General features: G+C 43.2%; 1 protein-coding gene across 1 annotated transcript; it reads right to left on the bottom strand.

The window, feature by feature from the left end:
• Positions 1–30,601: 30,601 nt before the first annotated feature.
• LOC116978415 (melanin-concentrating hormone receptor 1-like) lies at positions 30,602–49,262 on the bottom strand. Its single transcript, XM_033029535.1, has 3 exons — positions 49,253–49,262; positions 42,658–43,477; positions 30,602–31,551 (listed from the first exon to the last, which is right to left on the bottom strand). The coding sequence occupies exons 1-3, from the start codon at positions 49,260–49,262 to the stop codon at positions 30,897–30,899; spliced, it is 1,485 nt and encodes a 494-aa protein (XP_032885426.1). The 3' UTR covers positions 30,602–30,896.
• Positions 49,263–72,089: the final 22,827 nt, after the last annotated feature.

Genomic DNA, 72,089 nt, shown 5'->3' with positions numbered 1-72,089 from the left:
CACAACTAACTAATATCAAACAATCACTCCAAAATGAGAGGTGATGTCCAGTGAATGAAACATTAAATTGAGGCAAAAAGGTGTATAAGATGCATAGCATTATTTCAAGGAAAAGCAGTAGTCGCTATTATCCTGGAGAATGTGTATCCCACCAAAAATTATGAAAGCACATTTGGACATTTCTGCTGTCAAATGTTCGAGGAGTTGGTCCTTCTCCAGGGAGAGAGAGACTCACAATAATTCACAGTACACAGTAATGTGCCGTAATGCACATTACAAAAAAGAGCAATAAGAATTATCAATAACGTTGGCTATCTTGAACATACCAATTTATTATTCTTAAAGTCACATACACTGAAGTTCACCGACGGTTAAATCTAAGACTGCGCAAATCATGTACAAAGCAAGAAATCATTTACTTCCAAGAAATATACAAAAACTGTTTATGGAAAGACAGGGTGGGTATAATTTGAGAGGGGAACATAATTTAAAAAAACTCAATGTCAGAACAACTATTAAAAGTATGTGCATAGCAATCTGTGGTGTGAATTTGTGGAATGGTCTGGAACAGGAGATAAAACTTAGCACAAACATAATTCAGTTTAAAAAGATGTACAAAAACACATTTTTTTTAAAGGATATTGGGATGAGGATAGGTGATTGTGAGTGGGATATTTGTTATACTGATTGTATTGGGAAGGGTGATTATAGGGTGATGGGTTGTATATATGACTAAGATATTGTATAGTATATGAGGGTTTTTTCTTTTATTTTTTTTTTTTTTCTCTCTTTTTTGTATGGCTTTGTAAATATTTGATTAGTGTATAAATGGAAATAATTTGGTGTACATATAGCTGTTGGTGTACATATGTTGTACATATAGCTGCTAAATTAGTATATGATAATTATTAGCAGTTGAATAAGGGGTGGGAATTAATAAGCTTTGGCTTCTTCCTGCTCCTTTTCGGACATATGATTTCATTTATTTATAGATATTGTTTATTACACTTTATAAATATTCTTTTGTTTTTTGTATGCTGTTTCACACTTGCTTTTTATTTATTTATTCTGTTCGAAATAAAGAATTAAACAAACAAATAAATAAATAAATAAATAAATAGATAAAATTCAATGCCGGACATCTCGAACATCAGGATCAGGGAGGTGTGCTGGGGAACCCAAGATACGCTTTGTTCTCGAAACACTTCTCAGTTTTGCTGGTGTAATTATGCTCCTAGAGCTAACCCCCTTAGTCTAGTTCAGTAAAACACCGAGTCAAGCACTGGACCACTAAATCTTTTATTTTATGAATCAATGACGAATTCCCTGTACGATACCTACCCACACCGAGGATCGATCCTTGTAGCAATGTTACAAAATTTTGAGATTTTAAAAATCAAGTCTGCAATTTATCCCATCAGATAAAGCATCAAAAGAAGTTTAATTTGACACCTAATTCACTTTCATATCTTTAGTATTTAAATAATTATGGCGATTTTCATACTCGGAAATTAGCATCTTGTTCCCTATTGCTTTTTCATTGACTTAACTCAAAAGCTGTGATTAAGGACACTCAAAAGCCCATAACTTTCTTAATAATTAAGAGAACTGAATGAAATTTTCAGTTATTATAGATTGAAGCATTCTGAAACAAATATGAAACAATCTTACTTGGATGACGTGAAATTAAAGCATATAATTAGTTAGTTACCTAAATGTAGCTAATTACAAAATTCAATTACTAGATCTAAACATCTATCCATTTCTTAAGAAAAGGTTGACATTTTTAAATAGCCTAAGTGTCCAAATAACATTCACACAAGAATTCACAATATAACATGATTTTTAAACCTCAGTCATGAATTTATAGGCCAAATGGAAGGAATTTAGTGTTTAATTCCCGTAAATTGATGGCCATTTTATTCATCTTGCAGGTGAAATTTTGTGGAACACGATCGATTGGAACGTTGCATTTGCGGTGAATTTAAACCCCATATCGGCAGGGAAAATACTGCCGGTTCGTATAGGGCCTAAATCACCTTTTCGCAATGTGAAATTTTGATTAAAGGCATCCTAAGAAGCACGTTTATATGTAAAAATAAACGGCGTACCTTGCTTTGTCCCGTACGTGAGATCTGTCCCGTTGTCGGCGTTGACGGCTTTAGAAGATGATTTTTACTTTACTCCTGCTATTACATTATTCAGCGCTATTTTTAATAAACTTGATAAAACAGATGTCGGAGCGATTATTCTTCAGCAGCTAAACAGCCTGACAAAGATCGATTTGAACAGGCTGGAGAAAACGGCATTTTAAACCCGCCCCCCTCTCAAAGGCGCCAAAGTCGCGCACACGGCCAGTGACAGAACTGCAGCACCGCTGAAGGTAAGTTTTGTAACATACCTAATCCTTGTCTCTGCTTGTCCAAGCCCTTCAGCCTCATGCAAGCAGATACTTCCAAAAGGTTATGCAGTCCCAAGCGCTCCTCCAGAAGATTGATAACAAACCTCGTGGGGGTCACCTTTTATAGGTCATCGAACCCTGTGGGGCAGATTAACATGGAGGTGGTACCCCTACAAACCAATCTCAGATATTTATTACATTAAAGTGTTATTGACACCCCCCAACCCAATAACAAAGCATCCCATTACAATGTTTCTACAGAAGTCAATCAATTGGTTGGCGGCGCGACTCACCCGTTGCAGCGGCCCCTACAGCCTGTCTGTCTTTTTTTTTTTTTTTTTTTTTTTTGTCTAGTTAAATGTAGTGTTGGTGTTTTTTAATACTGGTTTTAAATGTGTATATGTGGGGGGCGGGGGGGGGAGGGGGAAACTGTTTAAAATCTCTTCCCTGTCCGGGAGACCCGACCTTTTCCCTGTCGGGTCTCCGTTGTCGTTGGGGCCTAGCACCGTGGAGCGGCCTCCAACCTGAACGACCCGGGGGCTCGGGAGACGGAGGAAGGATGTCAACAAAATAGAGAGAGTACAGAGGAGATTTACTAGAATGTTGCCTGGGTTTCAGCAACTAAGTTACAGAGAAAGGTTGAACAAGTTAGGGCTTTATTCTTTGGAGCGCAGAAGGTTAAGGGGGGACTTGATAGAGGTTTTTAAAATGATGAGAGGGATAGACAGAGTTGACGTGGAAAAGCTTTTCCCACTGAGAGTAGGGAAGATTCAAACAAGGGGACATGACTTGAGAATTAAGGGACTGAAGTTTAGGGGTAACATGAGGGGGAACTTCTTTACTCAGAGAGTGGTAGCTGTGTGGAATGAGCTTCCAGTGAAGGTGGTGGAGGCAGGTTCGTTTTTATCATTTAAAAATAAATTGGATAGTTATATGGATGGGAAAGGAATGGAGGGTTATGGTCTGAGCGCAGGTATATGGGACTAGGGGAGATTATGTGTTCGGCACGGACTAGAAGGGTCGAGATGGCCTGTTTCCGTGCTGTCATTGTTATATGGTTATATGGTTATATGGTAGGATGCTTCTTGATGAGATGTTTGCTTGAAATAACAAACTATTTTTCTCTCTTTGCCATTCACCAATTCGAGCCGCTTTGCAATCGCTGTTCACTCTTTTCTTCTAATGAACCATCAAGATGCATGCAGCTGCCTCGGCTCGGTGAGAAAACTCTTGCTTTTGAATCAGAATGAGTATCAGCTCCTCTTTGGCAGAGTTAAGCACAAAATCCAGATGATGCTCCACAACTAACTAATATCAAACAATCACTCCAAAATGAGAGGTGATGTCCAGTGAATGAAACATTAAATTGAGGCAAAAAGGTGTATAAGATGCTTAGCATTTCAAGGAAAAGCAGTAGTCGCTATTATCCTGGAGAATGTGTATCCCACCAAAATTTATGAAAGCACATTTGGACATTTCTGCTGTCAAATGTTCGAGGAGTTGGTCCTTCTCCAGGGAGAGAGAGACTCACAATAATTCACAGTACACAGTAATGTGCCGTTATGCACATTACAAAAAAGAGCAATAAGAATTATCAATAACGTTGGCTATCTTGAACATACCAATTTATTATTCTTAAAGTCACATACACTGAAGTTCACCGACGGTTAAATCTAAGACTGCGCAAATCATGTACAAAGCAAGAAATCATTTACTTCCAAGAAATATACAAAAACTGTTTATGGAAAGACAGGGTGGGTATAATTTGAGAGGGGAACATAATTTAAAAAAACTCAATGTCAGAACAACTATTAAAAGTATGTGCATAGCAATCTGTGGTGTGAATTTGTGGAATGGTCTGGAACAGGAGATAAAACTTAGCACAAACATAATTCAGTTTAAAAAGATGTACAAAAACACATTTTTTTTAAAGGATATTGGGATGAGGATAGGTGATTGTGAGTGGGATATTAGTTATACTGATTGTATTGGGAAGGGTGATTATAGGGTGATGGGTTGTATATATGACTAAGATACTGTATAGTATATGAGGGTTTTTTCTTTTCTTTTATTTTTTTTTCTCTCTTTTTTGTATGGCTTTGTAAATATTTGATTAGTGTATAAATGGAAATAATTTGGTGTACATATAGCTGCTGGTGTACATATGGTGTACATATAGCTGCTAAATTAGTATATGATAATTATTAGCAGTTGAATAAGGGGTGGGAATTAATAAGCTTTGGCTTCTTCCTGCTCCTTTTCAGACACATATGATTTCATTTATTTATAGATATTGTTTATGACACTTTATAAATATTCTTTTGTTTTTTGTATGCTGTTTCACACTTGCTTTTTATTTATTTATTCTGTTCGAAATAAAGAATTAAACAAACAAATAAATAAATAAATAAATAAATAGATAAAATTCAATGCCGGACATCTCGAACATCAGGATCAGGGAGGTGTGCTGGGGAACCCAAGATACGCTTTGTTCTCGAAACACTTCTCAGTTTTGCTGGTGTAATTATGCTCCTAGAGCTAACCCCCTTAGTCTAGTTCAGTAAAACACCGAGTCAAGCACTGGACCACTAAATCTTTTATTTTATGAATCAATGACGAATTCCCTGTACGATACCTACCCACACCGAGGATCGATCCTTGTAGCAATGTTACAAAATTTTGAGATTTTAAAAATCAAGTCTGCAATTTATCCCATCAGATAAAGCATCAAAAGAAGTTTAATTTGACACCTAATTCACTTTCATATCTTTAGTATTTAAATAATTATGGCGATTTTCATACTCGGAAATTAGCATCTTGTTCCCTATTGCTTTTTCATTGACTTAACTCAAAAGCTGTGATCAAGGACACTCAAAAGCCCATAACTTTCTTAATAATTAAGAGAACTGAATGAAATTTTGAGTTATTATAGATTGAAGCATTCTGAAACAAATATGAAACAATCTTACTTGGATGACGTGAAATTAAAGCATATAATTAGTTAGTTACCTAATTGTAGCTAATTACAAAATTCAATTACTAGATCTAAACATCTATCCATTTCTTAAGAAAAGGTTGACATTTTTAAATAGCCTAAGTGTCCAAATAACATTCACACAAGAATTCACAATATAACATGATTTTTAAATCTCAGTCATGAATTTATAGGCCAAATGGAAGGAATTTAGTGTTTAATTCCCGTAAATTGATGGCCATTTTATTCATCTTGCAGGTGAAATTTTGTGGAACACGATCGATTGGAACGTTGCATTTGCGGTGAATTTAAACCCCATATCGGCAGGGAAAACACTGCCGGTTCGTATGGGGCCTAAATCACCTTTTCGCAATGTGAAATTTTGATTAAAGGCATCCTAAGAAGCACGTTTATATGTAAAAATAAACGGCGTACCTTGCTTTGTCCCGTACGTGAGATCTGTCCCGTTGTCGGCGTTGACGGCTTTAGAAGATGATTTTTATTTTACTCCTGCTATTACATTATTCAGCGCTATTTTTAATAAACTTGATAAAACAGATGTCGGAGCGATTATTCTTCAGCAGCTAAACAGCCTGACAAAGATCGATTTGAACAGGCTGGAGAAAACGGCATTTTAAACCCGCCCCCCTCTCAAAGGCGCCAAAGTCGCGCACACGGCCAGTGACAGAACTGCAGCACCGCTGAAGGTAAGTTTTGTAACATACCTAATCCTTGTCTCTGCTTGTCCAAGCCCTTCAGCCTCATGCAAGCAGATACTTCCAAAAGGTTATGCAGTCCCAAGCGCTCCTCCAGAAGATTGATAACAAACCTCGTGGGGGTCACCTTTTATAGGTCATCGAACCCTGTGGGGCAGATCAACATGGAGGTGGTACCCCTACAAACCAATCTCAGATATTTATTACATTAAAGTGTTATTGACATCCCCCAACCCAATAACAAAGCATCCCATTACAATGTTTCTACAGAAGTCAATCAATCAAGTAATGCAACATTCTCCTCGGGAGTATAAACAATTCAAAGAAGGCTTCACACTTCAGCCAATCATCAAACAGTAACACAAACATGTTGCAACATTATTAACAGTATTTACAATCCTGTAGCCAGCCAATGATGCTAATACAGTTGCAACGCCTTTGGGTTTCTCTGCAAAGTACTCATACATTTTAACAATAGTGAGGACATCTGGACCTCACCTTATCTGATAGTTCAATCTAGGACCTAGACTTCCTGGCACCAATTTGCAGCTCTCAGGTTTGCACAGAAATTGACCAAACAGGTTTTGCAGATGCACTGATCCTCCATTTTATATATCTCTATTTTAGCCCATATTAACTTTCCTCCCTTTTATCATATGATAACCCATCATTAATGATAACCAAAGCACAACAGTGGCTGCCTCATTCTAACAGATATCTTAACAAAGATGCTGATGTATTTTCCCAGAATTTCATCAAGCTTTTACGAGTTTTCATGAGCGTAGCTTCATGATTTCCATCTGATGAGTCTTCACCTCCCGAGTTTTCGTGGGTGCAAATCCCCTCCATCCATTTTGATAATTCATCTGTGCCTGATCCATAGTAGAGTATGAAATTTCTAAGAGAACCTGGAAAAAAATAAGTTAGCAGTCCCTATTTCCACTGATACTCTTACAATGGTGGAGATGTACCCATGCATTCCTTCCATCTACTTTAACTGCTGTCATTAGGAGAACCTGGTAAGGTCCCTCCCAGCGAACTTCTAATCCTTTCCTCACCCAATTCTTTACAAGGACATATTCTCCAGGTTTCACTTTAGTTGAAGCTGCTAATAAAGGCATCTCGCTATAGGCTGCTCTTACTCTATCCCTCAATGCTCTTGTCAAAGCTAGAATGTAGTCGGTCATCCCTGCAGTCATATGATGGAAGTTAATTACCTTCATTGCATTCTGATTCCAAGGTGTTCTTAAGGGTTTACCATAAACAATTTCAACTGGGCTCAGTCTAGATTTCCTTACAGGCGTGACTCTCATCTGAAACAAAGCTATTGGGAGTAATTTAATCCAACCAAGTCCAGTCTCCGCATTTAATTTAGCTAATTTAGTTTTAAGGATCTGACTTGTTCTTTCTACAAGTCAAGCAGCCTGTGGTCGATAAGCACAGTGCAATTGCTGCTGGATCACCACCTGTTCACAAAATTCTTTATTGATTTGTCCAATAAAGTGTGGACTATTATCTAAACTAAGTTGAATGGGGATACCGAATCTAGGGACAATTTCTCTCATTAACACCTTGACAACAGTAGCTGCTTTATTATCAAGGGTTGGGTAAGCTTCGATCCACCAACTGAACACATCGACTATGACAAGTACATATTTATAATCCTGGCACCTTTCTAATTCAATATAGTCCAACTGTAGTGTCTCGAACTGACCCATAGACAATGGTATTTTTCTCTCTTCGCATCCTATTCCTTTCCCTGGATTGTATTTCTGGCAGACCAGGCAATTACTGCTTACCTTCTGAGCTAGAGTTTGTAATCTTGGATGCCACCAAGTAGCCAAAAGAGTGTCTCCTACTGCCCTTGCACCACAATGGGTTGCACACATGGTAAATGGTAGGGAATTGAAGAATGCAGGTGAATAGAGGGATCTGGGAATAACTGTGCACAGTTCCCTGAAAGTGGAATCTCATGTAGATAGGGTGGTAAAGAAAGCTTTTGGTGTGCTGGCCTTTATAAATCAGAGCATTGAGTATAGAAGTTGGGATGTAATGTTAAAATTGTACAAGGCAATGGTGAGGCCAATTCTGGAGTATGGTGTACAATTTTGGTCGCCTAATTATAGGAAGGATGTCAACAAAATAGAGAGAGTACAGAGGAGATTTACTAGAATGTTGCCTGGGTTTCAACAACTAAGTTACAGAGAAAGGTTGAACAAGTTAGGGCTTTATTCTTTGGAGCGCAGAAGGTTAAGGGGGGACTTGATAGAGGTCTTTAAAATGATGAGAGGGATAGACAGAGTTGATGTGGATAAGCTTTTCCCACTGAGAGTAGGGAAGACTCAAACAAGGGGACATGACTTGAGAATTAAGGGACAGAAGTTTAGGGGTAACATGAGGGGGAACTTCTTTACTCAGAGAGTGGTGGCTATGTGGAATGAGCTTCCAGTGAAGGTGGTGGAGGCAGGTACGTTTTTATCATTTAAAAATAAATTGGATAGTTATATGGACGGGAAAGGAATGGAGGGTTATGGTCTGAGCGCAGGTATATGGGACGAGGGGAGAATACGTGTTCGGCACGGACTAGAAGGGTCGAGATGGCCTGTTTCCGCGCTGTAATTGTTATATGGTTATATGGTTATAGTGCATATATTCTATAACCCATACTGCCAAATAATCTGTCATGCAAATTTGCCCTGCTGGAGTGGTCCATAGTCCAGTCATACAATCCAGTACACCTCCATGCCGTCTCCATTGTTCTTTATTCCTTTCAGTATCCTCCTCCTGCAATTGAACAATTTCTTGGATGGGTGGCATCAGTCTCTCCGAGGGGGACTGGTAATTTAAACTTTTAGTCTGCCTCATCATTTTTGGTACTACCATCTTACGTTCCCGTGACACTTTCTTTGCTACTAAATCGCATTACGATTCCCGATATCTATTGGAGTCTGTCCTTTTGTGTGGGCACTACATTTCATAACAGAAATTTATCTGGGTAGCATTAAGGCCTTCAATAAATCTGTCATCAATTGTTTATTTGAAATTTGAGTCCCTGCTGCAGTTAGAAATCCCCTATTTTTCCATAATTGTCCAAATTCATGCACCACTCCAAATGTGTACCGAGAATCAATGTAAATTTTTTACTTTTAGATTTTCCCCAATAATGCAAGCCCGAATTAAAGCAAATAATTCAGCCTGTTGTGCTGAATACGGTGACTCAAAGACAAGAAAAGAGGCTGGGTTAATTAATGTACAATGTACAATGTCTAAATTGAAGTTTTGATGGATTGTTTAGGAGATAGATCTCATACTTATTTTGTAGAGGTGCGGGGTTTGGAGCAGCCCAAACAATGCCGCTACTGAATGTGAGCTAGCTGTCTCCTGCTGGAGAGACAAATTAGCAGCTGATTGTAAACTATTATATATAGCAGTTAGAATGTGAGTGCAAAGTGGGTGTCCACTGGCTTCAGGATCTAATTTGGAAGAGTAATAGGCAACTGGTCAATGTCTATCCCCATGATTTTGAGTCAGAACGGAGGTTGCACACTCTGATAAAATACTGCAGTAGAGCTGGAAAGGTCTGTCGTATAATGGTCTTCCCAATGCCAGAGCTTGCATCATTGATCTCTTCAAGTTTTCAAAGGCCTCCCGTGCTTTCTTTGTTAGTTTCAATTCACCTTCCTTGCTGATATAGGGTGTTAGCTCTTTGGTTTCTAGAGCTATGTTAGGGATCCAAGGTCTACAATAATTGACCATGCCAAGCCATTGCCTCATTTGTTTGGTTTCTTTTGGAACTGGGAATTCGCAGATGGGTTCGAATTTGCTTATCTCTAGACTCCTTTCATTTGCCGAAATTACGATCCCTAAAAAATTCACTTTATCCTGGGCCATTAGTACTTTTGACTGGGAGACTACATATCCCAAATTAGCCAGATGGTTAAGTATCTAAACCATCTAGTTTCACGGTTACTTGATTCGTTTTTGCTGGCCACTAATAAGTCATCGACATACTGCACTAACGTGGATTTCTTTTTGAAATTTAAAGTACTCAATTGTTCTCGGAGACACCTGGAAAATAAAGTAGGCAAATTGACAAAACCTTGAGGCAATCTGGTCCAGGTGCATTGTTGGCCCCTATTTGTGAAAGCAAACAAATATTGGCTGTCCCTGTGGAGAGGCATGGATGAGAATGCATGTTGCAAGCCGACTATCGAGAAGATTTTTGCCTCAGCCGGCATTTGTGCTAGGATGTGGGCAGGATTTGGGACTAGGGCATGGAGCGGTTCTACAATAGAATTGATTTCTCTTAGTTCTTGCACCAGTCTATATTAGTTTTCCTTTCCTGGTTTTGGAACTGCAAGGATAGGGGTGTTCGATTGACATTTCACCAGTATTCCTTGTTCTAGCAAGGAATCAATTTGTCAATGCCTGTGGTTTTAGTGGATATTGCTGTATTGAAGGAAGTGTTACCCCTTTCTGGAGAGCTTCTTGGATGGGATGTTCACGCACCCTACCTGTGCTGAGCTTTCTGCCCACACGTGTGGGTCCACATACTCGCATACCTCACTCCCCAGGTGATGACGTAGGTGGGTAACAACTGTCCTTGGGTCCTGATAGAATTCAACAACATATTGGTTAGACAAATTTTGCTTTTGATAATTATTCGGGTTTGCCAAGGTGATTGCTCTTTGTACCATTACTCCTAGATCTTTTGCCTTCGCCAGTTTATTAACATTTCGGGTAATGTGAGGAGCAATTCCTGCAGTTCCCTTCAATAATCTTACTGGTATGTCAACATATTTCGCAGCTCCTTCCCTTCCTTCAACTAGTGCCAACATTTTTACCTCCCAGTCCTGTCCTTCATGTAGTTTAAAGAAGGCCTTCAGCTCTTTATTCTTCCCACTCCTGTCATAAGCCAGTGTAATATGGAGTAGGGGTTCTTCATCCAGATCTAAGGACCACCTTTGAGGGGTCACTATGGGGTAACATTGCCTTAAGGGAGCCCAGGGGGTCACTACTATTCCTCTATCACCACATTCTATCTTCAATTAGAAAGTACAGAGCAAATCTCTAGCCAGTAGATTGCAATCCAATCTGGTTGTTATCACAAATCTGTGTTTGATTGCCTTTCCTCTATACACTACTTCAACTGGCTCAGAGATGGGATACTGGCAGACTTGTCCTTGAAAACCGGACAGGTTCTGAATGCCTTTTGATTTGGGGAGATTGTAAATTGATTGGAGAGATGACATGGATAACATTGGGACTTCTGTGAGTGATGAAACTAAGAGTCCAATCTAAACATCATTTTTGCATGGAAAAGGGGGCCAATAATGTGTAGAAATGGTGCATTTTAGGAGCCTCCTTAGTTATGGAGAGAAAGATGTTTCTGTAACTAAGAGGTCCAGATAAAATGCCTGGTAAAATATGTCTTAAAAGAGAATGTTCTACAGAGAATATTGTGAGCTACTAGTTGAATTGTACCAAAGGCAAAGCAAGCTCTGGTTCTATTCTAATGCTAAGAGATTACGGGAGCCAAGTAGGAAGATAAAAGTGGAATATTGAAGACCATAATCTCCATATATCCCTGTTGTGCCACACATCAGTGTCAATCATGGTTGGAGACTGTTGAAACTAAATTGGCAGAAAAATAACTAAGCAGGGAGTTATAGGTGAAAATGTTGGAAGGTATGAAGTGCATGCAGACTAGGAAGTGCAAAGTGGATTACAAAGGAAACTTTAAAATGTGGTACATAAAGTTGGTGAACTAAAATAACCACATGGGAGTATGATGTAGAGGTAATAATGGAAATGTCTTAAAATATTTAAGAGTGAGCACTTCATATTCATGAGTAAAAAGTGTGCAGCAAAGTTTGGAAAAGGGAAATGGCAGATGCATGACAATATTGATAATGGAGGACAATGTAATGTTCAAACAAAGGATGTCATAGATTCAGAGTGGTGGACTAATAAACTCATTGCGTCATTGTCAGATTCCCAGATCGGGCCCTTTGGCCCACTGATTCTGCGCCAACTATCAAGCACCCTTTAAACATAAGGTAGTGCTATTCTATTTAACTTTAATTCCAATGTGAAATTTCAACATTAAAATTATCTCTTACTTGGAAATTACTCATGGGTGACTTCTAAAATTGCTTAGACGTTTGGAACCTTTCTGTTTTTTCTGTTTGTAACTAATGATTTCTATTCGTCCTTTTAGTTCCCTCTCCTCCACATCCTGATATATAATCTCTATACCTATAAAACTCTCATCGTGTGTGTGTGTGTGTGTGTGTGTGTGTGTGTGTGTGTGTGTGTGTGTGTGTGTGTGTGTGTGTGTGTGTGTGTGTGTGTGTGTGTGTGTGTGTGTGTGTGTGTGTGTGTGTGTGTGTGTGTGTGTGTGTGTGTGTGTGTGTGTGTGTGTGTGTGTGTGTGCGTGCGCGTGCGCGTGTGTGTGTGTGTGCCTATGTGCCTTTCTACTTTAGTCAAAATGCCACATGCTGGCGCAGAAATTTTCACAGATTATTAATCACACTACCCAATTGACAAAATAAACTGCATTTCAAAACCACCTTCACCGCCTCTCCAACAGTCGAGTTAACATCAAAGATACTAGAGGAGCAAGAGAAACCATTAGGCAAAAAAGCCGTAGTTGGTCATGGGCGTCATGGGTAATTTTTTTTGCGCCATTTTGGGAATCAAATATATGAGGTTTTTTTAAGTCGGCTTCTGTCATGGCGTCCACGTCTACAAGCGTAGTTTGCTGTTCTGCTATAAAGTGCTCGACCCGACCTGTCTTTCTTCAACTTCCCCACTAAAGACGAAAGGTAAGAAAATAACTATTACTTTCTGTCGCTTAGTCTGCCCGATCTCTTCCTATAGCTCAGATCGCGGAGAGGAGATGAAGTGTTCCGATCGCTGGCCCGCAGGCTATAGCACCATGAAGCTACGGCGTGCGGAAATTCTGTTGCTGGGGCAGTGTGCACTTTCCCTGACGGAGTCTGGGATTCCTCGCCGGAGAAGAGCTCCGACCGCCGGCCCGCGGCCTATAACATTGTGAAGCCTCGGTCTCCGGTAGGAGGCGGCCGATTCAGGACCTCCAAGCCGTGGAGGTCCCGAATCGGCTTGTGTTCAAGCCAGTTTGAAATGGTGGATACAGGATAAATGGTGTTAAATATACACAATGTACATGGATCAGTGGTGTTTAAAATACATGATAAATGGTGTCATAGGGAACAACAACATGCCACGACAAGCACACATTAAAGCCTAATTTCCTTCCCAATGTATGATAACTGTAACATATACAATTCTATTCTTCTGATCCCGACAATATATTATATTATATAAGATAATTTTTTGGTACATGAGCAAGTTATTAAAAAGTCTTCTTTTATAGATCTTGACTTACCACAATAATAAAGGTAGACAAAAATGCTGCAGAATTTCTCCAGTATTTTTGTCTACCTTCGATTTTCCAACAACTGCAGTTCCTTCTTAAAGAATAATAAAGGTGTCAATTTTTACACTGCTGTACATTTTTGGTTTTGTTCTTGTTGTAAAGCATGCATGGTAGTGTAACCTGTTCTACATTTAAGATAAATTGAACTATTAGAGGAAAAATGCATCTTCAATATACATGTCACTCCCCACCCCTGAAAACAATTGCATTTAAGTGACATATCATCCATTCTGCAGGTATGCAGTTATAATTAAATGTGTTCTTATAAGTTAATTACTATATGATATTTTACTGTAATTTCAGATGTCGACAATGGGTCCAGAATACTCGTTGACAAGATCTCCTACACCGAACTACGGAGTGCTTGTTAAAGAACTGCCGTCTTTGTTCTGAACACCCTGTATATCTCACACATAAAACAATGTAAATTATGTAAATCTTACCATAAATGACAGAAATAAAAAGTGTTATCCTTGTTTATGAATTTTGATGTAGAATTATTTAAAATTGAGTGGAATTGATGCAATATACTCCTAACCCACAAATGTGTAGTTATGAGATATTCACATTTAAAAACTCACTCAGTAGCTTCTGTGGCTGCGATCGGCCACCGGGACCAGACAGCGGAACTGCAGCTAGACCCAGGGCTCGCAGGTGACCTGGGAACTGCAGCTAGTCCCGGAGGGTCCTGGCCCCTATGCAAAAAAGCCTGCCGAACCCCTGGACTAAACCAAACCCTCGATCCTGTCCCGCCATCCTTTTTTCAGAATTTAGCAACTCAAATTGTGGTGCGTCTTCATTGCCGGGAAATACGGTAACTCATTTCCCTCAAAAATAGGTTAGATTTTCCTCAAATATATGTTAAATTAAAAACTAAACTATGGTAGCAATGAACAGTATTCATATCTAAAGCTCGCACTTCTGCATCAATGCAGGTATGTATACATTACATTTTACTTCGGAGTCATGTGAGTGACTACGTGAAGACCCCGTCCAGTACGCATGCATGTATATCGTCTATCGCATTGCGTGACGACTGGCAGGGTGAACGTGATTCTCCTGCCAGCAACAGACCTGAGGTAAGTTTTTTTTTTTAACTTTCAGGTTAAATCTTCTTGCAGGAACCTCTACTTGGAGGTCCTGCTAAAAGTCCGGGGCTAAGTCGGGATAGAGGAGAAACCCCAGTCTCGAACTTCAGGGAACCCCGGTCATGGGGAATCCCGCCCACGGACCTAGGCGCTCGGAACCGCGGAATGCGGGTAGCGAGCGGCGGCAAATTCACCTTTGAGCCGCTGGCAGTAGAACCAGCGGCTTCATATTGGTGGAGAACCCGCTCGGGAGACCGCGGGAAGCGGGGAGCGACCTGAGAACCCGCTCCGTAGGCTGCGGGATGCGAGGAGCGGACGGCAGTAAGTACTGTGCCGCTGGCAGTTAAACCAGCGGCTTCATATACCCCCCCGACTTTGTAAATCGCGGCTATCCCTTTGATAGGGACCGCGGGGATATCCTTGCTGCAGTTAGGGATACCCAGATCGGGGTGGGGAAAGAAAGCCCCGACTGGAGAAGCCCTGTCATAAGGGACCGCGGAGAAAAAGCTCGGGGGAGAAATAACCCGCAATGGAAGTGTTTCTACCAGGACCACAGAGGAACCCCAGCTGTAACAAACCACGACCACGTGACCAGGCTCGGGCGGAGCGTTGCCCCGCAGCAGAAGGTTTAAAAAGGACATGCAGGTAAATTCCTTACTCGAAGGTCGTTTTGTGCTATTTTGTGAGAATATGTTACAGGAATGGACCGCATCCAGACTGACTATGGAGGACCGCGGAATTGCGGACAGTAAGCAGCTGTAGACTGCACCTGGATCGCTATTGATAGCAGTCTCTGACCTGGCACCTGCACAGTCGGAATCAACACCTCAGACTGGTAGGAAAGCCAAGCAGAAGTCGGACAGGCCGAAGACTCGGACGAGTCAGGCTGTGAAGACTCACCGCCGGCGGGAGCAACTGTGATCGCATATCCCGCATGGTGCGGTTGATGGATCAGAAGCTCCAATGTGACATGCTCCGGTATATGGAGTCTAGTCACCAGGGGGTCCTGGGACGCCCATGGCAGCACCTTATTGAGGGCTGCACAATGCATCTCCCTCGACAGAGGGGAGTATTAGGAGTCACTTCTGGGCTGACTCTGAAGACAGGGGTTTGGCTGAAGAAACCACAAGTGTGCAGGGGGTGCAGGAACAACACTACCAGCAGCAGGAGCTCGACGAGTGGCCGTTGGGTTCAGGAAGGCCACATCATCACACAAGACCTCACATCTTTGACGGCAGCACCCCTACGCACTCACCAGCAAACCACGATGAACTGAAGCTGGTGAAAGCTTGAAGGCTGTACAACCAGGACAAAGGTCTTTTTTAGGCCACAGCCCAGAACGGCCTTCCTGGAAGATGCGCCAACCTCGTACTCGAGCTCCTCTACCTCCCAGAAGCAGATGTAAAATCATGCACACATGTTTGAGGCAGATCCTGGGTCGGGTTGCATAAGTCCTCCCATTCGGATAAAGGTATATAACCATATAACCATATAACAATTATAGCACGGAAACAGGCCATCTCGACCCTTCTAGTCCGTGCCGAACACATAATCTCCCCTAGTCCCATATACCTGCGCTCAGACCATAACCCTCCATTCCTTTCCCATCCATATAACTATCCAATTTATTTTTAAATGATAAAAACGAACCTGCCTCCACCACCTTCACTGGAAGCTCATTCCACACAGCTACCACTCTCTGAGTAAAGAGGTATGGAACCTCATCGATGATGTCTCCTGTCACAGATACAAGTTGGTAATATTAAACTGGTTTGAATATTTACACTGGTTTGGGATAACACTAGATTAGTTTATACTGCACTACAGGTATGGTTGGAGTTGCCTTTCAAGACAAGGCTCACAAGAATGGGATGTGGACTGATCATTGTCAACAGCCTCAACCCGCATGTGCAGTATAGACTTCTCTGAATAACTTCCATGTGATCATTTCCACTCACAGGGTTGAAGATATTTGAAATTTAACTGGATAGGAGATGGGAAGCATTGTTTATGCTTCCTTACGTTTAACTCGGCACTGATGACTGACACATTAAAATTCAGTTTTATGGGATTATAACATTAAGTTACTATTCCATTACTGTGCCTGAAGTACCTCCTAATCATTTGGCTGATGAGTACATAAACCACTCTGTCCGGTCTCACCCTCAGATATCCAGAGAATGAAGGTATCGTCAGCTTAAAACCTCCCAGGCTTAGGGACGCAGAGATATGGATTGTTAACATTGTACTATGTCACTTCACCGATGGGCACCAGCAACATCCCTGTCCATGGTCATACTCACGTACTAGTGATTACGCCATGGCACTGAGTACAACGCTATGGGTCCAGTCTTTGCAACACTGGATAGGATGATCATATCAGCGGACTATAATAACATGTTTTGTTTATGGTTAATCAAGCAGATTAGACAGGGACACAAGACCAAACTAGATGTTGCATATCCCATGGACCTTGGATTGCGTGTGATCACGCATTTACACCAGTATGTCAAGGTTCCTAAGAGCCTTATAGACTGACAGCAATATTATTAGTTACATAAAATCTTGTTAGAAGGGATCACTACGAACCTTCTCCAGATGGTTATATGGGTCTGGCATATACAGGAGTGTACATTGACATTGAGTCTCACTCCACCAGGACCGCTATACCTCAGCAGCAGGGATGGACCACATCCTAGCGGTTGCAGGATGGTCAAACTATTGATCTGTCCAAATATTCAGAATAAACCTATTGCCAGATCAGGGGTATTTGCCAACTCTATGTTAGATATGGTTCATACTTCCTCCAGGTTGAGGGAGGTTACTATTGCCACTATTATTCATTAATAGCATCAACACGTCTATATCTATGTCATGTCTGAAAGCATTCTTAATGTTCACTCATCATTGGCCTACTGATGCAGTGTATGACGCCTGGACTCGGTTCCACGGCATGAAATCACAGAGCTTTAAAATCTTCACGTAGTCACTCACGTGACTCCGAAGTAAAATAGTAAGATTAAACGAGAACTTACCAGTTTGAAGTTTGATCTTTATTTTATGAGGAGTAACGTTGAGGGATTACGTGCTCTCCGCTCCCAGCCCTCTATCATAAAGTTCAACTGGTATTATGGTTCTCTTATCTTACTATGTTCAGTTCAACAACTGTTATCTGTGATTTCACACCGCTGCTTTGAAGATTGACACGCATGCGTACTGGACGGGGTCTTCACGTAATCCCTCAACGTTACTCCTCATAAAATAAAGATCAAACTTCAAACTGGTAAGTTCTCGTTTAATCTTACTATTTCATTACACTTACATAGAATGAAAAAATATCTTGGCATATGTTCATTGATATTTTATTCACAATATTAGGATTTCAGAGAGGTTGAATGAAAGAACAAAAAGGTTCAACAAAATTAGAGATCACAAGAAGGAAACTAGAGAAATATACATATGTGTGTGTTATATATTTATATACATATATATCACACATATATATGCATCATATATATATATGTGTGTGTGTATAAGTATATATATATATAATGAATATATGTGTTACTATGTATAAGAAACTAGAGAAATATGCATGTGTGTTATATAATTATATACATCAATATTACATTTATGAGTGTGTATCATATATACAATATATATATGGGTTTATCTATATTACTAAAAGTCTGATCATGACCACTTCCTGTTGTCCTGTATATTGATTTTAGATAAAACGCTGACACTTACGGCTGTGATTTTTGGCCATCATACTCAGAGTCCTCCTCCGCTGTACAGGACAAGAGGATTTTCCCATTGGTGAAAAATAGTTATTAGTGTTTAAAAAATGTTGAGATTCTCTCTCCTGAAGGCCACGCCCCTTCCGAAGAGACTATAAAACCCGGAAGTGTTAATTGCCTCAGTCAGTCTCTGCAAGATGGGGGAGGGTCACGTCTCTCAGTCTGAGCTGTGAATAACACTGAACACATGTCTACTAAACTGTGAGTGGTTTTACTGACCTGTCAGTGCCCTTAATGTGGTTTGAAAATATAGTTTGGAAATGCTAAAGCTGTGTTGCCTTTGGTTTGGAAATGCTAAAGCTTGAGGCCGTCATATTTAGCAGTTGCGGGAGGGTCCCGAAGATAAGGCAGTAGACGGGACGCAGATGAAATTGCGGCTCAACGTGGGCAAACCACACCTGAGGATGATCCAGCCAAAACGCGGGCAGTTTCAGGCTGACGGCGTTTTGATGGGCGTCGGGAGCGGCGGCAGGAAGGTAATTGTCCTGCATGTTGTCGTCCAAATTTTCGGTTGGACGAGTCGGGGTCACCAATTTGGCGGATGAGACGAGAGTCGAATTTCCAAACGAGTTTTAATCAAAACCGATGAAATCAACAAAGTGACTCAACACAGCCAATACACAGATCTAGCCACAACGGTGGTCCAGAACGACTAAAAGCCCAGAAAGTGCGCGAAACACAACCCCTCCCCAGAGTCACATGTCCAAGGCACCCGATCGCAGAGTTCAATTACCTGCGGGCACCAGCAGGTGCCGCTACACAGTTTCCCTTTTTAATTTTTTTTTAAAGAAGCAACTTATTTATTATAAACAAAGATCATAATGGTCTATCATAGAAGACTAAGACTCCTGCAAAATCCAATGGACTGACATGGATTAAACTGAGAGAGGCATAATGGAGGTCAGAGTCTTATTCCTAAAATGGCAGATGACGTTCCGTTGCGTACTACACGTCAGTTCATTGGATTTCATAGGAGTGGTCTATCTTGCTCCTCTAGTATCTTTGGTTAACATCCATATAAGTTAGGGGGCGCTGCACTGGCAGCGCCTGTCGGCAGCGTGTCCGTCTTTTTTCAACTTTTTTTATTTTTTTAGTATGTTTAAAAGTGTGTTTTTAATGTTTCCTTGTGTGTTATGTGTGGGGGGTGGTGTGGGGGGGTAAGGGGGAAACCGTTTCGGCCGCCTCTTCCATGGAGAGGCGACTTTTTCAGGCCGCCTCCCCCGTGGCCTAACAGCATGGATCGGCGCCGACTTTCCCGGAGACGCGCCCGGAGCTTCAGCGGCGGGCACAGCGTGGACTCTCGGCGCGGAGCGGGTGAGACCTCGCTGGAGGGGAGCGCTCCGTTACGCTGGCCCGCGGCAGCCGGCAGCCTGAAGCCGCGGTCTGCAGAACTCCAGCTGGTGCGGCGTCTACAGCCCGGGATCTCAAGTTGGGGACCCGGGTGGAAGAAGCTTCCACCGCCGGCCCGCGGCCATCTTCTACCGCGGGCGTGGTATGGACTTAACATCACCCCAGGAGGGGAGCTTCGACCGCCGGCCCTGCAGACTGCGGTGCTTCCAGCTGCGGCACGGCAGGTACTTTAAAACTTTGACCGCCGGCCTGCGGCCTACACCAGCCTGAAGCCGCGGTCTCTGGTTGGGAAGAGCCGATCCTGGACTCACCTTGACTTTGACTTTGTCCCTTACCATCTGGACGCCCGCAGCAACGGCTGTGGAGGGTGGTGGTCCCGACCACGGGGGAAAATGGAGGAGGACTGGCCAAGCTCTGTGCCTTCCACCACAGTGATGAATGCTGTGGTGGATGTTTGTGTAAAATTTTAATGTGGTTGTGTTCTTTATTATTGTACCGCTGCTGGCAACCCAAATACCACCGACCTTGGTTGTGTGGCAATAAAATTATTTCTATTTCTATTTCTATTTCTGAACTGCATGATGTTGAGTGAACTCTGCATTGCTTTCTCACTTCGCCGTCTTTAAAGATAAGATTCATTTTAAAACACCTCGTGGTTTTTAACTAATTTATTGCACTAATTCCATTTTTAACTTGACCCCACTGATTCCTTCAATATTAACACTTGAAAACAATTGAATTTGCTTTTACCCCGTTTATTTTTTTTTAAAACATCGGGTTTCAAAACGCCTCGCGGTTTTGATCCATTTTTCACTCCTCCATGCCCCCCATGAGTGATCAAATTAATCTGTGTTCATTAACAACTGAGACTGTGTTCATGCTAACTTTATTGCACTAATTCCGTTTTTAACTTGATCCCACTGATTCCTTCAATATTAACTTTTTTAAAAGATTGACCTTGCTTTTACCCCGTTTATTTTCAAAAACACTTTGTGGTTTCAATCTGTTTTTCACCCCCATCCCCCTCCCCCCATGCCTTAATACCATGCTTGTTCAAATGCTTCCTTTTTGTCTCGAGCTGTCACTGTCACCTTATATATGGATCTCAGATATTTACTGAAAGACTTGAGGATCTCTGAGAAGTAATGCAAGGACAGAAGGGAACAAGAGACACAACAAGAAGTCACCAAAATACAGCCTAAACGGTATACGAAGCGCAATGTCTTTTTTATTCATATGTTAATGGATTGATAGATAAAATTGTCTTTAGAAGTTTATAAATACCTACGTTGTGGTAAATATCTATCTTTTTTACATCATTCGAAGAACCAGGAGATTGCAGGATGGTGGAGGAACACTGCAAAGAGACGTCAAGAGGCAGTAAGGAGCAGAAGGGAACAAGAGACGCAACAAGAAAGGACTGAACCTCTTGAGGATAACAACGGAAGATCGCAGGGAACAAGAGATACAACAAGAAGTTGCCAATATACAGCCAAAACGGTACACGATAGTGCAATATATTTTTTTAATCATATGTTAATGGAATAATAGATAAAATTGTCTTTAGATGTTTATAAATGTCTACAATAGATAAACTTGTCTTTAGACATTTCTAAATATCTACATCGTGATGAATATCTTTCTCTTTTTTACATCGTGCCAAGAGGCGGAAGCAATCGAGTTGCAGGATGGTCAAGGAACAATGCGAAGAGACGTCGAGAAGCATTAAGGAGCAGAAGGGAACAAGAGACACAACAAGAAGTTGCCAAAATACAGCGAGAACGGCACACAATAGCGTGTCTTTTTTTATTGTATGTTAATGGATTGAAAGATAAATTTGTCTTTAGAAGTTTATAAATATCTACAATAGATAGAATTGACTTTTTTAATCATATGTCATTGGATTGATAGAAGGAAGAAGGGGCAATAAGAAATAACAACGTTTCGAAGATCTCTGAAATAGAGCGCAAGCCACGAATAATGAAGAAATGGGACAAGAAAAAACTGAACGTCTTGAGGATCAATAAGAATGTAAAACAGAGGGGAGCAAGAGACGCAACTAGAAAGAACTGAATAAATCTCATCTTTAACATTTAAATTGTTGTTATATTTTAAGAGTTATTCACATTTCAGTTATCCAGTTAAAGTTAAAATTGAAGATATTCGGCTTTAATAAATCGCTTTTCCACTTGCCGTGCCCATCTGCTGTGCCCGTCAGCCGCAGTAATGCCTCCATCGTCTATGTCACAATGGGAACCCGTCAGCAACACCTGCACAATTGGGAGCTATGGGTGAGTGGTGGAATATTACGTTCGGAGACCAGCCCTCCCGTGTGATGCCGCACGCCTCCCCCCCCCCCCCTCCCCACATTGGGGGACGGGACCCAACAGGTCCCACTTGTTCCAGCTTATTCTAAAAGTGAAATTATTATCAGGTTTGGGGGGAAATTTTCACAAGAAAAAGTGACATGAGTGCATTGAATGGCATTTAATTCCCATAAAAAAGAACAAACTACAAATGAGCACATATGTTCAGAATCAAATTTAATACGATCTACTAATCGGTTACGTCAAAAACAATCCAATGCCAAAAATTGTAGTAAATCACAGAATATTAGTAGTCGAGCACGTGAATGAGACACAACCTGCAGCAGCACAGAGTAGTGGAGTAGAGGTGGAGGATATGGATACATCACCTGGCCAACCCAACCCTTGCAACATCAACCCAGTGCCACCGCCTGGACAACAGGCCGTTATGGCCACGTTAGGACTATAACATTATCAACAACTCTGAACTAGAAGGACAAACGGTGATGCCAGAAATGTGTTTAATCATGTATATAGACACTCCCCACCTTACGCAATATGTGACATACATAAACTCGCACTTGCATTAACAATTCTTGTTAGTATGCAACAAAGGCTTTTCACTGTACCTCAGTATATGTGACACTAAACTATTTCAAACTGAACTTTAATTCTGTACTCAGTCACAATTGTAAGATAAGGAGTGGCAACAAGCCAGCGATGGTGATGCTTACCCAGAAGGCTACGTGCCCCAAAAAATGCCCCAACAATTACATAAATCAAGACGGCCTGGTCTCTGTGGGGTTTAGAGTTATTAGAGTTATTAGCTACTGCTGAGTTGCTCCTGGATGCTGCTGAGAGTGAGCTTTAGCCCAGCAGTGTTGACTCACTCTCTCATTAGGAGGGAAATGCAGGAAGGGGTTGGGGAAGGGTGTTGCACAGCGGCACTGTAAAGTCCTTCGTGACAACATCCATTCAAGGCCCTAAATCGTCTGGCTCACCAAGATGACATCAAATGTATTCAGAAACATAGACAATAGGTGCAGGAGTAGGCCATTCGGCCCTTTGAGCCAGCACCGCCATTCAATGTGATCATGACTGATCATCCCCAATGTACCCCGTTCCTGCCTTCTCCCCATATCCCCATATCAACCCACAATGTCTGTGCCAAACATAATGCTCTGTTAAAGTACTCTCCTCTGCCTACACATAACCCAAATCCTTTTGCTCTATTCATATCCATGTGCCTATCTAAAAGTCTCTTAAATACCCTCTCATATCTGCCCCATCCACCAACCTCCACCAATCCTGGCAGTCTGGTCCAGATACCTACCACTCTCAGCATAAAAAAACCTACTCTGCACATCTACTTTAAACTTCACCCCTCTTATCTTAAAGTTATGCCCTCAAGTCTTTGACATTTCCACCCTAAGAAAAAGGTTTTGACTGTTTACATTATCTATGCTTCTTATAATTTTGTACACTTCACTTGGGTTTCCCCTCAACCTACAATGTTCCGGAGAAAACAGTCCAAGATTGTCTAACTTTAGAACTAACATCCTCTAATCCAGGCAGCATTCTTGCAAAAACCACTTCTGCACCCTCTCCAAATCCTTCCTAACTTCTGGGAAGACCAGAACTGCACACATTGCCCCAAACTCGACCTAACCAAAGTCCTATCACCTTCTGACATTTAAGGGCCTGTCCCACGAGCATGCGACTGCATGCGGCGAGCGTGACCAAACCAGAAGCGGGGGCCGCGCGGAGGTCGAGTGATCCCGTACAGGGCCTGTCCCACCAGCATGCGGCGAGCGCGACCAAACCAGAAGCGGGGGCCGCGCAGAGGTCGAGTGATCCCGTACGAGTTGACGTGTAGTTCGAGCGAAGTCCGCAGGAAGTTTGCGCGTGACGTACGGCGTCAAGACGCTACTCACGCCCGTCGAGCTCCCTTGCTATAGGATAATTATTCCATTCGGCTAACCTTATTTCCAGAACAATATCGAGCAATAACATCAAGAAAATTCTTCTGAATGCACTTCGGGAAAAAATAATTTTGTTGTGCCAGCTAATTATAGTATCCCAGGCTAAATTAAGACAGTTGAAGGCCTTATCACCATCTTACAGCTTTTGCACATCTTTGCAATTCCCTGCAAATTTGTTCCTTGACATATTTTTCACTTGCTGACAGCCAATAGTATGGACCCTGCGTTGCAAATGGTTCCCAAATCCAGCCAAATGGATTCTGGGCTTAGCCATTCCAGTATTTCACTTTTCAGCACTGCAGTTTTCCACTGAATCAATACTCCCATCCAGCTCTTCTCTCCCCTATCTTTCCTGAGCACCTTGTATCCAAGAATATTTAACACCCTGTCCTTTTTGAGCCTGATCATAATTTCAAATACGAATATGGAAGGACTTTATTCTGGCAGGATGTCTGTAACCAGTTAAATTCTGCAGGGATCCGACTGATGAAGGTTAATGTACCAAAAGCCTTCTTTGCCACCCTATCTACCCATGTGATACTTTGTTCAGGGAACTATGTACCAGTACTCCTAGATTCCTCTTCTCCACAATACTCCCCAGGGCCCCTAGGTTCTGTCTGTGTGGAGATTGTATGTTTTATGCTTGAGTTTTCTCAGGGGGCTTCTGTTTCCTCCCACATTCCAAAAAGACGTGCAGGTTTGTAGGTTAATGGGCTTCAGTAAATTGCCCCTGGTGTGTAGGATGCGAAAGTGGGACAACATAGAACTAGTGCACGGTTGATTGGTGCTCAGCATGGACTCGGTGGGCCGAAGGGCCTGTTTCCAAGCATTAACACTAAACTAAACCCCACATAATCAAGGCCACTTTTGTAGTCAGTCCACCAATGATCCAGCAGGCTTTCTGGTGACTGATTTGTTCACCCCTTTCCTGACCTCAGTTGTTTCCTTGTTTCCCCTTTGTTCTGCATCTAAAGGTCACATCACCTCAACCTTCCCCCAGCCCCTCCTGACCCCAAGTACTCAAGAATTTAGCAAGAAATGTTTCACCTTTGCCTACCATATGTCAGCTTTACATTTGTCCTAAAACAATTTCAATAGTTCACAGATCTAGAAGTAAGTTACACTCCATGCTACAAAATATATCAGGTGACACTGCAGACAACGGATTTTGTTACTCCTGAATTTCTCACCACGATGGCCCCATCCCACAACACCAATTCCCACCTCTTTGACTAGGCCATCCTCATCCTGTTTGTTAGCTGCAAGCCCATCAGTTAAGCGGTTGTTGTGTAAGGGAAAAACAGACAATTTCAGCTAAAATAGGAAACGGGGTTATCAGCTAAATTAGCAGCCATACATTCCATAGCCCCGTGAAAACAAGATTCAAACGTATTATCTCCTAGAATTGACCTCCCCACCTGTGTTCATGTCTGAGAGCATAGCCTTTCTTAGGCCATTCGATGGGAAAGCTTAGCGTTGGTGAACAAAACACAACAGCAACAGTCGGGTAGACCACCCGCGCCCCCTGCCGCAAGTAGCGAAGAACCATTGCAGACACAGAGGGCTTATGATTGCCTCGGGGAGGGGGCAGTAGAGTGGTCAGCTCTGATAAGTAATGTCATAAAGGATAGTGTTGGGTGCCCTTTCGCGAATGGTGCCAGGTGATCGAGAACAGAAACATCCTGTGGCGTGCTCTGCTGTGTATCCAGGGTTTGCGAATGTGTACGGGGATATTCGGGGATACGTGAGTGTATGTGCCTTATATAGTAGTGTAATAGAAATATAGAAAATAAGTGCAGGAGTAGGCCATTCGGCCCTTCGAACCTGCACCGCCATTCAATATGATCATGGCTGATCATCCAACTCAGTATCTTGTACCTGCCTTCTCTCCATACCCCCTGATCCCCTTAGCCACAAGGGCCACATCTAACTCCCTGATCCCACATCTAATTACTGAAACAAACTCTGTTGTCTGAATCCAGTGATTTATCGAACACAACAGCAATCCATTGTCATGAAGGAACTGTCATTCTGTTCAAAGATTCATCATTATCATGCAAAGATGGGGAAAATCTGGGATTTATTGATATTTTAAAGAACTCATGACTGGGTTTTGTTTCAGCAATAAGCTGACCATGGCTTGTGGACAGTCAGAACACTTGGGTTCAGAGAAGAAAATAGGCAAAGTTCAACAAATACTGTGGCTCAGCCAGCCCTTCCTTCCCACGTTTCCTTCAATTCACAACATGTTCCTTTGTGGCATTTTAGTTCCTTATTGCATGAGGAGATATCATAATTTGTCTATTAATTTGTGATGCTCTTTGTAGCCAAAGTTGCATCAAAGTGGCAATACTGCAATGCATACCAGCTGTCATTAGGATCACCTCTTTCCACCTTTTTACTTTGGACTTTAGAGATATTGTACGAAAACAGGCCCTTCGGCCTACCAAGTCGGCGCTGACCAGCGGTCACCCCGTATATTGACACCTATCCTACACACTAGGTGCAATTTACAATTTTACCAAAACCAATTAACCTACAAACCTGAAGTACACAAAAAAGCTGGAGAAACTCAGCGGGTGCAGCAGCATCTATGGAGCGAAGGAAACCTACAAACCTGTATGTCTTTGGAGTATGGGAGGAATCCAGAGCATCCGGAGAAAACCCACCATAGGGAGACAGGGAGAATGTGCAAACTCCATATAGACAGCACCCGTAGTCAGGATCGAACCCGGGTCTCTGGCGCTGTAAGGCAGCAACTCTACCGCTGTGCCACTGTGCCGCCCACTCTGTAACACTACCTGACTCTGTCTTTGCCCCAACCTAGCTACTGCCAAATCCTTCCATTATGACCTTGATACCGAAAGTCAGACAATCCAAATGTACTCTTGGCAACAATTCACCCCTCCTCCCCCCCCTCCCCCCTCCCCATGTCCTCGGTAAATTTAAGGTCATCTACATCTCGGAGGTTGGACTTTCACCATTCTGTTCATGTATTTTCCGTTGATGAATGTTGGTTGCTTGTTGAACAATGCTTGAAATTTAAAATTTACATCCTCTTTAAATTCCCCAATGGCCAGAATCATTGGGGTCAAAATCCTTTCCACTCTCGAGCTATCCAGGGTATCCGTGCTCATCTGATTCCATCTTTTTCAACATACTCAACCTAAATAGCTCAACCATATTCAACATCCCATCCTCTGAAAAGCTGAAGTGTCCCCCCTCCCCCCTCCCCCCCACACCCACCTATTCCCACAAAAAGGCACTATTTGTCACCACCATCCTCTCCTCCTTCAAGGTTACCCATAAACCTTTATTTCCATGATGATTTTATATCATTAGAATGTCAGCTTCTGTTTGCTAACTCTCCCATGAAGATTAATGGAATGTTTCATAATGTTAAAGGCATTCTTTAAGTAAGAGTTATTGTGAAATGCATGGCCCATGTCACTGCACTCCAACCTCTTCCAAAATAGCTAATGTAAAATGGATTTAGGAAAATGGGTTTCAACTAAGTTTATAATATATGCAATAGAATCACTGAATAATTATCTCAGTGGGTTGCAGAGGAAACCAAAATGACACAAAGCCAGTGTGCTGTACCGAGTCACTATATATATATATATCAACAGAGGATATTTTCCTCTGTTTCAAGCAACAATGTTCTGACACACAAATGGTCTGAAATGAAGCTGTGCATCATGAGAGCAGGCCCTTTGGTCCAATTTGGTCAGCATGGACAAGTTGGCATTCTGGGCTAGCCCCATTTGCCTGCATGTGGCCCATATTGCACTAAAGCCCTTTCTATACACATATCGGTCCAAATGCACTATAACCATATAACCATATAACAATTACAGCACGGAAACAGGCCATCTCGACCCTTCTAGTCCGTGCCGAACACATAATCTCCCCTAGTCCCATATACCTGCGCTCAGACCATAACCCTCCATTCCTTTCCCATCCATATAACTATCCAATTTATTTTTAAATGATAAAAACGAACCTGCCTCCACCACCTTCACTGAAAGCTCATTCCACACAGCTACCACTCTCTGAGTAAAGAAGTTCCCCCTCATGTTACCCCTAAATTTCAGTCCCTTAATTCTCAAGTCATGTCCCCTTGTTTGAATCTTCCCTACTCTCAGTGGGAAAAGCTTTTCCACGTCAACTCTGTCTATCCCTCTCATCATTTTAAAAACCTCTATCAAGTCCCCCCTTAACCTTCTGCGCTCCAAAGAATAAAGCCCTAACTTGTTCAACCTTTCTCTGTAACTTAGTTGCTGAAACCCAGGCAACATTCTAGTAAATCTCCTCTGTACTCTCTCTATTTTGTTGACACTGTGTTAAAAATGATTTTTTCATCTCGTTCCTAAAAGACTTCCCTCTTATCCTTAAACTGTGACCCCTAGTTCTGGACTTCCCCAACTTCGGGAATAATCTTCCTGCATCTAGCCTGTCCAACCACTATGAAATGGAAAGGAACAACAACCCTCTCATTTGATGAACAACTTATTCACAGATGAATAAAGATGCACTCAGTAACAGATAGCTGGAATTAACAGCCACTAAACACTGCATAACGTAGTAGAAAACAATCTGCCGGAGGAATTCAACAGGTCAGCAGCATCTGTCGAGGGAAAGAAATTGTTGACAATCTGGCCCTGCATCAAGATTGAGAGGGGAGAGAAAGGTGACTACTCTAAAGAGGAGAGGGGAGACAGGGACCTGTAGAAGATAGGTGGACCAAGGACATACAATAAAACTGGAGTAACTCAGTGTGACAGGCAGCATCTCTGGAGAGAAGGAATGGGTGACGTTTCGGGTTGAGACCTTTCATCAGACTGGTTAGGGATAAGGGAAATGAGAGATATAGACAGTGAAGTTCACTGTCCTCTCCTCCAACCTCATTTACTGTATCCGTTGTTCAAGATGTAGACTTTTATACATCGGCGAGAACAAACGTGGCCTGGGCGATCGATCGCTGAACACCTTCTCTCAGCCCGCCTGTATCTACCTGATCTGCTGGTTGCTAAACACTTTAATTCTCCTTCCCATTCCTACACAGACCTTTCGGTCCCGGGTCTCCTCCATTGTCAGCGTGAGGCTAAACACAAATTGGAGGAACAGCATCTCATATATCACTTGGGCAGCTTACAGCCCAGTGGTATGGATAGAGAGAGAGGCATTCCCTCTCTATCCCTCCCCCACCCAAGTCACACTAGCTTCTCATTTTCACTCTACAAACATAGAAACACAGAAAATAGGTGCAGGAGTAGGCCATTCGGTCCTTCGAACCTGCACCGCCATTCAATATGATCATGGCTGATCATCCAACTCAGTATCCCATACCTGCCTTCTCTCCATACCCCCTGATCCCTTTAGCCATAAGGGCCACATCTAACTCCCTCTTAAATATAGCCAATGAACTGGCCTCAACTACCTTCTGTGGCAGAGAATTCCACAGAGAATTCCACTGTGTTAAAAATGATTTTTTCATCTCGGTCCTAAAAGACTTCCCTCTTATCCTTAAACTGTGACCCCTAGTTCTGGACTTCCCCAACTTCGGGAATAATCTTCCTGCATCTAGCCTGTCCAACCCCTTAAGAATTTTGTAAGTTTCTATTTCTAAACAGCTAACAAGTTTCTAAAGTTTCTGTAAGTTTCTAAACAGCTAACAATGGCCTGTTTCCTTTATCATCGTTATGTTTTTGCATATCTTTCATTCATTGTTCTATATCTCTCCACATCACTGTCTATATCTCTTGTTTCCCTTATCCCTAACCAGTCTGAAGAAGGGTCTCGACCCAAAATGTCACCCTTTCCTGCTCTCCAGAGATGCTGCCTGTCCCACAGAGTTACTCTGGCATTTTGTGTTTATCTTCGGTTTAAACCAGCATTTGCAGTTCCTTCTTATACATATGGTGGACCGAGGATGGGTGAGGAATGATAGGCAGATGGAGCCAAGCAAACCCCTGACCTGAAATGTTAACAATTCCTTTCCCTTCGCATATATTGCCTGACCCATAGAGTTCCTCCAGCAGTTTGTTTTTTTGTTCCAGATTCCAGCATCTATTCGGCGGCTGAGGCGGCGTTCTGGCGGCGGCGACCTGAATCCGGGGCTCGGCCGCGGGCCAGTGGATGACATCGTCGGGAGCTCGCGGGTCACAGGTTGATGCCTCTTTTCCGGAGCTCCCGTGGCAACAACTGCGTCCGCTGGGCTGGAGGGCGGCAGCTTCGATCACCCCCGGGCCGCGGAGCTTGAACCGCGGGACTGACTTACCATCGCCCGGTGGGGTATCGTCTCAGCACAGAGGGAGAAGAGGAGGGAAGAGACAGCAACCCTAAGACTTTTGCCTCCATCACAGTGAGGAGGTGCTTGGTGAACTCACTGTGGTGGATGTTAATTTGTGTTTATTGTGTGTTGTTTATTATTACATGTATGGCTGCAGGCAACGACATTTCGTTCAGACCGAAAGGTCTGAATGACAAATAAAGGATTCAATCAATCAATCAATCTATAGTCCCTTGTACCTCCATAATAAAGGTAATAACATTTAAGACAATTACTGTGGCACATGATACCTGGTATAAGAAATGAAAATGCTGGAAACACTGTGGAGGTCAGGCAGGAACAATGTTTCTAGAAATAGTCAGAAATAATGAGTAACCGTCCTGTGTAAGAAGGAACTGCAGATGCTGATTTAAACCGAGGATGGACACAAAAAGCTGGAGTAACTCAGCAGGACAGGCAGCATCCATCGACCTGAACTGATAAGGATACAGAATGTTCAGACCTTAAGAAAACTGAGTGGCGTTAAATATGTGCCTCTTTCTCTGAGGACTTGCACTCTATTTCCGCAGTTTCACACGCCACACCTCTTCGAGTTACGGCTAATTGGAAATGAGAGGCAGTGCTGCTCTTTGTCAAAATACCACACAGGCGCTCCTGATATTTCTTTGTGCAGAACAGGAGCAGGAGGGGGTTGATGCAGCTGTGGGCGTAGCTCAGACAGATGCTGATGTGGTAGATGTATAGAAAAAGCATGGTGGGATGCATGGCTGTTAAATTGAGTACCTGCATCACATGAAAAGGTGACCAACACACCAAAAAGACAGCTATCACCATGAGCACAGTTTTGGTCGCCCGCTTTGCGTGCACTGATTGCTTCCTACCCACTCGTCTCAGTGATTTAAAGACGTGATAGAGAGTCATTGAGTAATAGGTGCTTATAATAATCAGAGGAATGATAAATCCCAATATGGACTGATAAAGTGTATACCAGTACATGTCCTTTGCTCCAGAAGGCAAGTCCAGTGCACATATTTCAAAGTCCCCCATCCGAAGAGTCCTGGAATATAACATGACTGGGACTGTCAGGGACAAGCTGCCAAGCCATACGAGACCATTCACCAGCACTGTCCATCGCATGGTCCTCCTCTCTGTTGTGGGATGGACTATGGCAATATACCTGTTGAAGAACAAAATATCCATAGATTAGATGAATGTTCACCTGCAGAAAATTACTACACCAGCAAACAAGTTTAAACACAGTAATATGTCGACCCAAGGAACTGAAGATGCTGGTTTACAAACAAAATTGCCCAAGGTGCTGGAATAACCCAGCAGGCCAGGCAGTATCTCTGGATAGGCAACTTTTCGGTCGGGATCTTGACCCGAAAAGACGCCTATCCATGTTCTCCAGAGAAACTGCTGAGGTGCTCCAGCACTTTGTGTCATTTATAATACAGCAATGCTGTATTAACCTGTTGAAACTGTAGCATTCATAATCACAGATATTATTTTTCTTAATGGGATTAATAAAGTGATACTGATGCACAACTGTGCTGGGATTAAGTACAGTAAAATGGGTCTTTTAGTAATGCTATATAACACACCGAGTCTCGGGCAGATGGGGCTCGTCAGCCTGGGAAGGTAGTCCATCTAGGAGAGGGGAAACTCTGATATAAAACCTCCACTGCCTTGTGGCCATATCCAGTCATGGAAAAGGCTCCAGCAATAAACCTCAAGAAAATCCGGAGTCGGAGCCCCTAAGGCAGTTCGTCGTTGTCTACAACCTTGCTCTGGCAGCTCCTGCGACGGTGTTGGTGCCAATGTAACGGCCCTGCTGTTCCTTTGAATCGGTTAACGACATGGGGATGGGGGACGTGCTGCATGGGCAACAGCCTGACCTCCATACGACATCGCCCAGGCTTACATCCGACCAGGATGCATCACCCATGGTCAGTCATGACCGAGATGGACCTACTATTCAGGATGGCTGCATCAACGTTGTGCTTGTGATGAATTAGAATTACTATAGCAACATTGTTCAAGGGCACTGGTGTGCCAAGATTATCGAGATAATACGATGTTTTTAGCAACTGAATGATGATATTACTGCACTGACAGTGTGCTTGTGGCACATCAGGATTAGCGCAGTAACTTTACGCAATTACTTGGCAGGAATATGGAAGAGCAACTGTGCAGATGACTGATGGAATTATCGCAATGACACACTGCTGTCAAGTGTGTTAGGATTACTGCATTAATGCTGTTCCAACATAAAGAACCAATGAATTTATTTTTGTATTACTTAAGGTTCATACCTCAACCTTTGATGCTGTCCTCAAATTGCAGAATTGGAACGTTGTTAGTCACCTTGTTAATATTGCAGAGCTAATTAATGTTGACATTATTAAGCGGAAAGAAAGGAAAACAAAACATGACAAAATCATTTTCAGCAGGACTTTGGGTTTTAAATGTCATCAAATATGGCGTAAGTGGTTCAAACTGTTGCTGAGTATGTGACAATGATGCAGCTAATTGAACATACTGGTTCTAATTATGCAATTGTTGATGTGTTGCTGTCATTCTTTGTATTGCTATTAATCCAGCTCACACACATAGACCCAGTAGAAAATGGAGGTGGGTTATTATTGATATTATTGAAGGGGAGTAAATCTTGCAGAACGCTTCCTTCTTTGAATTATTCATATTCTAAACTCTAACCTCCCAAATTTTACCCAATACTTTGAATCTGATAGTATGTACAATTTCATCATCCTCCATTCTTGATATCCTCAATTTCTGAGCATCTCCAGACGTGCAAAAATGATTCAAGAGACATCGTCATAAATGGCCTCCCCTTTAGATGATATTATCTCCCCCTCACCCAGGAAAATGTTCTTCCTGCACCTACTCATAGAACATAGAACACAGAACAGCACAGGATCAGGCCATTCGGCCCACAATGTCTGTGCTGAACATGATGCCAAACTAAGCTAATCTCACGTTGGTTAGACTTGTTCAGTGTTTTAATAAAATATCCACACTTTTTCCTCAAGAACAAGTCACTTCAATGTTTCCTCATTATGCAAACATCTAATCTGATAAATCAATTTTACTGTAGTGATGCTCCGTACTCCATTCACAGAGCCATGTATGGCCAGTCCTGCCTGTGGCAGAAAAGGTCACAGCGGCCCACAGTCTCCTTCCATCTCATTCAGTCCAGGGAGCTCTTGCAGACATTAAGCAAGCTTCCCGCTTCACAACGTCCCAATTCATTACGGAAGCGGTGAGACTCTGTACTCAAACAGAGCGAAGATAATTTCTCTCACAATAAATGGAGCAGGTGGCACGAGTATTCAGGTTTATCAACAAGCCACGCTGATCACCGCTGACTTTACACGGCACGGTCTCATCAGAAGTGGCAGCTGTCTAAGTGAACAAAGTGACAGCACAGTCACAAATGCGTCATTTAGAGAAAACATCAGATTAATTCTGCTCGGAGACGTGGCAACTTCACTGATGTGGTTGGATTAAGGGTTGGACAATGGCATAGGTGGGGGTTTAATTCTGACTTTGGATGCTGTCTGCGTGGAGTTTGCATGTTCTATCTGTCATCACGTGGATTTAAAGTTAAGAGTGTTTTATTATTATTGTTATATGTCCCAGATAGATCTATGAAATTCTCACTTGCAGCAGCACAACATAATCTGTAAAGATAGTACACTGGAAACAATATAATAAATCAGAAAAAAAGTTCAATGTGTATATATACACTTACTCACACACACACACATATGTATATATGTGCACCTATATATATACACACATGTATACATATATACATATATATATACATACATACATACACACACACACACACTGTGTGTGTGTGTGTGTGTGTGTGTGTGTGTGTGTGTGTGTGTGTGTGTGTGTGTGTGTGTGTGTGTGTGTGTGTAAGTATATATATAATGAATGTATGTGTTAAAGCTGAGTCTCACGTTGCGAGTTGACACAAGAGGTACCCCGAGTGAAAGACTCGTGGTTGTGTACGAGATTGCAAGTGTATGATCAAGAGTTTAACCGAGTTCCCACGGTATGACAAGTTTGCCGTTTACTTGTCATTTCTGCGATGTTCCAAGTTCGCTGCGTGGAGTGTGTGCAGACATATATATGTCTATATATGTCTACACACACTCCACGCAGCGTTTTTTCTAAAATCATGAAACAGAAAAACAGGAAATGGTCAAGATCTTACTTTCAGTAATATAGATGTCTATATATGTGTGTATATATATACATATATAAACATCTATATTACTGTAAGTAAGATCTTGACAACTTCCTGTTTTTCTGTTTCATGATTTTAGAAAAAACGCTGCCACTAACGGCTGTGATATTTGGCCAGCTTACTCAGAGTCCCCCTCCGCTGTGCAGGACAAGAGGATTTTTCCCATAGATGAAACATAAAAGTTATTAATGTTTAAAAAATGTTGACATTCTCTCTGCTGCCCCTGCTGGTGGGAGGGGGACGGGACTATAAAACCCGGTAGTGTTGTGCCTCAGTCAGTCTCTGCAAGATGGGGAAAGTGAGAGGGTCACGTCTCTCAGTCTGAGTTGTGAATAACACTGAACACAGTCTATGAAACTGTGAGTGTGGTTTTACTGACCTTGAGTGCCCTTAATGTGTTTGAAAATGAAAATGTGGTTGGGTTGAAGTAAAAGCACTTCAAATGGTTGGTGGGGGGTTGTATTGAAGTAAAAAGCACTGCAAATGATTGGATGGGGTTTTGGGTTGAAGAAAAAAGCACAGCAAATGGTTGGTTGGGGTTTTGGGTTGAAGTAAAAACACTGCAAATGGTTGGATGGGGTTTTGGGTTGAAATAAAAACACTGCAAATGGTTGGGTGGGGTATTATGTTGAAGTAAAAGCACTGCAAATGGTTGGGTGGGGGTTTGGGTTGAAGTAAAAAGCACTGCAAATGGATGGTTTGGGGATTTGAGTTGAAGTAAAAAGCACTGCAGATGGTTGGTTTGGGGTTTTGGATTGTAGTAAAAAGCACTGCAAATGGTAGGTTTGGGGTTTTGGGTTGAAGTAAAAAGCACTGCAAATGGTTGGTTTGGGGATTTGCATTGAAGTAAAAGGTACTGCAAATGATTGGTTTGGGGTTTTGGATTGAAGTAAAAAGCACTGCAAATGGTTGGTTTGGGATTTTGGGTTAAAGTAAAAAGCACTGCAAATGGTTGGTGGTCTAAACTTCACAACTTCCTGTTTGCACTGTATATTGATTTTAGATAAAACGCTACCACTTATGGCAGTGATTTTTGGCCATCTTACTCAGTCCCCCTCCACTCGTCAGGTGCAGAGGATTCTTCCAATCAATGAAAAATAAAAGTGTTATTAATGTTTCAAAAATGTTGAGAATCTCTCTCCAGTCAATCATGCAATTAAACAGAAACATAGAAACATAGAAAATAGGTGCAGGAGTAGGCCATTCGGCCCTTCAAGCCTGCACCGCCATTCGATATGATCATGGCTGATCATCCAACTCAGTATCCCATCCCTGCCTTCTCTCCATACTCCCTGATCCCTTTAGCCACAAGGGCCTCATCTAACTCCCTCTTAAATATAGCCAATGAACTGGCCTCAACTACCTTCTGTTGCAGAGAATTCCACAGATTCACCACTCTCTGTGTAAAAAATGATTTTCTCATCTCGGTCCTAAAAGACTTCCCTCTTATCCTTAAACTGTGACCCCTAGTTCTGGACTTACCCAACATCGGGAATAATCTTGTTACATTCAATTCCCTCATCCAGATCATTAATATATATTGTAAATAGCTGGGGTCCCAGCACTGAGCCTTGCGGAACCCCACTAATCACTGCCTGCCATTCTGAAAAGGACCCGTTTACTCCTACTCTTCCTGTCTGCCAGCCAGTTCTCTATCCACATCAATACTGAACCCCCAATACCGTGTGCTTTAAGTTTGTATACTAATCTCTTATGTGGGACCTTGTCGAAAGCCTTCTGAAAGTCCAGATATAACACATCCACTGGTTCTCCCTTATCCACTCTACTAGTTACATCCTCGAAAAATCTATAAGATTCGTCAGACATGATTTACCTTTCATAAATCCATGTTGACTTTGTCCAATGTCCAATTGTCTTTGTCCAATTTCACAACTTTCCAAATGTGCTGCTGTCCCATCTTCAAGAACTGACTCCAGAATTTTCCCCACCACCGATGTTAGACTAACTGGTCTGTAATTCCCCGTTTTCACTCTCCCTCCCTTTTTAAAAAGTGGGGTTACATTAGCTACCCTCCAGTCCTCAGGAACTACTCCAGAATCTAAAGAGGTTTGAAAATTTATCACTAATGCATCCACTATTTCTGCGGCTACTTCCTTAAGTACTCTGGAATGCAACTTATCTGGCCCTGGGGATTTAGCGGCCTTTAATCCATTCAATTTACCTAACTCCACTTCCCGGCTAACCTGGATTTCACTCAGTTCCTCCATCTCATTTAACCCCCGGTCCCTTGCTATTTCCGGCAGATTATTTCTGTCTTCCTTAGTGAAGACAGAACCAAAGTAGTTATTCAATTGGTCTGCATGTCCTTGTTCCCCATGATCAATCCACCTGTTTCTGACTGCAAGGGACCTACATTTGTTTTAACTAATCTTTTCCTCTTCACATACCTATAAAAACTTTTGCAGTCCAGTTTTATGTTCCCTGACAGTTTTCTGAAGGCCACACCTTTCCCGGTGGGAGGGGGGAGGGGAGAGGGATTATAAAACCGAAAGTGTGGATGTGGCTCAGTCTCTGCATGAAGGAGGAGGGAGAAGTCATGACTCTGTCCGAGCTGTGAATCAACTGAACACACTGTATGTCTACTGAACTGTGAGTTTGGTGTTTTGTGTGGTTTTATGGTGGTTTCACCCTGCATGAAATGGTATGAAACTGCATTTGAAAGAGGTGGCCTTGCACCCTGCATGAAATGGTATGAAACTGCATTTGAATTTGGTGGCTTTGCACCCATTTGGCCCACAATGTCCATACTAGCCCTCAGGAGACCAGTCCCTTCAGCCCACAACACCCATACCAGCGCTCCAGAAAGCCCCCCCCCCCCCCCTCAATGGCCACCAATATTGGAATTGGTGGAGAGGTGGAATATTGCGTTGGGGCACCAGCCCTCCCATGCGAACATGGGACCCAACAGGTCCCACTTAGTCTAGTATATATATATACACACACACACACACACACACACACACACACACACACACACACACACACACACATATATTGACACATATATATATATATATGTGTGTGTGTGTGTGTGTGTGTGTGTGTGTGTGTGTGTGTGTGTGTGTGTGTGTGTGTGTGTGTGTGTGTGTGTGTGTGTGTGTGTGTGTGTGTGTGTGTGTGTGTGTGTGTGTTTGTGTGTGTGTGTGTGTGTGTGTGTGTGTGTATAGTGTATATATATATACACTAGACTAAGTGGGACCCGTTGGGTCCTATTTTCATACGGGAGAGCTGGTCCCTCGATGCAATATTCCGCCTCTCCACCAATTCCAATATTGGTGGCCAGTGGGAGCTTTCTGGAGCGCTGGTATGGGTGTTGTTGGCTGCAGGGACTACAGGTCTCCAGAGGGCTAGTATGGACATTGTGGGCCAAATGGATTCTTGGGGTGGCAGCTCGGTCCCTCAAGCCTGATGTGCTGGCAGCTCACTCATGGCTGGTGGGCTGGCAGTTGACTCACGGCTATTCCTTGAAATTCCATTTCAAGCAGAGTGCAAGGCCACCAAATTCAAATCCATTTTCCTACCATTTCAAGCAGGGTGCAAGGCCACCAAATTCAAGTGCAGTTTCTTACCTCTTCGAGCAGGGTGCAAGGCCACAAAATTCAAGTGCAGTTTCATACCACTTCAAGGAGGGTGCAAGGCCACCAAATTCAAATGCCGTTTCATGCAGGGTGCAACGACTCCACATTCAAATGCAGTTTCATACCATTTCATGCAGGGTGCAAGACCACCACATTCAAATGCAGTTTCATACTTTCAAGCAGGGTGAAACCACCATAAAACCACACAAAACACCACACTCACAGTTCAGTAGACATTCAGTGTGTTCAGTTGATTCACAGCTCAGACAGAGTTGTGACCTCTCCCTCCCCCATCATGCAGAGACTGAGCCACACTCACACTTCTGTGTTTTATAATCCCTCCCCCTCCCACCGGAAAAGGTGTGGCCTTCATGGCGTGATTGACAGGAGAGAGATACTCAACATTTTTTAAACACTAATAATACTTTTGTTTTTCATTGATGGGAAGAATCCTCTGCACCTGATGAGCTGAGGGGGACTGAGTAAGATGGCCAAAAATTACAGCCGTAAGTGGTAGCGTTTTATCCAAAATCAATATAGTGCAAACAGGAAGTTGTCAAGTTTAGACAAACAACCATTTGCAGGCAGTGCCTTTTCATTTCAACCCAAACAACCATTTGCAGGCAGTGCCTTTTTACAACCCAAACCACCCAAACAACCATTTGCAGGCAATGACTTTTTACTTCAACCCAAACCCCCCAAACAACCATTTGCAGGCAGTGCCTTTTTACTTCAACCCAACCATATTTTCATTTTCAAACTACATTAAGGGCACTCACAGTTGAGTAGACACGTGTTCAGTGTTATTCAGAGCTCAGAGAGACGTGATCCTCTGGCTTCCTCCATCTTGCAGAGATTGAGTGAGGCACACCACTTCCTGGTTTTATAGTCCCTCTCCCTCCCTCCAGCATGGGCATCAGAGAGAATGGCAAATTAAAAAAACCCATTAATATATCTCTGAATTTTCATCGATGGGAAAAATCCTCTGATACAGGAAGGCAGAGGGGGGGGGCTCTGAGCAAGGAGGACAAAAATCACGGCCGTAGGTGGTGGCATTCTCTCGGAAATCACAGCACAGTGGGCCAAAAGCAGTCAAGATCAGACTTTTAGTAATATACTAGACCAAGTGCAGACCCGTTTGCAACGCAGCCATTCCCTACCCGTAGCCCCCACGGGAGACGTGGTCCTCCAACTCAAGCCATTCAGGACTCAGCAGTGCGGCTGTTTTTAAATGGCATCTTTGAGGCGAGATGCGGGCGCCAGCAGCCGTTATGGTCGCTGGCCAGCAGGAGGCAACAAAATGAGTGAGTGGGGAGGGGTAGAAGGATTTTATTAAAAATGTGTACATAAACACGACAAAATTTAACCAGGAGTGGATACTTGGAATGAAAAATGAAATCTCTACCGAAATGGAAAATATCTGGGCGTTTGTGGGTCTGGTGTTGGCGTAGCAACGAATCAAAGGCTGGCACCCACAAGTCAGGCAGAAACACACACACACACACACACACACACACAAACAGTTTTAATATTATATAGATATATCTATATACATATATACATATATAGATATATATATATATATATGTATATATGTATATAGATATATATATATATATCTATATTACTAAAAGTCTGATCTTGACCACTTCCTGATGTTCTGTATATTGATTTTAGACAAAACGCTGCCACGTACGGCTGTGTTTTTGGCCATCTTACTCAGAATCCCCCTCCGCTGCACAGGATAAGATGATTTTTCCCATCGATGAAAAATAAAAGAGTTATTAGTGTTTTTAAAATGTTGAGATTCCCTCTCCTGAAGGCCACGCCCCTTCCGGAGGGACTATAAAACCCAGAAATGTTGAGTGCCTCAGTCAGTCTCTGTTAGTTGGGGGAAGCAAGAGGGTCACATCTCTCAGTCTGACCTGTGAATAACACTGAACACATGTCTACTAAACGGTGAGTGGAAATGCTAAAGCTATGTTGCCTTTGGTTTGGAAATGCTAAAGCTGTGTTGCCTTTGGTTTGGAAATGCTAAAGCTGTGTTGCCTTTGGTTTGGAAATGCTAAAGCTGTGTTGCCTTTGGTTTAGAAATGCTAAAGCTGTGTTGCCTAATTAAAGTTGCCTTGCCTAATTAAAGTCGCCTTGCCTAATTAAAGTTGCCTTGCATAATTAAACTTGCCTTGCATAATTAAAGTTGCCTTGCCTAATTAAAGTTGCCTTGCCTTGTATATAATTAGATGTCTAATCTTGACCACCTCCTGTTTGCACTTTATATTGATTTTAGAAAAAACGATTCCATGTACGGCTTTGATTTTTGCCCATCTTATGCAGAGTCCCCCTCCGCTCATCAGGTGCCAAGGATTTTTCCCGTTGATGAAAAATAAAAGAGTTATTAGTGTTTAAATAATGTTGAGTTTCTCTCTCCTGTCAATCACGCCATGAAGACCACGCCCCTTGTGGTGGGAGGGGGAGGGACTATAAAACCCAGAAGTGTGGGCATGGCTCAGTCTCTGCAAGATGGAGGAGGGAGAGGTTAAGACTCACTGTCTTTAGTTGCCTTGCACCCTGTTTGAAATGGTATGAAACTGCACTTGAATTTGGTAGCCTTGCACCCTGCTTGAAGTGTTAAGAAACTGCACTTGAATTTGGTGGCCTTGCACCCTGCTTGAAATGGAATTTCAAGGAATAGCCGTGATTCAACTGCCAGCCCACCAGCCGTGAGTGAGTGAGCTGCTAGCACAACAGGCTTGAGTGACTGAGCCGCCATCCCAAGAATCGATTTGGCCCACAATGTCCATACTAGCGCTCCAGAAAGCCCCCCCCCCCCCCCCCCCCCCCACTAGCCACCAATATTGGAATTGGTGGAGAGGTGGAATATTGTGTTGGGGGACCAGCCCTACTGTGTGATGCTGGGATATATAGGTGCACTTAAAACAAATAAACAATAATAGTGCAATAATAAGAATAATAGTCTACGTAGTTCAGCGCTTATTGGAGGTTGTAATGTTCAATAGCCTGATGGCTGTAGAGAAGAAGTTCCGCTGAGTTTTCCAGTTTCTTCCCACATCCCAAAGGTGCATGCGTTTGTAGGAAAATTGGCCTCTGCAAATTGTCCTTATTGTGCAGGGAGTGGATGTGAAAGTGGGATAACATAGAACTAGTGAAGATGGGAGGGTGGTGGTGTGGTGAGCAGGCAGGGGAGAGGTTAGTTATGCCGCAAGATGGAGGAGAACATTTTCTGGGAACCATGTACTTCTAGACTTCTCTATTCTACAACACTCTCCAGGGCTCTACCATTTACACTATCAGTCCTGCTCTGATCTGGCATACTAAAGTACATGAGTTCACACTTGTTAGCGTGGAATGCAACAAAAAAAAAGATTATGTATGAAGCTACACCCTTTTCAATGATCTCCTCACTGTCATTAAGTTTGTGGGAACATCTCCAAAAATGGCCACAGGTTCCCCTCCAGTGGAGGTGGCTATGATTATGTTCCACCTTCTCCCGCAGGAGGGCATGACGTTTATCACATATTAGTGAACATGTTCCAGTGTGTTAGAACAATGTGAAAAGCTGGGAGTTTGTGTACACTGTGAGATATGCTGTAAGTGTGCACACTAAAGAAGTATTTGAAATGCGGTGACTATATGACTTTTTGGATGTGAGTTGTAATTGAGGTTAATGTTGCTGTTTGAGTGTAGTGGTGCATTTTCTGGAATAGGGTATATCATAACCTGTGACACCCTTACCAATCAAGTACCTGTCAATCTCTGCTTTAAAAATATCCAATGACTTGGCCTCCACACCCGTCTGAGGCAACGAATTCCTCAGATTCACCGCCCTCTGACTAAAGAAATTCCTCCTCATCTCCTCTGGTCCTAGACTCTCCCACCACTAGACGCATCAGGTTTTGTTAATCCTCTTGCAGGTTTCCGTTGAATGGCTGAAAATATGCACAGATGTCACAATCTTCGTAACTGGACCCGTTTGCAACAAGTGAATTCCCGGAGACGGGCCGCCATCTCCTGGTGTCTGTCTTTGCAACAAGTTGCTGGTTCTCGGCCAAGTTCATCTCAAACAAAAAGCAGAAAGCTGAACTGAGGGTGGGTAGTGGGGGTGGGGGGGAGGCGGGGGGGGGGGGGGGGGGGGGGGGCACCCAGACTATTGCCCTGTCACTAATAAAATCTGAATGCTCTGGGGATTGATGACTTGAAGACAATCATGGATGTTCTGTGATAATTGTTGGTCTCTTAACAAAACAAAAAGGGACACTGTTCTTTTCTTCCATAAAACTTCACACAAGACAATTCTTAAATTAATCTGTGGGTTAGGGTTAACAGTAGGTTTTGCGAAGAAGGGAGAGAGATGTGGTCACAGGAGGTGATGTGATCTTACCTGTCTATACAGAGGACGGTGATAATGCCCACCGTGGTAAACTGGTTACTGACATCTATCACGGTCACCGCCTTGCACATGAACTGTCCGAAGATCCAGTGCCTGTCCCTGACCAGCTGATGGATTGTGAAGGGCATCCCCAGCAGGAACAGCAGGTCGGCGATGGCCAAGCTCAGAACGTAGATGTCTGACAGCCCCTTGGTCTTGCAGGTCAGCAGGGTGTGGATGACCAAGCTGTTCGCCCCCACCCCAACGATGCACAGGATCCCGTACACCGAGGGCAGGATGTGCATCAACACTGCGTCGTCCAAAAACTGCCCCGTGGACATATTCCACATATTCGACATGCCGAAGTCTTCGGTAACGTTCAGACGCCGATCTCCTAAACCGGTCTGGTTCCATCTATTCATGGCCACCTCTGGAGCCCAAATACTCGTTGCAGTCGCGCTCGCAGCCAGTGCAGGAGCTAAAGATGTTGCTTTATCAATGCACCTGGTAGTGCCTGAGACAGTTACTCGATTGGTTTTACTCGTCCCTATTAGTTTCCCTGTCGCATTCAACAGTTTAAAACCTTGCATCCGAACTCCAGCTCCACATGAAGTCTTGCTGACTGAAGACTTGAGTGAAAATGAGTTTCTGAAATCAGTGCCGGGCTGTTTTATATTCTCCTGTGCACACCAGCCTTTCAGATCGAATGACAGGCTGCAGAAGTGAAGTGCATGTCGTGTTTTGTTCCGCCGGTCAGGTGTTTGTAACAGAATCCAGAGCTCATTGCTGTATTGATAAAGTGAGCCCTTCACAACCTCGGCAGAACGAGTGGCTGGAAGGAGAGCGAGCGAGGGAGCTGCTGAGATGCATGTAGCGGCTGAGTCAGTGACTTGCAGAGAATTATTTGCTGCGTTAGTTTAATGGAGAGGATTCAAACAAACAGGGAAATGAGAACAAAAATGTTGCAAGTAATTTGTCGCCATAATTTTTTCCACAGCAATGCCTTCCTACCTTAATCCTTTGTTGTTGCATAAACCAGAAAAAAATATTTGAAGATGCAACTTAATTCGACAGAAAAGCAAAGCATGTCCCGCTTGTTGCATCTCCGAAATCCCCAGTGTTTTGTAATCAATGAAGTGTTTTTTAAGTCATTGGAGGCGAAGGGGTGAGCAACACACACACACACACAACATGATCTAAAGTATATTTATTGACCAAATAATTAGTTGTTTAGGCGACTAATGAGTGTTTAGGCAAAACTCCACAGATGCTGGAAATCTGAAATAAAAGCATGTTGGCATGTTGGAAACACTCATCAGGCGAAATAGGGTCTGAGCAAGAAGAAGCAGAGAGGTGGGGAAACACTCTATACAGATGGAGATATGAGAGACTGCAGATGGTGAAATCTTGAGCAAAATACAAAATGCTGGAGGAACTCAGCAGGTCTGGCAGCATCTGTGAAAGGAATGGACAGGCAACGTTTCTGGTTGGAATCAGTTCGAAGAGGTGTCCCCACCTGAAACGTCGTCTGTCCATTCGCTCCACAGGTGTTGCCTGGCTCGTTGACATACTCTAGCACTTCATGTTTTGCTTTCACCAGAGACACTCTTTGACCTGCTGAGTATTTTCAGCATTCCGTTTCAGTGACTTTGATTGAAGGAGTGAATCCAAGCCTTAACTGCCAACAACATCACAAGATCTGCCTCCAACTGAGGAAGAATTCACATAGCCCACTCCCAGATAGTAGGTCAGGCAGCATGAGGAGGGTCTCGACCCGAAACCTAAGTTACTCCAGCATTTTGTGTCTATGTACAGACATCCCGTCACGTCACCTATCCATTTTCTCCAGTGATGCTGCCTGACCAGCTAAGTTACTCCAGCACTTTGTGTCTTTTTTTGTATACCAGCATCTGCCATTCCTTGTTTCTACAATGATAGTGGATCAGGTCATACTTAATCTATCGCGCTGCCTGCGTTCACACATGCCTTTCCAGATCCTGCACTCCGCAACCCAACTGTTTGAATTTTTCAGCTTATCGATCTGCTCCGAGAGATGACAACACCGCGAGTCCCATTGACTTGAGCGCTCAGACATCTTTGATCTGATTCTAAATGTTTCTGATAATCTAATGTTTAACAACAGTTCAGTTGAATAAAAAATAAAATAAAATAAACTTGGATTAAATAAACTTCTAGACGCATATTAAAAACATCAAGTAAAAGAAAGATAAATAATTTACTTGGAGTCACCGAGGTGTACAGCATGGAAACAGGTCCTTCAGCCCATGGAGCCCAACCTGACCATCATCTCCAGTTACACCAACCCCAGCTAACTCCCCCGGATTCCACCGTTCACAAACACACTTGGGGCAATTTACTGTAGCCAATTTCACTGCCACCCCACATCTTTAAGGTCTGCGAGGAAACTGCAACATCCACACTTGCACTTGGGCGAGTAATCAAAGTCAGTGATCCTAATTGAAGGTCATAAGTGATAGGAGAAGATTTAGGCCATTCGGCCCATCAAGTCTACTGCCATTCAATCATGGCTGATTTATCTCTCCCACTTAACCCCATTCTCCTGCCTTCTACATGTGCATCGTGGCTTGGTTCGGCAACTTGAGTGCCCAGGAGTGGAAAAAGACTACAAAAAGTGGAAAACACTGCCCAGTCCATCATCGGTTCTGACCTCCCTACCATCTATCTACCATGAGTCGCTGCCTCAAAAAGGCTGGCAGCATGATCAAGGACCCACACGATCCTGGCCACACACTCATCTCCCCGCTCCCTTCAGGTAGAAGGTACAGGAGCCTGAAGACTACAACGTCCAGGTTCAGGAATAGCTACTTCCCCACAGCCATCAGGCTATTAAACTCAACTCAAACAAAACTCTGAACATTAATAGACCCTTATCTGTTTATTTGCACTTTATCTGTTTATTTATTCATGTGTGTATATATTTATATAATGGTATATGGACACACTGATCTGTTCTGTATTAATGCCTACTATATTCTGTTGTGCTGAAGCAAAGCAAGAATTTCATTGTCCTATCTGGGACACATGACAATAAACTCTCTTGAATCTTGAATCTTGAATCTTCTCCCCATAACCCTTGACACCCAGGTTGAAGTGGCTGGGAACGTGCTAAGTAAAAGGTACATGGTCTGCATTAAGCTGAGGGTTAGCTGCAAGGGTTAGTTCCTCTCAGCTCAAGGCATTGGGGATTTGCTGTTGGTCCAGCAGCAGAATTGGAGGTCACAATCTCCAGTATCTGAGCATACAAGCTCCTCAGAATTTTGCATTTTAATGTGTGGGTATAAAGATCAAAGGTGAGTTGACCACGGAGGACCTTTGTAGTGGCTCTTTACAGAATTGTTGCCCAAATATCTGTAAAATTTGGGTGGCACCTTCAAACTAGATTGGACTCTCCAATTAGTTTAGTTTGTAGGCTGGAGGTGCAGAAACCTGAAATCTCACACCACCAAGTTCAGGAACAGTTACTTTACGGCAATATGAGGATCTTGAACCAATCTGCACAACCTTAATCCTACTTTTGCAACAGAACAATACTGGCCACTCTTGCATAACTGTTGACTTATTTTTTAATTGGGATTTGCACAAATGCCTTGTTTCTTGCAGTCTTTTTCTGTTCACCACCTTGTAGAATATTACAATCATACATAGAAAATGCATAACATATGATTTTATGTGTTGTCTGAGTCTATGTACCCTGTAATGCTATTGCCAGGAAGTTTTCCATTGTACCTGTACCTCACCACACTTCTGCACACGTCAGTAAACTTGACTTCACCCTCTAACTCAGACCCCCTAACCCTTTAACTGAGTCAAGGCTGACATTGAGCCACCAGGAACTGTATTCATTCAGGGGCACATATTCCACCCTGTCCACTACTGTATCATAAATGGTGGCATCTTTATCCCCATTTCCTTATGAAATCCACTATGGAATATTTTATAGGACATTAACATAACTATTTTGCCATTAACATTTTGGGCAAATTTGAGAAACCTTGCATTAATGGAAATTCTGTCTCCCAAATGAGATTTTATGCTAAGTTGATGCCACTATTTAAAGACCAATGCAAAATTGTTCCCCGTCCAAAACTCCCAGTTTATTTTATGTAATGAGAGAGGATTAATTGTATACTAATTAGTCAGAGTTAGTTCTTTGGGGAAGACTGATCATAATATGATAGGCTTAATCACCATTACAAGACTATGACTGCAAGGTAGCCAATGGACGGAACTAATTATTCCAGGGTGCTTGATATTTGAAAGAACAGACAAAATGGCAGAGTTTGAATGAGCCATTTAATCTGAATGATAATGTGAGGGAAGAGTGATCGTTACTAAGAATTGGTTTGGTAGAGCAGGACAAGAGATTTTTGGTTTAAAGAAAATAATCTCTAAAGGGCCTGTCCCACGAGCATGCAACCTGCATGCGGCAAGCGTGACCAAACCGGAAGCGGGGGCCGCACGGAGGTCGAGTGAGTGACGTGAAGTTCAAGCGAAGTCCGATGGGCATGCGCAGCGTCAAGATGCTGCGTATGCCCATCGAGGCGGTGCGTACGGCGTCGAGGCGGATGCAGGCCGGCAAGCCGTTGCCGCGCGGAATTTTTGAACACGGTCAGTTTTTCGGAGCCCCGCGCGATGTCGGGACCAGCTCCGCACAGCTCCATACGGCTCCGGCGATCGAAGTGGGACCAGCCCCGTGAGGCCGTACGGCTCAAGCGACCACGTTAGGTTGCGCTTGCTGCATGGAGTCGCATGCTCGTGGGACAGGCCCTTTTGGTCGCGCTTGCCGCATGGAGTCGCATGCTCGTGGGACAGGCCCTTTAGTCTCCAACTGTTGTTATTTGCTATTGGGGGAAAAAAATCGAAACATAAAAGAAGTTTGTGGCAAACATAATGATGATTGTGGGATTCTTTAATCCTCTCATCAAATGCATAAATCAAAATTTACAGAAGCTGTTTGGAGGACAAGTTGAAAGACTGCATTAAGAACAATTTCCATGAGTGAAATATTTTAGAATCAATCAGGGCTAATCTGGCTGACTCTTCTCTTATGTAATAAGACAGGACTAATTAAAAATTTCATTGTGAGAGATTCTCTGGAAAAGAAATAACAAATGCTGGATGGACTCAATGGATCAGACAACATCTGCAGAGGGAATGGACGGACAATGTTTCAGGATAGGACCCTTCTTCAGTGATGGAGTAGGGGATAGAATGATGGAAAAGGGAGGTGGAGAGAACAAAGCCTGGTAGATACGGGTAAGGGGAGTGCTAAATGGCAAATGAGTAGAGATAATGACAAAGGCTTGAGGTGAAAATGGGACAAAGTGTTTCAGATGAGGAAAGAAGAGGAGGAGTGTCAGATAAGGAAATGATGAATTACCCACCACTCCCCCTTAACTGTACCTGTCTATCATTTGTCAAGATAGACACATAATGAGCAATAGAGACAATACATTGTTGTAGATTCATTGAATTGGCAAGATTCGTCTTCCTGAGGTAAAGACCAACATAATTTATTGAAACCTGCTTTGGTAAGACCATCCTGATGAACAATGTAGCGAGACGTATATACTCCTGTACTCCATCTCAACTGTCATAAAGGCCAGTATTTCATTCGCCCTATTAATTGTCTCTTTTTTTTTTTTTTTATTATTTATTTATTAGAAGTAAGTACAATACAGTGGCACCTTTTTTCAGGTGCCAAATATATGTTGGCATGTTGCATTCTATGTACAGCTTCATTTAAAAAAAAAATTAAATGAGAGAGAGAAAGAGAGACTAGATAATAGAGAATAGAAAAACATGTGATGTATAGTGTGTGAGAAAGAAAAAGAAAAAAGAGAGACAGTGAGGAAAAGAAGTAAAAAAGAAGAAAGAGAGAGAGAGAGAGAGTAGAAAATAGGAGATAGGAGATAAGTATTTATATTCTTGACCATCTTTCACCCAGTCCTGAAACAGTTGTTTTTTACGGTTTTGTTGCACCATATGCTTCCAAGAAGTCAATAAATGTTTCTTGTACTTGTATTCTAACCTTCTGTGATTCAGGAAGCTGACCAATCCCTTCTCAACTCCTAGATTTAAAGTTTGCTCCCAACTAAAACTTTGTTTTACCTGACATTGAATCTACCCAGTTTAAACTCAATTTCGTGCTATCTTGGTTTTCGTTTTACTGTTCCTTCAAGCTTTGCATTAAAATTAATACTTTGTAGTCAATTTCCAATTATGTAATTACTGTAAATAGCTAAGACCTTTTGCACCACTGCATTAGTTAGTGCCGACTATTCTATCTATTTATTCTTACAGACCCATTAACATATTCTCTATACACAGTTATGTTTTTCATCAATTCATATGAAGTTTTAACCAATTTATTTGTAATACGTAAATATGATTCATACTTTAATTATTTTAAAACATTCTGGTAGTCACTAATTTCTCAAACACCTTTTCCCTTTCTTTGAACCAAGTTGGTTCTCTATGCTTATGTTAAGCTCTCTTCTCACTACCTTGATAATGGGCTCTTTTATTTTCCTGAGACCTTACAAACAAACTGGCCTATACTTACCTCTTTTCATTCTTTCTCCTTACTTCACCAGCAATGTTCCTGTTTTCCAATTCACAGAAACTTGTGAAAACTGGGGAATTTTGAAACGGCTCCACTTGGATCCCAATGATGTTGATCTTTGATTCATGGGAAATTGTCAGTTTTCTATCCCATTGATTTCTCTCAAACATTTTCTTTATAGTGCTTATTATGTGTTGTTCCTTGCACTTATAATCCACTTGTTTCTCCACTTCATCACCAGGTGGTACCAGCAATGGCTGCCTTGCCAACAGTCTGTCTGTCCCTTCTTTATTTGCTGATTTAATAGTATGTGTTAAATGTGTGTTTTTAGTGTTATTTTGCTTGTTTTATGTGGGGGTGAGGAGTGGTGTTGGGGGAAACTTTTTTAATATCTCTTATTGCGATGGAGATGCGATTTATTTCTGTATCGTATCTCTGTCCGCACTGCGGCCTAACATCGAGGAGTTGGCGGCCTTTGCTGGAGTGCGACTGCAGAGCCCCACCGCAGGAGCCTGCAGGTCTTGCCTTCGTGGAGTTCACAGTCTCTGTTCAGAGACCGACTCAGGGTGCCCCAAGCCGCAGGAGCTTCGACCGCCCCTACGCGGGAGCTTCCATCGCCGTGATGCGGGAGCTTCTATCGCCCGACGGATGGTTCAACTGCCCCGACCGCGGGAGAATAAAGAGGAAGATTGGACTGTATTGCCTTCCATCACAGTGAGGAATGAGGGGAATCCGCTGTGGTGGATGTTTATGTTAACTTTTATGTAGTTGTGTGTCTTGTTGCTTTTTTTTAGTATGGCTGTATGGTAATTTGCATATCACTGTACCTTACTTAGTACATGTGACAATAAAAGACCTTTGAAACATTTGAAACCTTTGACACCTTTCATCATGAAAGCATTTCGAATGTTCTTCAAAGCTGCATGCAAAATACTGATTTCATATCTCTGCTCTCACAATCTTTGATACCCAATAAAAGTTCTCCTATATTTTCCCCATAAGCTGTTTGTGTGATCCTTCCCACACATAATTCTTCATCCTGAAGCTTGTTCTCTAAGCTCACCACTCTCTGTGTGAAAAAATTGTCCCTTGGTTTCCCATTAATTCTTTCCCCTCTCACCAAAAACCTATGCCCTCTATTTCTTGATTACTCTACACTGGCAAAATGACTGTGCATTCACGTCTTCATGCTATCCAGTCAAGTTATACTATACAGGAGTATAATCAAGCCATACACACGTAGAAAAAGTAACCCCCTCACCTTTGCCCTCTTCTTCTTCTTGATTCCCCAACACTGGGAAAAAGACTCTGTGAATTCACCCTATCTATACCCCTCATGATTTTATATACCTTTATAAGATCATCCCTCAGCCTCCTGCACCCCAAGGAATAAAGTTCTTACCTGCTCATCCTCTCTCTCTAGCTCACGCCCTTGAGTCCTGGCAGCATTCTCGTAAGTCTTCTCTGCATTATTTCCAACTTAATAGTATATTTTCTATAGCAGGGTAATCAAAACTAAACACAGCACTTTAAGAGCAGCCTCACCAACATCTTGTAACTGTAACATAATGTCGTAACTCCTCTACTCATTTCCCTGACAGTTGGAGGCTAAACAGATATAAGGGCAAGCAAGAAGTGGAAACGAGAGGTGATTACTATTACTGGGAAGAATCAGAAAATAGATTTAAAAGTGAGAAATTGACAAACATTGGTATACTTGTACAGAAAGTGTGCGTGCAGGTAAAGCAAGCAATTAGGAGGACAATTGGTATGTTGACCTTTACTATAGTGGATTGACGTGCAAAATAAGGATGCCTTACTGAAATTGTACAGAATTATAATGAGTTTGCACCTGGAGAAATGTGAAGTGATTTTGTGTCATCACCTCAGGAATAATATAATTGCAATAGAGACAATACATTGTAGATTCACTGAATTGATGCCTACAATGATCTGAAAGCAGGATGGATCTATACCCACGAGGCTGCAGAAAAAACGAATGAATAAGATTAAGTTTAAGTTATTGGAAAAGTATTCACATACAAGGAATTTGCCTTGGTGCTCCGCCCACAAGTGACAACATGACATTCAGTGACAGTTAGGAATGACACATGAAACATTAAACATTAATAATAAAATATTATCGGTTAAACATGTGAATTAAATAAAATGAAAAGATGAGTGATAATCTCATTAAAACCAATGTCTGAGGGAACTCGACAAGGAAGAGATTACCAGGAGGATGGGGGCAGTCTAGAACTTGGGGTGGTGCATAATTTCTGGATGGGTGGGCAGCCACTTAATATGGAGATGAGGAGAAATTCTATACCTCAAGGATTTGAGATTCTTTGGAATTCGATCCCCAGAGAGCTGAGGAAGCTCAGTCGTTGACGAGATTGATCAACTTTTGAAACATCAAAGGGGTGGAGTTGGAAAGTGGACATAAGGGGAAAGAGAAACATGGTGAAATAGAATCATACCACATGGAACTAGGCACTTTAGCATGAAGCACCAAGCACCCATTTTGCTTGTCCCGTTTCTTTCTCTTCACACACCCATCAACTCCCCTATAAATTCACTACTCATCCTCACAGGAGAGGCAATGTACGATGACCAATTAATTTAACAATTAGAATAAGGGAGCAAGTCTGTGGGGCTGGGTGATTTCCCCTTCCCTAGACTCTTCCACTCATTCTGTGGTATATACCATATTGACCCCTATGAGGGAACAGGCCTGAAACTCTTTTGGTTTCCCCCTCTCTCTGACTGTAGCTCCTGCAGGAAACAGGCAACAATTCCAAGGGGAATGGTATACGCCGCAGCCAATTATAATCTCTCCAAGTTCCATAATATCCTAGAAGAGACACAGAACTAGAAAATTGAATCCCCGATGGAATATCTTGAATCTACTTTTAGATATTTGACTTTCAAAGGATTCAATAACAATATTTCCACAGGCAAATACGGTGAATGTTTGCTATTTGTAGACACATAAAACTGCAGATACTGGAATCTTGGGCAAAAATAAAGTACTGGATTAACTCTGTGTGTCAGGCATCACCTTTGATGGGAATGGATAAACCATGGTTTGTGTCAGGACCTTTGTTCAGACTGATAGGAGCAGCAGGAAACTGGAAAAGCGAGGGACAATGCCCGGCAAGAGATAGGTGGATGCAGCTGAGAGGGATTTGACTGGCAGATGGACAGAGTAAGTGACAAAGTGCCAAAGGCTGGAATTGAAAAAGAGACAAGAGGGTATCAGATAACGAGAGAGGTGGGGTGAAATATAAAGCCAGCGGGAGGATTTTTTGTTTACTTAAGAGGTACAGCGTGGAAACAGGCCCTTCAGCCCACCGTGTCCACGCCGACCAGCGATCCCCACACATTAAGACTATCCTACATAAATTAGGGAACATTTTCTCATACACCAAGCCAATTAACCTGCTCAGTCGTTGACGAGATTGATCGACTTTTGAAACATCAAAGGGGTGGAGTTGGAAAGTGGACATAAGGGGAAAGAGAAACATGGTGAAATAGAATCATACCACTAGGAACTAGGCAACCTGCATACCTGTATGTCTTTGGAGTGTGGGTGAAAACCGAAGATCTCGGAGAAAATCCACACGGTCACGGGGAGAACGTACAAACTCTGTACAGACAGCAACCGTAATCAGGATCGAACCCGGGTCTCCGGCACTACAAGCACTGTAAGGCAGCATCTACCGCTGTGCCACCGTGCTGCCTGGAGGTATATGGGTGGAAGGTGACAGGTGTGAGGGAAGTGGGGGACTTGGGGATTGGAGATGAGTGTATGAAGGAGGGGAAAGTAGTAGGAGGACTGGGGAGATGGGGAATGGTGGGAGAAATGGGTGGTGGTGTGGCATGGGATGGAGAAGGGGGTATTACTTGAAATTAGAGAACACAATGTTCATATCATTGGATCGAAAGCTATCTAAGTGGAATATGAGGTGCCGTTCCATTAGTTTCAATGTGTCCTCACTCTGGCAATGGAGGAGGCCCAGCGATCAGAAAGATCGGTATTGGAATGGGAAGGGGGACTTCAAATGGTTTGCAACTGGGAGATCCAGAAGACCTTGGCAGAAAAGGCGCATGGTCAGCTAAACATTCACCTATCGTGTTGCTGATGTAAAGGAGGCCGCATAGGGAGCACCAAATGCAGTAGACAAGGCTTGAAGTTGTGCATGTAAACCTCTATCTCATTTACATGGGCTGTTAGGGAACCTAAATGGAAGTGAGAGGGAATGTGCAGGGCCATGTGCTACATCTCCTGTGGTTACTGCGAAAGTACCTGGGGAGGGGGTGGTTGGGTGGGAAGGAATGTCAACCAAGGAGTTGCAGAGTGAATGGTCTCTATGGAAAGTGGAAAGGGGTTGGGACAGGAAGATAATAGACAATAGGTGCAGGAGTAGGCCATTCGGCCCTTCGAGCCAGCACTGCCATTCAATGTGATCGTGGCTGATCATCCACAATCAGTACATCATTCCTTCCTTCTCTCCATATCCCTTAACTCTGCTATCCCTGAGAGCTGATTACTAATGTGACTGATTACGTTAAAAGTTGGAGATTGTTATGTTGGATACGGAGGCTGGTGGGTGAAAGGTAACAGGAAAGGAATAAGAGCCGAAATACAAGACATAGAGGAGACACTGGTGAGGGCTCCCTCCACAACAGACGAAAAACACATTTATTGTAAAAAGAGGATATCTCGAATATCCTGGTGGTAATCCTCTTCCTGGAAGCAGATGCAGAGGAAATTGAGAAATTGAGAGTAAACTATGGTGTCCTTGAAAGAGAGCAGAGGGTTCAGTGAGGTACCCGTGGGGTTTGTACTGAATGTGCAGACAGGCTGATACCCTATGATGGAGAAAGAGAGAGTGCAAGGAAGCAGAGAGGGGTGTGAGAGATAGTCCAAGTGAATTTGAGGGAAGGGTGGAAGTTAATAATAAAGTAGATGAAGCCAATAAGGTCTGCACATGTGCAGGAGGTAGCCCCAATGCAGTTGTCAATATGGCAGAGAAAGAGTTGGAGAATAGTTCCAGGATACCGTTGGAACAAGGAGTTTTCAACATACGCCAACAAAAAGGCTGGCTTAACTGAGGCCCATGCGAGCGCCCATGGCTACAGCTGTAGAACAGAACATAGAACATGGAACAGTACACCACAGAAACAGGCCCTTTGGCTAACTATGTCCATGTCAAACGTGATGCCAAGTTAAACTAAGCTCCGCTGTCTGCACTGATCCATACACCTATTTCCTACATTTTCAAGTGCCTAATTAAAAGCCACAAATGTTTCTATCGTTTGCGCCTCTACTGGCATCCCTGGCTGCGCATTCCAGGTACCCACCACTTTCAGTGTAAAAACCTTTCCCTGCACTCTTTTCTCCCTCTCCAAAACCTCTACTTCGTACATCTGTACTATACTCAAAATGTTGCCTAACCAAAGTAGTATAAAGCTGCAACATGACATAGAAACATAGAAAATAGGTGCAGGAGTAGGCCATTCGGCCCTTCGAGCCTGCACCGCCATTCAATATGATCATGGCAGATCATCCAACTCAGTATCCTGTACCTGCCTTCTCTCCATACCCCCTGATCCCTTTAGCCACAAGGGCCACATCTAACTCCCTCTTAAATATAGCCAATGAACTGGCCTCAACTACCTTCTGTGGCAGAGAATTCCACAGATTCACCACTCTCTGTGTGTGAAAAAAATGTTTTCCTCATCTCGGTCCTAAAAGATTTCCCCCTTATCCTTAAACTGTGACACCTTGTTCTGGACTTCCCCAACATCGGGAACAATCTTCCTGCATCTAACCTGTCCAACCCCTTAAGAATTTTGTACGTTTCTATAAGATCCCCCCTCAATCTTCTAAATTCTAGCGAGTACAAGCCGAGTCTATCCAGTCTTTCTTCATATGAAAGTCCTGACATCCCAGGAATCAGTCTGGTGAACCTTCTCTGTACTCCCTCTATGACAAGAATGTCTTTCCTCAGATTAGGAGACCAAAACTGTACGCAATACTCCAGGTGTGGTCTCACCAAGACCCTGTACAACTGCAGTAGAACCCCCCTGCTCCTATGCTCAAATCCTTTTGCTATGAATGCCAACATCCCATTCGCTTTCTTCACTGCCTGCTGCACCTGCATGCCTACTTTTAATGACTGGTGTACCATGACACCCAGGTCTCTTTGCATCTCCTCCTTTCCTAATCGGCCACCATTCAGATAATAGTCTACTTTCCTGTTTTTGCCACCAAAGTGGATAACCTCACATTTATCCACATTATACTGCATCTGCCATGCATTTGCCCACTCACCCAGCCTATCCAAGTCACCTTGCAGCCTCCTAGCATCCTCCTCACAGCTAACACTGCCCCCCAGCTTCGTGTCATCCGCAAACTTGGAGATGTTGCATTCAATTCCCTCGTCCAAACCATTAATATATATTGTAAATAACTGGGGTCCCAGCACTGAGCCTTGTGGTACCCCACTAGTCACTGCTTGCCATTGTGAAAAGGACCCGTTTACAACTACTCTTTGCTTCCTGTCTGCCAGCCAGTTCTCTATCCACATCAATACTGAACCCCCAATACCGTGTGCTTTAAGTTTGTATACTAATCTCTTATGTGGGACCTTGTCGAAAGCTTTCTGAAAGTCCAGATATAACATCCACTGGTTCTCCCTTATCCACTCTACTAGTTACATCCCCGAAAAATTCTATAAGATTCGTCAGACATGATTTACCTTTCATAAATCCATGCTGACTTTGTCCAATGATTTTACCACTTTCCAAATGTGCTGCTATCCCATCTTTAATAACTGATTCTAGCAGTTTCCCCACTACCGATGTTAGACTAACTGGTCTGTAATTCCCCATTTTCTCTCTCCCTCCCTTTTTAAAAAGTGGGGTTACATTAGCTACCCTCCAATCCTCAGGAACTACTCCAGAATCTAAAGAGTTTTGAAAAATTATCACTAATGCATCCACTATTTCTGGGGCTACTTCCTAAAGTACTCTGGGATGCAGCCTATCTGGCCCTGGGGATTTATCGGCCTTTAATCCATTCAATTTACCTAACACCACTTCCCGGCTAATCTGGATTTCACTCAGTTCCTCCATCTCATTTGACCCCCGGTCCCCTGCTATTTCCGGCAGATTATTTATGTCTTCCTTAGTGAGGACAGAACCAAAGTAGTTATTCAATTGGTCTGCCATGTCCTTGTTCCGCATGATCAATTCACCTGTTTCTGTAGGTGGCAAGGGACCTACATTTGTTTTAAATAACCTTTTTCTCTTCACATATCTATAAAAACTTTTGCAGTCAGTTTTTATGTTCCCTGCCAGTTTTCTTTCATAATTTATTTTCCCTTTCCTAATTAAGCCCTTTGTCCTCCTCTGCTGGACTCTGTTAGGCTGCTTTTTCTGACCTCCTTATCTTCTCCTCAATGCCCTGATGAAGGCAAGCATTCCATTCATCTTCTTTGCCACTCTAACTATTTGTGTTGTCACTTTCAGCGAGCTTTGACATGAAGAAAGTGAGAGGAGTCAAACGTTTGATATTTATATTTAATTTGTCTCCCGGAGACTTTAATAAAAGGAGATGAATAAAGACAGAGCACAATAAAATAAAGCAATGTTATAACTGTAAGAAATGAAGTACGTCAGTTCAGTTGCAATTACTTTTGTCTTGCAAATGTCAATTGTGATGTGGGTGCTTGCTGGCAGTTATGGATTTCTTAAGCAGTCCTTCATTTATGACAGTCAAAAGATACGAGAGAGAAATACACTTTGGAAGGTTAAACCATTATATTCACCAAGAATGGCTGGACTCTGGGACTATTGTTGAACAGAGAGACCTAGCGATACAAGTACTTAACTCCCTGAAAATTATGACACAGGCTAAAAAGATGAAGAATGTATGTGGTGCATTGGCTTTCATCACTTAGGGCATAATTTACAAAAGTATTTTGACTATTTTGTGCATTGTTGGTTGCCAAGCTATAGGTAAGATATCATTAACCCGCAAGCCACGAGCGCAGCGGGAGTGCCTGGGGAGCCGCACGGGCCTGACTCACCCGCTGAACAACTGCGCCGCCGACTGGAACGCGCTCCAGTAGGCCTGACTCGCTTTCCAGGGGACTGCGCAGAAGCCATGCGGCGAGGCATGTCTGGGCTGGTGTAGCCTCGGCGGCGACGGTGATGGAAGCCTCGGCGGTGACAGGGGGAGCCTCGATGGTAGCATGAGCCTCAATATAGGCGGCAGTGGGGCCTCAGCAGCAGTATGAGCCTCGACGGCAGTGGGGCCTCGCGACCGATGAGCACATGCGGGGGGGGGGGGGGGGGATGACAATGGGGACCCTGCATTTGGAGACCGCAGTGAGGGACGGTGGGAGAACAAAGGGGGACTCAATGTGCGGGGGGGGGGCACTCTGGTTTTAGAATCCTCTGCCCAGGGGATAAGCCTGTGTTTGTTTATTCTTTTGTTCCGGTTACGGCGCGCAGCCAACAGTCGCTTGTCTTTGTCTTTTTTTTCACTTTTAATTTAATTTCAAGTTTTCATATACCTTGTGTGCTATGACTGTTGGCAGACCAATTATCCCTCCGGGGATGAGTAAAATTCTATAGTGATGTATCATTAAGCTAGAGAAGGTGCAGAAAAGATTCACCGGGATGTTGCCTGGATTGGAGGGATTGAATTAGGAGAGGCTGGATAGGGTGGACTGCATTCCCTGGAGCAAAGGAGGCTGAGGGGTACTGTTAACGAGGTTTATAAAATAATTAGAGGCATAGATAGGGCAGAAAGTCACAGTAATTTTCCCAGGGCCGCGGGAGACTAAAACTTAGTTCTTAGGTTTAAAGCAAGGGGGGAGATTTAAAGGGAATTTTAGGAGCGATTATTTCACTCAGAGCCTGGTGGGAATATGGAACATTGCCAGATCACGTTGTAGAGGCAGGTACAATTACAGTGTTTGAAAGACATTTCCACAGGTACCTGATAGGAAAGTTTGAGAGGGATGTGGGACAAGTGCAGGCAAATGGGACTATCTTTGGAAAGCACCTTGCGATGAATTGGGCTGAAGGGTCTGTTTCTGTGCTGCATAGGTTATGACTCTATCTCACAGACATTTAAATGCTTTGTCTGTTCATGTGACTGTTTCTGATATGCAGCTTTCAATTTTATGCATTTCTCTGCTCAATATAATTAGCTACATTGACTGCATATGCACCTCTGCATGGATCGGCATCCAGCGGCAGCGGAGACCCGACTCGGCCCCGGAGCTGTAGCGGCGGCGGCAGCAACAGCGGAGACCCGACTCGGCCCCGAAGCTGTGGCGGCGGCAGCGGAGACCCGACTCGGCCCCGGTGCTGTAGCGGCGGCAGCAGCGGCGGCGGCAGCGGAGACCCGACTCGGCCCTGGAGCTGTAGCGATTGGCAGCTGCGGCAGCGGAGACCCAACTCGGCCCCGAAGCTGTGGCGGCGGCAGTGGCAGTGGAGACCCGACTCGGCCCCGAAGCTGTGGCGGAGGCAGCGGCAGCGGAGACCCGACTCGGCCTCAGAACTGTGGTGGCGGCGGCGGCAGCGGCAACGGAGACCCAACTCGGCCTCGGAGCTGTGGCGGCGGCAGCGACCACCCGCGGAGTTTGAACCGTCAGCTAGGCGCAGAGGGAGAACAAAGAGGGAAGAGACAGAGACTTTAAGATTTTGCCTTCCACCACAGTGAGGAGGTGTTTGGTGAACTCACTGTGGTGGATGTTAAATTTGTGTTGATTGTGTGTTTTTGTCATTTTTTTATTATTTGTATGACTGCAGGGAAACGAAATTTCGTTCAGACCGAAGGGTCTGAATGACAATAAACAAATCTAATCTAATCTAATCTTTAAATGTACTTAGTTGTTTAAAGCTTTTTCGACAAGCAGCACGTTTACTCTCTCTGTAGAAGATTGCTACCTCTCAGGAAATTAGACTTAATTTATTCTACAAACTCCTGGGTTATTCTTTTTCCATCTTCTGATTCTCCCATGTGAATCACATGCAGGTAGTTCTGTTATAACACAATACTGAAGGCTGCATGCTACATTGTTTAACAGAGTATGTTTTAAGCTTGAGTTTGCGTTTAGTTTATTGTCACATGTACTGAGGTGCAGTGAAAAGCTTTTTGTTGCGTGCCAACCAGTCAACGGAAAGATAATACATGATTACAATCGAGCCATTCACAGTGCACAGATACATGATACATCATAGTTAAAGTTAAGAAATGTTGCTGTAGGAGTAGAGATTTAGTAGAGTGGAGTGAATGTGATGCGTGATTGCAGATCCACTCTGTGACTCTCACACAAAGAGTCACCTAGGTTGGATCAAGATGATGTTCAACATGTGTCAGATTACTCGTCAATTTCAATGGCCTCAGTGATGAAACTGACAGACTGTGTTCTTAAGAGATGATGGTGTCTCATTGTTGTGGGGCAATTATGTGGCAAATTTTTGTTTCTTTTGACTGTTTTTGTTCCCAAGACAATTTTTTCTTTGTCAATTTCCAAAGTAACATTTAAGAGTTTCTCTGGATCTTGAACAAAATCTCTTGATAATTAATTTGTCCCCATAATACAAACAAATGTTCCCTAATTCATGTTTTATGCAACTTGGGTTATGGAAACATGCATTATGGCAGAACTACCCGTACTTTTTGAAATAACAAGCTTAATTCCAGCTTATTAGTGTGAAGAAGGTTAAGAAACTTGAAAGTAGACATAAAGAGATAACTTTAAAACATCTGTAACCAAATATTCATAGATTCATAGATTCATAGAAAATAGGTGCAGGAGTAGGCCATTCGGCCCTTCGAGCCTGCACCGTCATTCAATATGATCATGGCTGATCATCCAACTCAGTATCCTGTACCTGCCTTCTCTCCATACCCCCTGATCCCTTTAGCCACAAGGGCCACATCTACTCCCTCTTAAATATAGCCAATGAACTGGCCTCAACTACCTTCTGTGGCAGAGAGTTCCAGAGATTCACCACTCTCTGTGTGAAAAATGCTTTTCTCGTCTCGGTCCCAAAGGATTTCCCCTTTATCCTTAAACTGTGACCCCCTTGTCCTGGACTTCCCCAACATCGGGAACAATCTTCCTGCATCTAGCCTGCCCAACCCCTTAAGAATTTTGTAAGTTTCTATAAGATCCCCCCTCAATCTCCTAAATCCTAGCGAGCACAAGCCGAGTCTATCCAGTCTTTCTTCATATGAAAGTCCTGACATCCCAGGAATCAGTCTGGTGAACCTTCTCTGTACTCCCTCTATGGCAAGAAATATCTCCAGCATATTGATCAAGAGCAAAATTTGTATGACGATAGGTCATAGGTTTAAGGAGAGAGGTGCAAATTTTCAAGAAGCTGTGTGGGCTAAAGCCCTTGTCCTACTTACGTGTCCTTGGCACGCTAATTGCGCGACCTCGTGTTTGGGTTGAGGCGCGACAGTCCCATGAAGGTCGCGCACGACTTCATGTGTCTGCACAGCTGTTTGGAGCGCATTACGTCATTTGAAGATGGACACAAGATGCAGGAGTAACTCAGTGGGACCGGCAGCATCTCTGGAGAGAAGCAATGGGTGATGTTTCGGGTCGAGACCTTTCTTCAGTCTGAAAGAAGGGTCTTGACCGAAACGTCATCCATTCCTTCTCTCCAGAATTGCTGCCGGTCCTGCTGAGTTACTCCAGTATTTTGTGTCTATCTTGAATTTTCTTGGCCCCGCTCTGGGAGTAGAAGTGGGGGCGGGTCCGGACCGCAACGGCCGAGAGCCCCAGGCCGAGCTCGACGATCGTTTGCCTGCTTCTGCTGCTGTTGGTGGTGAGACGTTGTGTCGCGCCAGGGTCTTGGGCCTGTCCCACTTTGGCAGTCAGTTATGCAAGATTTCGTTCGCTACAAAATTTCGGAGCGCCGCGCGATTCCGCGCACAACTCCATACCCCTTTCACGCTTCTCAGTGGGACCAGTCCCGTGCGGCCATACGATGCCCGTGCGTCTCAACGCGAGGACGAGGTTGCGTAATTTGCGTGCCAAGGACACGTAAGTGGGACAGGACCTTAAGTCTGTACACAGAGAGCAGTGGGTGCCTGGAATGCGCTGCCAGGAGTGGTGGAGGAAACAGATGTGAGTGGCATTTAAGAGGTTTTGAGATAGGCGCATGGAAATGCAGAGAATGGAGGGATATGGAACATGTGCAGGCAGGGATTAGTTTAACATGGCATCATGTTCGGCACAGACATTGTGGGCTGAAGGCCCTGTTTCTGTGCTGTAAATATGTTTCATGTTATTCTAGGCACTCACATCTTGCAAGTGACATCTCCACAACCCCAACAGTGAAAGATGAATACTTTCCAATTCCAGCATGATGCCTTTTTAATCTACTTATTGCAGTGGTTTAGTTTAGTATAGTTTAGAGATACATCATGGAAACAGGCCCTTAGCCCGCCGAGTCCCGTACCATCCAGAGATCCTTGCACATTAACACCATTCTACACACACTAGGGACAATTTACACATACACCAAGCCAATTAACCTACATACTTGTATGTCTTTGGAGTGTAGGAGGAAACTGAAGATCTAGGAGAAAACCCACATGGTCACAGGGAGAATGTACAAACTCTGTACAGACAGCACCCGTAGTCAGGATCGAACTCAGGTTTCCGGTGCTGCAAGCGCTGGAAGGCAGCAACACTACCACCATGCCAGCGTGCCGCCCAATGGTGTTGCAAGCAGAGCTGATACATCCCAGATCCAGCGACCTGGATTCAATCCTGACCTCTGGCTCTATCTATAGGGAGTTTGCACTCACATCCTAAAGATATCAGGTTGGTAGTTGGTTGGTCGCTGTAAAATGCCTCTTGTGTGAAGTGAGTGATCTGGGAAGAGAATTTGGGAATGTGGAGAGAGAAGTTAGGAATGTGGAGAGAATAAAATGGGATTAACGTCATTGGGTCAGCATAGATTAGGTGGATCTGTTTCTATGCTGCATTACTTCATCATCCAGAGCCTCAATGAATACAATACAGAAATATAATGAATATATTAATTCCATGATGAAAAATCTTTCCTATCTGATGCCTTTGGTGCGACATATTACCATTGAACTGAGATATGTTGCACCAATAATCAAATTTAAGAATACTAATGAAAGGAGCACGAGGAGGCTATTTGGCCCATTGTGCCTTCCCTGGTGCTCAATATCCTGTCCAATCTTCTACCCTAACACAATTTTCCTGCCCAATCTCCACTCCTTTAATATCTATCAATCCCTATTTTAAACAGTCGATAGCTGATCCTCCACAGACGGCGGCACGGTGGAGCAAAGGTAGAGTTGCTGCCTTACAGCGCTTGTGGCACCGGACTCCAGGGTTCTATCCCAACTACAGGTGCTGTCTGTACGTAGTTTGTACGTTCTCCCCGAGACCAAGTGGGTTTTCTCCAAGATCTTCAGTTTCTTCCCACACTGCAAAGATGTACAAGTCAGAAGTTTAGCTTGGTATAAGTGTAAATCGTTCCTAGTGTGTGTAGGATAGTGTTAATGTGCGGGGGATCGCTGGTGTCGACTCGGTGGGCCGAAGGGCCTGTTTCCGCGCTGTATCTCTAAACTAAACTAACCCCCCGAGGTAGAGTGCTTCAAGGATTCAACGTTATAGGGAGAATGAAATATTTCCTTGTATCTATGCTAAGTCGCCTTACATTAACACTGTGAAGCACCTGAAGAATGTTACTTTTTTCACTGTGATCACATTTAATTTTTTTTGTTTATCTATATTACTAAAAGTCTGATCTTGACCGCTTTTGGCCCACTGTGGTGCGATTTCCGAGAGAACACCGCCACCTACGGCCGTCATTTTTGGCCACCTTGCTCAGAGCCCACGTCTGCCTTCCTGCACCAGAGGGTTTTTTCCATCGATGACAAATCAGAGAGATATTAATGTTTTTAAAAAATTCACCATTCTCTCTGCTGCCCCTGCTGGAGGGAGGGAGAGGGACTATAAAACCAGAAAGTGGTGTGCCTCACCCAGTCTCTGCAAGTCGGAGGAAGCCAGAGGGTCACTTCTCTCCGAGCTCTGAATAACACTGAATACATGTCTACTCAACTGTGAGTCCCCTTAATGTGGTTTGAAAATGGAAAATATGGTTGGTTTGAAGTAAAAAGGCACTGCCTGCAAATGGTTGTTCGGGGGGTTTGGGTTGAAGTAAAAAGGCACTCCTGAAAATGCTGGTTTGGGTGCTTTGGCTTGAAGTTAAAAGGCACTCCAGCAAATGGTGGTTTGGGTGCTTTGGCTTGAAGTTAAAAGGCACTCCGGCAAATGGTGGTTTGGGTGCTTTGGCTTGAATTTAAAAGGCACTCCTGCAAATGGTGGTTTGGGTGCTTTGGCTTGAAGTTAAAAGGCACTCGTGCAAATTGTGGTTTGGGTGCTTTGGCTTGAAGTTAAAAGGCACTCCTGCAAATGGTGGTTTGGGTGCTTTGGGTAACTTCCTGTTTACACTGTATATTGATTTTAGATAAAACGCTACCACTTACGGCTGTGGTATTTGGCCATCTTACTCAGTCCCCCTCTGCTCAGCAGGTGCAGAGGATTCTTCCCATCAATGAAAAATAAAAGTGTTATTAGTGTTTAAAAAATGTTGAGAATCTCTCTCCTGTCAATCACGCCATGAAGGCCACACCTTTTCTGATGGGAGGGGGAGGGGTTATAAAACCCAGAAGCGTGGGTGTGGCTCAGTCTCTGCATGATGGGGGAGGGAGAGGTCACGACTCTGTCTGAGCTGTGAATCAACTGAACACACTGAATGTCTACTGAACTGTGTTTGGTGTTTTGTGTGGTTTTATGGTGGTTTTATGGTGGTTTCACCCTGCTTGAAATGGTATGAAACTGCATTTGAATGTGGTGGCCTTGCACCGTGCATGAAATGGTATGAAGCTGCACTTGAATTTGGTGGCCTTGCACCCTGCTGAAAGTGGTATGAAACTGCACTTGAATTTGGTGGCCTTGAATCCAGCTTGAAGTGGTATGAAACTGTACTTGAATTTGATGGCCTTGTACCCTGCTTGTAGTGGTATGAATTCGGTGGCCTTGCACCCTGCTTGGGATAGCCATGAGTCAACTGCCAGCCCACCAGCCATGAGTGAGCTGCCAGCACATCAGGCTTGAGGGATTGAGCTGCCACCCCAAGAACCCATACCAGCGCTCCAGAAAGCCCCCCCACTGGCCACCAATATTGGAATTGGTGGAGAGATGGAATATTGCGTCGGGGGACCAGCCCTCCCGTGTGAACATGGGACCCAACGGGTTCCACTTAGTCTAGTTACATATTATCTGTGTGTATTGTGTTTACAGGCCTGTTATGCACTGCAGGTAAGAACTTTATAGTTCCATTGTCAATTAAAAAGTCTTGACTCTCTCTTTACTCTGGACTCTATTTCTTCTGAACGTAAAAGAGTACTGTCCCAGACGGCTTAATTTCTCCCCACATGGCAAACCCATAATTGTACCTCAGGGTAAGTGGACCTCTCCAGAGCTTTGAGATGCCTGCTGCTGGTAGTTTTTTGTCTCAGACTTGAACAGGACAGGGAATGTTGCCGACTGGTAGACTCAACATTCAAGATTCAAGAGAGTTTATTGTCATGTGTCCCAGATAGGACAATGAAATTCTTGCATTGCTGCAGCACAACAGGATATTGTAGTCATGAATACAGAACAGATCAGTGTGACCATATATATACACACACACACATCAATAATGAGATAAAGTGCAGTAGACTGTTATAGTTCAGTGTTTGTTTGAAGTTGTGTTTAATGGCCTGATGGCTGTGGGGAAGAAGCTGTTCCTGAGCCTGGATGTTGCAGATTTCAGGCTCCTGTACCTTCTATCTGATGGCAGCGGAGAGATGAGTGTCTGGCCAGGATGGTGTGGGTCCTTGATTATGCTGACAGCCTTTTTGAGGCAGCGACTGCGATAGATCCTCTCGATGGTAGGTAGGTCAGAGCCGATGATGGACTGGGTAGTGTTTACTACTTTTTGCAGCCTTTTCTGCTCCTGAACGCTCAGGTTGCCGAACCAAACTACGATGCAACCGGTCAGCATGCTCTCTACTGTGCACCTGTAGAGGTTCGAGAGAGTCCTCCTTCACATACCGACTCTCAGTAATGTTCTCAGGAAGTAGAGGCACTGATGTGCTTTCTTTATGATTGTATCAGTGTTCTGGGACCAGGAGAGATCTTCAGAAATATGCACACCCAGGAATTTGAATTTCTTGTCCCTTTCCACCATCGACCCGTTGATATAAACAGGACTGTGGATCCCCATCCTACCCCTTCCGAAGTCCACAATCAGTGCCTTGATTTTGCTAGGAGTTTTGTGTAGTCTCATGTATTGATACCGCTGAGGTCGAGGTTGGGTCAGGCCCGAGGTCGAGTCGGAACCACTGCAGACAAGGTCGGAACCTTGGGGTCGGGCCGAGGACAGGGTTGAATTGGAGCCCTGATCATTGTTGGGCCGTGGACAAGATCGGGCCGAGATGACTGGGCCATGTCACCGAGAGGGGGGGTGACGAAGAAGGGATGAGCACTTTTTGGAACTTTGTCGGCATCTATGTGGTGACACTTTTGTGTACTTTATATGCAAAAACAAAGAATGCGATCGACAAAGACATTGAGGACCAGTTCCTGTTTTGCACTCTGTGCTCAATGCAGGAAACCCTGTGGCCATTCCCCTTGGAAAGAAGTATACCCTTTGGAAACTCTTGGGGGGAGGGGGTGGGGGGGCTGCATGATTGTTCAGGAGAACATAGAAGCATCAGTGAGCAGAAATCAGTAGCACCAAGACTGCTGTGAGGCACAGCAGAAAAGGGTGAAATCAGACAGAGTGTGATAGGAGTTATTGTTACTTTGGGAGTCAATCACAATCACAATCACAATCACAATCAGTTTTATTCGGCACATTGCACATAAAGAGCAAGTGAAATGAATTTGACAGCCAAAAAAAACACACAAAAACACATAAAAAATTAAAAACAAACATCCACCACAGCATTCATCACTATGATGGAAGGTACAAAAATTGCCCAGTCCTCCCCCATTTTCACCCGTGCTCGGGACCTCAACCCTCCACAGCCATCGCTGCAGGCGTCCAGGTGTGTAGACAAGGTAAAAAGTCCAGGTAAGTCCTGAAATGGTGCCTCCCCCACCGGTGACCACGGCTTCAAGTTGGTGTAGTCCACAGGCTGGCGATCGGAGATTTAAAGTTCGCGCTGCAGCCAGAAGCAGCGCAGACTGCAGGGCCGACAGTCGAAGCTCCCCTCCAGGGATCCCCGGGGAGGGACGCCGCTCGTAATAATACTGTAGCTGTAAGTGGGTCTGCAGGATGGTGTGCTGCCCCCCTGGTGCCAAAGGCCAGGATATCCCAGACCAGCTGCAGAATATTCTCAAGGGGGAGGATGAGGAGCCGGGCACATTGGCACAAATGACATGAGTGAGAAAAGGCATTGAGGTCCAGTAGAGACTCCATAGGAAACTAGACAAGTGTAAAAAGCAAGACCTCAAGGGTAGTAATCTCTGGATTATTCCCAATGCCATGTGTTAGTGAGGTTAGAAATTGAAGGATAGGGCAGACAAATGCATGGCAGAGGAGCTGGTGGAGCAGAAATTCATATTTTTAGCCCCCTGGGATCACTTCTGGGGGCAGTGGTGAACTGTAAAAGAGGGACAGTTTGCACCTGAACTGGAGGGCGACCAAATTCCTGGTGGACAAGTTTACAAGTGCTACTCAGGAGAGTTTAAACTAGATTGGCAGGATGACTGGATCCAAATTAACAGCGAGGCAGGTGAGTGGCTGGAAGTTGATACAGAAATCAATGACAGCAAGTTCAGTACATAGATCAGGCAGGACCATGCAGAGAGTGAGGAGAGATGGCTGGGTTAAATCACATTAATTTCAATGCCAGAGGCCTGACAGGTGAGGTGGATGATTGAGGGTGTGTAGAGGTATGTGGAGCACAGACATTATAGCCATTACAGAAACCTGGCCAAGGGAAGGACAGGACTGCAAGCTTAATAATAATAATAAACTTTATTACAGACTCGAGGTCCAGACAAGGGGCAACATTACATTAAAAATGTTAATTTAAAAAAAATGCATTGCATATTAAATATCATAAAGCACACATAAAATCTTAGTATATCACATATCAAACCATCATAAATTATATATATTTTTAAAACACAATACATGTTCAAAATCCAGATTAAAAGAATGATCAATGTCCTACAACGAGACAACGATACCAGTGTCTCCACAGCTGGGATTCGTAGCGTGTAGTGCTAACCCTTATGTTTGACAAGGCCACAATAATTACATTTTTAGAGTCATTTATCCTGCAAATGAATTTATACATGTGATGTCTTAGGATAGCTTCTAAAGTACTGACTCCTGCAGCCACAAACATATTACTGGCACTACACCATCTAGGCTTCCTTAGCAGTATTCTTCTCATGGCATCGTTATATACCACCTTTAGTCTCTGCAAACTTGACTTTCCATAGTTCGACTACAGGTGCGCAGTGTAGAGTGGTGTGCAGTATGCTTTAAATAGCGACATCTTCACCACATCTGCACACGCACCAAATTTTTTTTTGTTTTTTTTGTTTTTTTTTGTTTTGTTTTTGTTTTTTTGTTTATTTTATTAGAAGTTAATACAGTACAAAACAATACAGTGGCATCTAATTTTAGGTGCCAACTATGTCATACCGTAATCCATTCTATGTACAACCTCTAGTTTTATGTTATGAGAAGGAAGTAAGCAAGACAAGAAAAAGAAAACAATAGAAAGGGGAAAAAGTGGAAAAATAGATGGTAGAGAATAGAAAAACGTGAAAATAAAAAATAAAAAAAATAAAATAAAAAATAAAAAGTGGAAAGTAGAAATAGAAGAGAAGGCCCCTTAAAAGAGAAATTTTCAAATCTATATTCGGAGATGTAAATCTATCCACGTCATGAACTGAAATCAGCAATCCTTATGGTACTGCTGCATCACATGATTCCAAAAAGTCGATGAAAGGAGACCAACTCCTTAAGAATTGGTCATATTTATCTATTAGTCGGAGTCGCATTTCTTCAAGGCGTGCTATGTCCATCATATTCCTAATCCACATTTTAACAGTTGGTATGGTTGTATTTTTCCAAAATTTAAGTATCAATTTCTTTCCAATTTCTTTCCAATTACACGCACCAAATTTACGCAAGAGAATATTCGCCTGTACATACAGCATGCGTCGTTGCCTATAAATATCCTCATCATCTGTCATTTGTTCTGTAATAATATGCCCTAAATATTTTACCTTATTACAGACACTAAGATTATTGTCAGACAATTTAAAATCAGGAAATTTTAGACATTTATCCTCTTTGGTTCTACAGATCATAACAGCACTCTTACTAGCATTATATTTACTGTCATGTTCCACACCATACACAGAACATATAGTAAGGAGCTGCAGGAGACCAGCACTAGATGGACTAAAGACCACAAGATCATCTGCATACATAATATGGTTCACTAAAATATTACCAATCACGCACCCAGTGTTACAGGCTTTCAATTGTTTAGACAGATCATCAATATATAGATTAAAAAGGACTGGGGACAAAATTCCCCTTTGTCTAACACCATTGCTAACCCCAAATGGGGATGAGACCCTATTGCCCCATTTTATTTGCATAGTCTGGTGGGCATACCAGTAGGCCAGAATTCTCACAATGTAGGCACCCCTCTTTGACTCATTTTACCAAACAGCTTTCTGTGATTAACACGGTCAAAGACTTTGGAAGCATCAATAAAGCACATAAGGATTGAAGAGTTTTTGCCTCTATATTTGTTTACAATCTCCTTTAGGGCATATATGCATAAGTCAGTGCCATGTTTAGCTTTAAAACCAAACTGGTTATCTGTGGAGTTAACAAACTCATTTATTCTATCCAGCAGAACTCTTTCTAAAACTTTTGACAATATTCTGGCTAAAGCTATGGGCCTGTAATTATTTAGGCTGCCTACTTTACCAGCTTTGTCCTTAATGACCGGCACTGACAGAACAGACAACATTAAGTCTGGTAACAAGCCATGAATCATAAAGCCAGTAAAACAAATAGCTAGGAGAGGAGCTTTCCTCATACTCGCATACTTAAGATGTTCAGCAGAAATATGATCCAAGCCACTTGCTTTGTTGTTGGACAGCTTGTTCATGGCATGATACACCTCATGTGACATAATCGCCATCGAGTCATTACTCTCAATATTGTCCACCCTATACAAGTCACCTTGGACACAGTTGAATAAAGTGCTATAATGTTGTCGCCATAACTCCGCGATATTAGCTGTTCCGGAGATTCCAACTACAGTGCATGGTAGAGATGTTTTGCAACTGTTAAGAGCACTCACTTCCTTCCAAAAAATCTGTAGCATTGTTACTTAGCAGCTTCTTAGCCATGGAATCAGCCCTCATAGCTTGCTCATTTTTACGGATGAAGCGAACAGCATACTTATACCTTGCATTAGTGAGTTTCTTGTGCTCAAACACAAGCCCCTGTCTGGGTCTACCTGCCATAGCCCATGATTTGGTGGCTTCACGGGCTTCAGTATGATACTTAGCTACATACTTATTCCAGCCAGGCCTGATGTTATGTGTCTTATTTTTATACTTGCAGTAGGGCTTACTGCCTACATATAAAGCGCTTACTATATCATTATACATGGAGCAGATATCTCTCCTATGCTTCATATTTTTACAATTAACATTACTACATATGATTGCATCTTTAGGTAGATGAATATTGCTTAAGGATTTATCTGTATGGGCATAATAGGCTAGGATGTCATCCTTTGTAAGCGTTGACCAGTCCAGTTTTTCTGTATTAAAGCTATTTCTATCTCTGGATACCACAGGTATGTGTTCAACATTTATTGTCATAGCAACAGGTATATGATCAGTCATTGCTGCCCCGTACAGAATGCTCATACACCCCAATGAGGCATGTGCATCAGCTGTACTAATACAGTGGTCCAGCCATGATGTGGTGTGCCAGGCCTCACTAATATAAGTATAGCTATCTGTAGGTAAAAGCACTTTGCTTGACAATATTAAATTATTATCTTGACAGAACTGAGCCATATGATTGGCAAATAATGAGTTCCTATCTGAGATATCTGCATTCATATCCCCAATGACATATACACTACAATAATTATTGTTTTGAATGAAAGAATAGATGAAAGCAAGTCCCAGTGGTCTAACGTCTCAATATTTAAATATTCATCCTCATTCTGATGGCATTCATAGGGTGTATATACATTCAGGATAACAAATTCCTTGTCGTTGTGAGCAAAGTGTATGGCAATGCACCAGTCAACATCAAGCCAAATCACATTTACTGATGAGTCAAGCTTCTTGTTCCATAGAATAGCCACACCACCTGGTATCCTACCTCTGACTATTCCCATGCCAAGGTCTGTTGTAGACTCCCCAGCCCCATGAAAGTTGTCATTGAGAGAATTGAGTTTGTCCAAATCTTGCTTTGCTAAGAATGTCTCTTGCATATATAATATGTCACAGTTCTCCGGGAGGTTGTCAACAACTGAGCGGCGAGCTTTATCCCCTGCGCTCTGGCCCAAACGCAGGCCACGACAGTTGTACGATAGTACCCGAATGTTCATTTAGTGAGACTAGTGAATGCCCCTAGCACTAACAGGCACACTCATTCCCCCCGCGGCAGGCGCAGTGCTTGATCCGATTACTCCAACCCTGCATGGCTCGTAATAGCGCCGGACAAATGCCCCTTCTGGCCAGAGCTCCGGTTTGTACATTTCGCCAACCTCATTACATTCCGCAGATACTTTAAATGAACTGTATCTACTGTGTACAGTGTCAATCTTTTGACAGGTAACCTCACGGCCAGGTTTTCATTAAGATAGACAGATAAAGTTCTGACGTCCAGATCCGGTGAAAACTTGGAGGCAAAAACACTCACCAGCTTAGTCTTAATCATTTTGATGTTGCCCGCAGCTCCGGTACCAATAATAGGCACAGCGTTACTGGATTTCTTTCTCTGCCCGGTGGTAATAGTGCACAATTTTGGCTTACCAACAGTGTTGTCTGGAGCATGACGTCGACCCTTTTTCACAACATGACTCCACTTTAGAGAGTCTTGCAACGTTAGACCACTGGGACTATTCTCCACGTTTAATGCAAGGCCCTCCGCCGCCGCCCTCACTCCGACAACTAAGCCAGAGGCTCCTGCCAGTGCAGCTCCCAGTGCTGTATCTGCCATGCCAATGGCTCCATCCAACGCCGCCAACGCATCCGGACCACCGCCCCGAGTCAGGTCAGTGTTGCGCTCCAATGCACACACTGGAGCAGTGATCAAGGTGCGCTCCAATGCACCCACTCGGCGATCAATCTCCACTGTGATGGCACGAAAATCTTCACTTACATCAGCCTGTAGCTGCATGCCGTGCTTCATATAACAGACCTCAGCGTACAGCTGCTCCATTCTCCCAAGTAGGCTCAAGACATCCATGTTAGAAAATGTCACCGGCGGCAGTTCATCCAAGTAATGAGAGACAAACCTGGAAGTATTCTCCCCACACTCATTCATTACTTTAAGGCAACTCTTTATGTTGTTAACGTCTTTCTGTGCCCCTTTATGGGAAACATTCCGCTGTGTAGTGGGGCAGAGTTCAAACAGAACTTTCTTCGAGGACTCTATCCACTCAGAATCAAAAGTGTTTGCA

The sequence above is a fragment of the Amblyraja radiata genome, chromosome 11 (genome assembly GCF_010909765.2).
Source record: "Amblyraja radiata isolate CabotCenter1 chromosome 11, sAmbRad1.1.pri, whole genome shotgun sequence".
In the NCBI taxonomy this organism is placed as follows: domain Eukaryota; kingdom Metazoa; phylum Chordata; class Chondrichthyes; order Rajiformes; family Rajidae; genus Amblyraja; species Amblyraja radiata.
This window is presented reverse-complemented; position numbering and strand designations above follow the sequence as displayed.

Coding starts and splice junctions, on each gene's coding strand:
- LOC116978415 (XM_033029535.1), bottom strand. Junction 31,552..42,657: donor ACCGTCCTCTGTATAGACAG/GTAAGATCACAT, acceptor GTTCTTCAACAG/GTATATTGCCATAGTCCATC.